We start from the raw sequence: 72089 nt of genomic DNA, 5'->3' as shown, positions 1-72089 counted from the left end.
ATATTCTACGTAGTCTTTTATATTTCATTACTTTCACTGTTTCTGACTGATCTAAAATTTTTTTTTAAAAAGAACAGTAAGTATAAGGGAAGGAAACAGACAGTTATGTTAAAAGAAACACAGCTATAGGGAATAAACTAGGGATACTGTTACCCGCAATCCTCTGCTGATGATGTCACTGAGCATGTCATGAATGATGTAATATGTGACATCATCAGCAGTGGATTACGGGTAATAGTATCTCTAGTTTACTCCCCTATAGCTGTCTTTCTTTTAAAATAACTGTCTGTTTCCTTCCCTTATACTTACTGTTCTTTTTTTTTAAAAAAAAATTTTGGTTCGCTTCCGGTTCGCGTACCGGGGAGCGAACTGGGAAGCGAACTAAGAGAAATAGAGGTTGGCACAGTTGCAAATATTGTACCAATTTTTTTATAACGGGGAGGTAGTTCTGAAAAGAACTTTTTTTTTAAATTGTTTTTGTTGTTTTATATTTTTTTTATTATTTTTCTGAACATTTTTTTACTTTTTTTGAATTTTTCTGAACAGTTTTATATTTTTTTTGTTTTTTTTTCGGAGGGGGCAACGAAAACGATTCATTGTAAAGGGCTCAACAGGAGCAAGAAAACAAAAAAAAAGAATTTATTGTTTGGGGAGTTTCGGACAAACATGAGCATGATTGTCAATAGCTCTGTTGATCAGAGTGATGCTACTTTCTCCGTAGCAAATGAATCCACTGCAATGTACGCAGACTTGTTTTACTTCACGAAATCTCGTTTGTATATTTGGCACCATCTCCCTGCCCTCTGGTCGCGTTACTTCCGGTACAACAGATCTTCTGGCCATAATAGGGAGATTATCTAGGTCGTCCTGTTCCTCTTCTTCCTCTTCTTGCTGAATTATAACTTTAGCAGGTGGTCCACTCTTCCTTGGATGTGGTGGAGGTGGTGGGGAAGCACCAGCTGAAGCTAGTAAAGAAGCCATTGCTCACTGGTAACAAAGGGTCTTTCTCTCACAATGATGAAAGTCAGAGTGAGGAAAGAAGGAGGGATTTTCACCATTTGGGACAAAAAATAGTTCTCAACCAATGAAAAGTGTTCATTTTAGATCATATGACCTAGTCTTTCATCATTAGGAAACCGAAAGTGAAATGAACCAATGAAAAGTGTTATTACCAAGTCACATGACCTGCTGTGTTTACGTTACGCGCTTTGCAGGGCCTCCCGGTTTGCTTCCAGAAACCTGTGCTTTGCGACTCGGTAAGCGTACGAGTTCGCTAACGTAGCACGTCATATGACGTATCACGCGACAACGCGAAACGTCATGCGGACGGGAGGCGTCACGATGTTGTTTTCTAACGCGGCAGTTGCGGTAAAGAAACGTTTACCGGCTCGCGGTCTATTTCGCGGCATCAAGGTCAGCTAACGGGAAGCTTCCCGATTCGCGAAGCGGGAACGAAGAAAAAAAAATATTAAAAAAAAAAGTTATTAATAAACATATAAAATATATTTTTGGATTTAAAGAAGAATACATTTTACAGCTACAGATATTAGCTGTTAAAAAACCAATGAAATTCACTGAAAAAACCATAGGTTATAGACCATATATAGTTAGGAATTAGCATTTACAAAACCTTGAAAATTCAATGAAAAAAACATAGGTTATAGACCATATATAGTTAGGAATTAGCATTTAAAAAACCTTATTTTACTCACACAAAACCATTGAAATTCCATATATAGTTAGTTGCACTAACTATATATCGCGCACCCGCAATCCACTGCTGATGATGTCACATATTACATCATTCATGACATGGTCAGTGACATCACTGATGACATCACTGATGACATCTCAAATGACATCACTGATGACATCTCACTTGACATCAATGATCACATCACTGATGATATCATTCATGTGATAATACAATGCATCTCCTCACACTCTAATATAACCTCTGTTACACCCAGTGTTAAATAGAGAGTATCATTTTTGAAACCATTGACACACCAATACTAGTTACTACATACGCACTCACTGATTCCTATGTCTACACACACATTCACTCATACAATCATTCATACATACAATCACTCATCTTTACAACACTATCATATGCACTCATACACCTATACAGACACTCACACTCTGCCACTCATCCATGGAGTTACTCACACACCTAGTCAGTCCTGAAAAGAATCAATCACACTTCCATTTTCTCATCTATACAGTTAAACACAGAACACCTTACATTTTTTAAACATATACTAACACATAGTTACTCTCTTATAGAATCACTGATACAAGTACACATTGATCTGCACAGAGTCACACACCTCCCAGCCAGCCATACACACACTCAGTCTCCCATACAAATACTTGTGCAACCAATCAATAACCCATATAGCTACTTATATAGCTACTGATCAACACATGCAGCAGCTTGCACAACAACAGACATACTGATGCACACTTTTAGACAGTTTAGTCACTAACCCGTGCATTCAGTAAGACGCATTTAATCACTCACTCATACAGTCAATCACGCACCTACTAAAACCTTCATTCAGACATTTATACATCCACTCATTCTTCAATATGTAAAACATATTTAAACTTTACAGAAACACATAATCACTGGATGTTGTCATCAGTGATGTCATCAGTGATGTCACTGACCATGTCATGAATGATGTAATATGTGACATCATCAGCAGTGGATTGCGGGTGCGCGATATATAGTTAGTGCAACTAACTATATATGGAATTTCAATGGTTTTGTGTGAGTAAAATAAGGTTTTTTAAATGCTAATTCCTAACTATATATGGTCTATGACCTATGGTTTTTTCAGTGAATATATATATATATACATATATAGATATATAAACATACACATATATATATATAAGTTTGGGGGTTTATATAAGCATGTATTTATATATGTATAGTAATTATTATTTACAATTAAATTACATTATATTAATGTGATGTGTCAAATATTTAAGATTTACTATTTTGAACTATATATATATATATCAAAAATTATATTTCATATGTTTTTAAACGATAGTAGCTTGAAACAGTATTTTATTTTCGAAAGTTTTGTACTTACTATTATAAATATAGGGAGACAATATGTTTGGCACAATATTTTGTTACAGCATATTATTGATGTCGATAGCGTGTCAGTGATCCTGTGCTCTATAAGCAATATTACACAACGGCGTGCCGATGCCCTGTTCAAAGTCAACCGTGTCCACAGTTTTTTTTCCCTAACCTTGTCATATTTTATTCCTAATAGATAATGAAAGAAAGTTTAAAAGATAATTATGCCTTTGTGTACAATGGAAGATTCCATTTTGAGTAAACATCCTTTGGAATGCTGAAGGATAGAAACAAAGGGATGATTTATGTTTTGCTGCACAAAGGGCAGTGCTGTGGGGTCCAGCAATCACAAATTGAAGTTATTTCTGAACTTAAACGGTCTCATGTGTATTAAAGAGTGGTTACTGTAGTTAAGCACTTCCCATGGAACGCAGGCAGGGCCTTGATTAAATCTATTGAAGACGCAAATAAACACGAGGTCCCTGCCCTGAATAGCAAAACAAGAAAAATATCATTTAATATGCTATTTTTGGCCACAAGTTAGAATGCATTTCACCACTTTTGGCAAAGCAAAGTGGGAATAGCCATATGTCTAATTGTTATAAATAGCCCACACAATAGCAATGCATTTTAAGGCACTAATGATCTTTAAATAGCAATAAGTAAAGTAATGAGAATCACCACAAAGGTGTACTGCCTAGCAAGACACAAGAAAGGAAAATGTTGTGGTTTAAGGACTTGCAATAGCTTTTGAGCATCAGCAGTTGACGTGCACTAACTGCAAGGTTTTTTCATAAAAGTATGTCAGACAGCTAGTATAATTATTCCTTTCTATGCTATCTAAGCCGTTTGCTACTTGTGAACGATTGCAAAGAGAATGGGCATATGTGCTTTAATTACATTTATAAACCTGCAGTGATAAAACGTTATGGGTGCATGTGTTAATTTGATTATTGATATGGAGTGCCTTGATGTGATAACCCTTATCTTGTAGTTTGTGGTAAACCACAAGTTCCTGTTGTCATTTTGTGTTTTTTTTAATATAGAGGTCACAGTGAGCATGAGCAGGATGAGGTTATTCTATAAAAAGAAAAAAAAGTAGAAAAAAAGATTATATGGAAAGATTCAGTCACAGCAGATCATTTCAGTTCATATGGCCCTGTTTTAAGATTTGAGGCAGCTGTGATTGTCTGAACAATATTGCTCACTGCACAATGTGGCACAGTCGTTATTTATTTTATGTTACTTTTTTATATAAAGAGCAATTCTTTCCAAAGATTGGTGGAGCATTCACACATACGTATGGCTTGTCCAACATACATTTTGTGGGCCACAATGTAATACCCTAGTGAATTTTATGAGACCTGCACTGAAGTCTTCATGTAAGCTTTTGAGTGTAAAATAACATTGTGATCAATTGGGTATCTAGTTGGCAGAGGTATGCACCCTGTCCAAGTAGAGACCAGAATCCTAATGAGGGAAAATCAGATAAAACCCTAAATTAACCTGTGCTCACCCTCTGGTAGCTTGGCACAGAGCAGTTGTGCTGAACTTAAGAGGCAATGTGTATGGTATTTAAGCAGCACTTCAAATAGCGACATAGTAAAAACACCAAAAAAGGCTCCACACCAGTTTAGAAAAATAGATTATGTTTTTGTAAATAAATCAAGACCACAAAGACAAAAATCCAATAAGTAGAAGTCGACATATGAATCTTTATATATTAAAGGGTTCAATAGCCCTCAGAAGCTAAAAAATGCCTATGGGAGTTACCTGGTCGCACTGCATCCTTTCGTTCTAGCTCTGACTCAATACAGGGGGAAATCAACCCTTTGTTTGGGGACAGGACACATCCTATTCAGGTGTAAGTGCTAGCTCCTCCCTCAAATCCTGCCTAGGATGAGCCATCAGGATGCAGTTGTGCACTCAGACACATCTAACCTTCCTTTGTGTGTGGCGGTCTACAGGGAATGCACAAAGTCATGCTGTCAACGGCCCCAGGTGTGTATTGGAGACAAAGCTCTGTGTGCCTGCAGCCTAAGAGGAGAGAAATGTCCACTTTTAAAAAAGTGGCATTTCTAAAATAGTAATGTTAAATACAACCTTACCAGCAAAGAGGATTTATCATTACCATTCTAATTATATCAAACATGACAGAGCTACTCTTTCTCAATCAGAAATTGTGGTATACAACCTTTACCACGCAACTTTTACCACGACCTACCTTTACCACGCAACTTTTACAACGCAGGACCCTTTACCACGCATACCATTACAACGCAGGTATTTACAACGCAGATACCTTTACAACGCATACCATCACAACGTAAGTATTGGTAAGTATATAATTTTATTTAAAATATTTTAGGTTTGGGTTTTGGGTAAATGGGTATTTTTAGGGTTCAGGGTCAGTTTTCAGTTTTTGGGTAAAGGGGTATTTTTAGGGTTCAGGGTTAGTTTTCAGTTTTGGGGTAAAGGGGTATTTTTAGGGTTCAGGGTCAGTTTTCAGTTTTGGGTAAAGGGGTATTTTTAGGGTTCAGGGTTAGTTTTCAGTTTTTGGGTAAAGGGGTATTTTTAGGGTTCAGGGTCAGTTTTCAGTTTTGGGTAAAGGGGTATTTTTAGGGTTCAGGGTCAGTTTTCAGTTTTTGGGTAAAGGGGTATTTTTAGGGTTCAGGGTCAGTTTTCAGTTTTTGGGTAAAGGGGTATTTTTAGGGTTCAGGGCTGGGTTTGGGTTTTGGGGTACAGGGGTATTTTTAGGTTTCAGGGTTGGGTTTGGGTTTTGGGGTACAGGGGTATTTTTAGGTTTCAGGGCTTGGTTTGGGTTTTGGGGTTCAGGGGTATTTTTAGGTTTCAGGGCTGGGTTTGGGTTTTGGGGTACAGGGGTATTTTTAACATATATATTTAAAAATTTATAAATAAATATTAATATAAATAATTAAAATATTAAATAATAATTTATTAATTAAAAAAATATTATTAATAATTACATTATTTTACCATATTATTTACTTACCTATACTTACGTTGTAATGGTATGCGTTGTAATAGTACCTGCGTTGTAGTGTATTGCGTTGTAAAGGTATTCGTGGTAAAGGGTCCTGCGTTGTAAAAAATGCGTGGTAATGGTCTGCGTGGTAAAAGAACGCATGGTAACGTCATATATCCAGAAATTGTATCCTAAAAGGATAATAAGGAATTCACAATGCTAACCTAAGAGAAGAGTAGGCATCACAGTAGTGAAAACCAAATGTAAGTGTTTTTCATTACCAGGACATATAAAACTTAAAAATACATGTCCTTCCTTTTACTCACACAGCACCCTGCCCTTTGGGATACCTAGGCCTACCTTAGGGGTGTCCTATGTGTAATTAAAGGGGAGCTTAAGGTTTGCCAAAGGATTTTAAATGCCAAGTCAACATGGCAGTAAAACAGCACTTTGCAATGGCAGGCCTAAGGCATGTTTAAAAATCTACTTGTGTGGGTGGCACAATCAGTGCTGCAGGCCTACTAGTAACATTAATTTGTAGGCCCAGGGCACAGGTAGTCCACTTTGCTAGGGACTTACCGATAAATTAAATATCCTAATTTTGTATAACCCATTGTTGTCAAAAAGAATAAGGCAAATTGGAGATCAGCAGGTAAAATGTTTTGGGTAAGACCACGGTAAGGCTGCCAAGGCTAACGATTCCCATGATTACAATAAGAAAGAATAGAAGGTTCATGTCCCACTCTGCAACTGTGGCACTCAACTAGTAATCACAAAAGTGTTTCCAAAGTCAAAATAGATTGAGCAGGCCTACTGTCTATTTAACAGTGGCCTCACCTCAAACATTTGTTCCTGTCTCGATTTGGCAGCTTACGAGCATCCTATTAAATCAAACATCAAAATGAACTTGATGCTATGAAGGATACCCTGCCTTAAGGGTCGGGGCTCGGAGGCGGCCGTCACTGCTGCTATATTCCAAAGGCCAATGACCCTTAAATCCAGTGGCAAAATGAGCCCATCAGCTGGTAAGTAGCATCAAAACTTGTTTATTTGCAGAGTTCTCGAATGTGCGTAACGTGTTTCGACCCCCTCTAGGTCCTAATATTATGCCTCTTTTAAATCCATAAGCCATGAACACTGAAGATGGACTATGCATAACTATAATCATGCTAGTGTATTTTTACTCACAAGGGATCAGGAAAGCTCTCAGCTGACCTCTTCATTTAATATACAAAAAACTTTCAGGCCCGGGGTCCATTTCCTCGACACATAAAATGTCGGCTGCAACTTTTCTGTGAGGATGAGCTCAGCCAATCAGCACTTTGCTTTGGTGGGTGAATCCACGGATCCCAAGTGGGAGGGTCCGCGAAGGGGGTGTCCCTATGTATTCAAAATTTTTTATGTTAATATCACTAACACTACTGAACAGATTTACACCAAATCAAAAAGAACAGGATCTGTGGAGTAAAATCTACCTTTCTGCCAAATTTGGTGTAATTCTGTGAAGCAGTTTGTACATTAGTCGCGTTCGAAACTCCTATAGGAATTAACATTGGGAAAATGTGTTGTGGGACCCCCCCCCTTTTTTCTCAGCCCACAATTGCCGGGACACCCCAAAACTTTCCAGACAGAAGCTTATGTGTCAATTTTTGGGGAACATTTGTGAGGATTCTTCAACTGGTGTCAAGGATATAGGCAACTAAAATCAGCTTTTTAATAGAAATCAAGTTCTAACAATGACTACCTACTGGAGACCACAAGTAGTCAGATTGAGAGTGAGTGTGAAAGTGAGTCTGTGTGAGAGTGTTTGTGAGAGAGTGTGGGTGTATGTATAATCCCTCAATCCTTCAAAGATCGGTGCGGACACCAATTTTACTGCTTGCAATGATTTTATTGCATGTAAGAAGATGCTGTTATGATGCATTTTAGCCAGTCCTGGCCTTGATCACATACGTGCTAAGTTTTGTAAGACAAGCTTATATACATCACATGATGTATAAACATGGACAGCACACTAAGCAAATCATCGCAAAAGTTCAAATTCAATTTGAGACATTGTTGTGCAAAACAGGCAATTTAAATAGAGATTCAAAAACATACTAACAGTACTTTAAAAATTAAATCAGCATAAATAACATTATTATCCTGACCAAAAAGACATTTATTTTCCTCTCCTCCTATTTACATTTTGAATTAGATCGTAAAATGATGGATTTAAATTCATCCAACTAATTTCTAATACATCTAATAAGATCAAATCAATTGTGCAATTTCTCTAGGAAAAAAATGCATAAAGCATCCACCAGGTTTCTTGATTTGTTCTTTATTGTGGCTAAGCAATTGATTACCCGTAGGTGGAAGTTGGAAAAATCCCCCCGACAAAAGCCTGGTTCCTTTCCATGTTGATTTGGGTGAATGCCAAAGCCGTCTCCCTGATAAGAGAGGATACGCTGGGCTTGCATAAATTCCCCATCTCCACTGAATGGAATGCTACGCTGTGTGTGCTACAGAGGTTGTTGGAGGTGGATGTTCCATTGGATGTTTCCCCTCCTGGTGATCAGCGAGCCTGTCCTGAGCAGGCCCCTGTCCTGAATGGTGCATCGATATGTGGACTAAGACCCCTATCTCCTCCACTGGATGATTATTTCTCTCAGCAGTCTGATTGTGCATCCATAGGGTAGTTGATAGGACTTTGTCTTCTGACACAGGGGACTTTGGTTCCCCTCCTTCCATTGCCGAGGCTCCTGCTTCCCTTTCCACTTCCTTCCCGGATAGTTTTTCCCATGCTAGGTGTTTTCATAAAAATATTTGACTTTACACTCAAATTCATGTGATATGGTGGAGTGAAGCCATACGAAATGTGATTGTGTAATTGTTGCATGCCGCATAGTCGCAGTTATGATGCACCATTACGCGATCGTACAGTTTTGCTGATGGAGGGCGCAGATACTATGGCTGACGCGATATGCTGAAAGCTAATATTGATGCTGTCTATGTTCATTGATGTGATCATGCCGCTATGTTATTGATTTCTTATCTGGACTTTATGACTACCTATTGGCTCTGTGCGATGCTATCAATGTTGTAAAATTGCTTTGTTTGATGTATATAAATTTTAAAATCGTTAATAAATAGATCAAACAAAAAAAAATAAACTTGTAGTGGAGTCCGATTCTCTTGTGCATCTATTAAAGAGCAGTTTCTCCCTACTTTTTTGATTTGCTTTGGCAAGTGTGGAATCAAGTGCATCTTTTTTTGTGTCCTCTTTGTAAGAATTTATTGACAGTCTCATCTTGATCCACAAATACATCTTCCTGGCAACTACAATTCCTTCTAAGATGAAGCATCTCCCCAAGGGGATTGCTATTTTTGAGTTGCATAGGGTGGAAACAATTCTTATGGAGCATGAGTTTAAATCTTTTTTGGCAAGTGTTTATCCAACAAAATGCGGGAAACTCTGAGTCTTGCTAATATGTGCCACGAATTGGAGGTTGATGGAATTAACATTGACTAGTTTAACAAAAAATTAAGCCAATTCAACAGTATACCTTCAAACCAAAAAAAGATCATCAATATATCGTTGCCAACATACTACATGACCACTCCACAATTCAGTGTGGTCAGTGATGAGCACCCACTCCTCTCACCAGCCCATGTGTAAAAATGCATAACTGGGGGTGAAATAGGTACCCATCGCTGTACCACACTTCTGATGAAAAACATCCCGATTAAAGTAAAAACAAATATTCTCCAGGCACCACTTGATCATGCATATCAACATATGGCTATGTTCCAACATTTTTAGTGGCCTCCTCTTCAAAAAGTGTTTAACTGCATTCACCCCATCCTGGTGGTAATACTTGTGTATAACAAACATACATCTAAGGTCCATCAACGCCAAAGTTATTCCCAATAGAATGTTGCGGACTTCCCATGGAAACTTGGTCCTAACTATAACTACCTACTGGCAACCGCCAGTAGGTAATATTTATATATATATATATATATATATATATATATATATCTCACATACTAGATGCCCCTAGCTATAAGGACGCCACTCCACACGAGATGGATTAACAAAATCCTTTTATTTAAGCAGCAGCAGCTCAAAGGCTGGAAATAATAGCAAAGTCCCGACGCGTTTCAAAGCAACATGCTTCTTTATCAAGGGGCAGGCAGCAAGAGACGAAGATAACTACATACGTCATTTCCCATTATGTATGCGCTCCCCAGTGAGGCATACTGGTCGATGTAGTTCATTTACTTCCCTCAGTAGGGTCCGTGGGGGCCTTGGGTCTGTCATCCAGCCAGCCCCGTGGTGGGGCATCACCGTTCAGGATCAGGAAGACATCTCTAGCGGGGACCCATTCCGGGTCTTTCAGCCCGGCAGAACATTGCACATTAAACCTGCACTACAACTCCCACAATTCATGGCGCAGGTCTATCCAAGCAGCCTATCAGGAGGCGCGCCATTAAAAGGGAGGTGCGGGAGTGCCCTTCATCCGCCAGAAGCCTCTGAAGAAGACTTTTTGAAACGCGTCAGGCAGGCGTGTGACTGCTAAAGGCATCCGCGAAATATGCCTTCCATACCTTTTAATAAAGGCTGAGGCTTGGAGCCTACGGTGATGTTCGAGTGATTCCTTTCTACGGTACCAAGCCAGAGCTTCAACATAATGACGGCAGCCGTGCCGTCAGGAATGCACCATCCCGGGAACCTGGGGGCCTTGGGTCTGTCATCCAGCCAGCCCCGTGGTGGGGCATCACCGTTCAGGATCAGGAAGACATCTCTAGCGGGGACCCATTCCGGGTCTTTCAGTCCGGCAGAACATTGCACATTAAACCTGCACTAAAACTCCCACAATTCATGGCGCAGGTCTATCCAAGCAGCCTATCAGGAGGCGCGCCATTAAAAGGGAGGTGCGGGAGTGCCCTTCATCCGCCAGAAGCCTCTGAAGAAGACTTTTTGAAACGCGTCAGGCAGGCGTGTGACTGCTAAAGGCATCCGCGAAAAATGCCTTCCATACCTTTTAATAAAGGCTGAGGCTTGGAGCCTACGGTGATGTTCGAGTGATTCCTTTCTACGGTACCAAGCCAGAGCTTCAACATAATGACGGCAGCCGTGCCGTCAGGAATGCACCATCCCGGGAACCTGGGGGCCTTGGGTCTGTCATCCTGCCAGCCCCGTGGTGGGGCATCACCGTTCAGGATCAGGAAGACATCTCTAGCGGGGACCCATTCCGGGTCTTTCAGTCCGGCAGAACATTGCACATTAAACCTGCACTACAACTCCCACAATTCATGGCGCAGGTCTATCCAAGCAGCCTATCAGGAGGCGCGCCATTAAAAGGGAGGTGCGGGAGTGCCCTTCATCCGCCAGAAGCCTCTGAAGAAGACTTTTTGAAACGCGTCAGGCAGGCCTGTGACTGCTAAAGGCATCCGCGAAAAATGCCTTCCATACCTTTTAATAAAGGCTGAGGCTTGGAGCCTACGGTGATGTTCGAGTGATTCCTTTCTACGGTACCAAGCCAGAGCTTCAATATATATATATATATATATATATATATATATATATATATATATATCACATCCTAGATGCCCCTAGCTATAAGGACGCCACTCCACACGAGATGGATTAACAAAATCCTTTTATTTAAGCAGCAGCAGCTCAAAGGCTGGAAATAATAGCAAAGTCCCGACGCGTTTCAAAGCAACATGCTTCTTTATCAAGGGGCAGGCAGCAAGAGACGAAGATAACTACATACGTCATTTCCCATTATGTATGCGCTCTCCAGTGAGGCATACTGGTCGATGTAGTTCATTTACTTCCCTCAGTAGGGTCCGTGTACATGCCGCAATTTAAATCCTGCATTAAAGTTCAATGTAGCCCTCCAGTGGGCTCCAGACCTTTATAATTGCTGCTGGCATTTCCAAATATCTCGTGCGCTGTTGATCGGCTGAAGGTTAACAGTCATTCAGACCCGTTTCCAGTACATCGGGCGGTGCATCCTCCGCGGCTGAGGCCGCCGCGTATACATCACATCCTAGATGCCCCTAGCTATAAGGACGCCACTCCACACGAGATGGATTAACAAAATCCTTTTATTTAAGCAGCAGCAGCTCAAAGGCTGGAAATAATAGCAAAGTCCCGACGCGTTTCAAAGCAACATGCTTCTTTATCAAGGGGCAGGCAGCAAGAGACGAAGATAACTACATACGTCATTTCCCATTATGTATGCGCTCTCCAGTGAGGCATACTGGTCGATGTAGTTTATTTACTTCCCTCAGTAGGGTCCGTGTACATGCCGCAATTTAAATCCTGCATTAAAGTTCAATGTAGCCCTCCAGTGGGCTCCAGACCTTTATAATTGCTGCTGGCATTTCCAAAGATCTCGTGCGCTGTTGATCGGCTGAAGGTTAACAGTCATTCAGACCCGTTTCCAGTACATCGGGCGGTGCATCCTCCGCGGCTGAGGCCGCCGCGTATACATCACATCCTAGATGCCCCTAGCTATAAGGACGCCACTCCACACGAGATGGATTAACAAAATCCTTTTATTTAAGCAGCAGCAGCTCAAAGGCTGGAAATAATAGCAAAGTCCCGACGCGTTTCAAAGCAACATGCTTCTTTATCAAGGGGCAGGCAGCAAGAGACGAAGATAACTACATACGTCATTTCCCATTATGTATGCGCTCTCCAGTGAGGCATACTGGTCGATGTAGTTCATTTACTTCCCTCAGTAGGGTCCGTGTACATGCCGCAATTTAAATCCTGCATTAAAGTTCAATGTAGCCCTCCAGTGGGCTCCAGACCTTTATAATTGCTGCTGGCATTTCCAAAGATCTCGTGCGCTGTTGATCGGCTGAAGGTTAACAGTCATTCAGACCCGTTTCCAGTACATCGGGCGGTGCATCCTCCGCGGCTGAGGCCGCCGCGTATACATCACATCCTAGATGCCCCTAGCTATAAGGACGCCACTCCACACGAGATGGATTAACAAAATCCTTTTATTTAAGCAGCAGCAGCTCAAAGGCTGGAAATAATAGCAAAGTCCCGACGCGTTTCAAAGCAACATGCTTCTTTATCAAGGGGCAGGCAGCAAGAGACGAAGATAACTACATACGTCATTTCCCATTATGTATGCGCTCCCCAGTGAGGCATACTGGTCGATGTAGTTCATTTACTTCCCTCAGTAGGGTCCGTGTACATGCCGCAATTTAAATCCTGCATTAAAGTTCAATGTAGCCCTCCAGTGGGCTCCAGACCTTTATAATTGCTGCTGGCATTTCCAAAGATCTCATGCGCTGTTGATCGGCTGAAGGTTAACAGTCAGTCAGACCCGTTTCCAGTACATCGGGCGGTGCATCCTCCGCGGCTGAGGCCGCCGCGTATACATCACATCCTAGATGCCCCTAGCTATAAGGACGCCACTCCACACGAGATGGATTAACAAAATCCTTTTATTTAAGCAGCAGCAGCTCAAAGGCTGGAAATAATAGCAAAGTCCCGACGCGTTTCAAAGCAACATGCTTCTTTATCAAGGGGCAGGCAGCAAGAGACGAAGATAACTACATACGTCATTTCCCATTATGTATGCGCTCCCCAGTGAGGCATACTGGTCGATGTAGTTCATTTACTTCCCTCAGTAGGGTCCGTGGGGGCCTTGGGTCTGTCATCCAGCCAGCCCCGTGGTGGGGCATCACCGTTCAGGATCAGGAAGACATCTCTAGCGGGGACCCATTCCGGGTCTTTCAGCCCGGCAGAACATTGCACATTAAACCTGCACTACAACTCCCACAATTCATGGCGCAGGTCTATCCAAGCAGCCTATCAGGAGGCGCGCCATTAAAAGGGAGGTGCGGGAGTGCCCTTCATCCGCCAGAAGCCTCTGAAGAAGACTTTTTGAAACGCGTCAGGCAGGCGTGTGACTGCTAAAGGCATCCGCGAAATATGCCTTCCATACCTTTTAATAAAGGCTGAGGCTTGGAGCCTACGGTGATGTTCGAGTGATTCCTTTCTACGGTACCAAGCCAGAGCTTCAACATAATGACGGCAGCCGTGCCGTCAGGAATGCACCATCCCGGGAACCTGGGGGCCTTGGGTCTGTCATCCAGCCAGCCCCGTGGTGGGGCATCACCGTTCAGGATCAGGAAGACATCTCTAGCGGGGACCCATTCCGGGTCTTTCAGTCCGGCAGAACATTGCACATTAAACCTGCACTACAACTCCCACAATTCATGGCGCAGGTCTATCCAAGCAGCCTATCAGGAGGCGCGCCATTAAAAGGGAGGTGCGGGAGTGCCCTTCATCCGCCAGAAGCCTCTGAAGAAGACTTTTTGAAACGCGTCAGGCAGGCGTGTGACTGCTAAAGGCATCCGCGAAAAATGCCTTCCATACCTTTTAATAAAGGCTGAGGCTTGGAGCCTACGGTGATGTTCGAGTGATTCCTTTCTACGGTACCAAGCCAGAGCTTCAACATAATGACGGCAGCCGTGCCGTCAGGAATGCACCATCCCGGGAACCTGGGGGCCTTGGGTCTGTCATCCTGCCAGCCCCGTGGTGGGGCATCACCGTTCAGGATCAGGAAGACATCTCTAGCGGGGACCCATTCCGGGTTTTTCAGTCCGGCAGAACATTGCACATTAAACCTGCACTACAACTCCCACAATTCATGGCGCAGGTCTATCCAAGCAGCCTATCAGGAGGCGCGCCATTAAAAGGGAGGTGCGGGAGTGCCCTTCATCCGCCAGAAGCCTCTGAAGAAGACTTTTTGAAACGCGTCAGGCAGGCGTGTGACTGCTAAAGGCATCCGCGAAAAATGCCTTCCATACCTTTTAATAAAGGCTGAGGCTTGGAGCCTACGGTGATGTTCGAGTGATTCCTTTCTACGGTACCAAGCCAGAGCTTCAATATATATATATATATATATATATATATATATATATATATATATATATTACCTACTGGCGGTCGCCAGTAGGTATATATAGTTAGGATTTTTTCTCTATGGGATTTTTGAAAATTCTATGTCTAATAACTTTGCCGTTTGTGGACGGAATTGGCTGAAATTTTCAGGAAAATGGCACATTTTGTTTCTGAGCAGCCTTTGAAAATTTGGGGGGGGTTCGTCAAGGGGGGGCCGAGAAAAAAGGGGGGTCCCAAAACGCGTTTTTCCCATGTTAATTTCCATAGGGCGGTTGGCCTCACTTTTAGCCCGAACGGCTGAATGGATTTGCACGAAACTTGGCAAAATTGTAGGGACTGGTAGCCCGATGTGCCTTTTGTAGGTCTCAATATATGTGCTCCAGTGGATTTTGAGAAATTAACGTTTAAAAAAAGATATATATCTGTAAGCGCGGACCGGGCAGCGGCCTAGGACGCATACTTTTCGCGCAACGGAGCTTTGTGAAGCGAAGCTGATTGGTTCTCCGGCGTCTGTCAACATTCCAAACAGTCCGTAGTGGCCGCAAACAGTCCGTAGTGGCCGCCATCTTGTCTCTCGGTAGGATCGAGAGACAAGAGGAGGCCAAAGCGAAGGGGCAAATGACCATAAGGGGGAATAGTAGATCCTCGCTGACCCCCTAGGTTTGATGTGGAGGTTTTAAAAGGGCCCCGCGGGGCAAAAAAAAAAAATTATAATAATAATCTTACGGCTGAATGGATTTGCACGAAACTTGGCAAAATTGTAGGGACTGGTAGCCCGATGTGCCTTTGCTAGGTCTCAATATATGTGCTTCAGTGGATTTTGAGAAATTAACGTTCAAAAAAAGATATATATCTGTAACAGCGCACCGCTTCGCGTACTTTTCGCGTTACGGAGCTTTGCGAAGCGAAGCTGATTGGCTCTCCGGTGTCTGTAAACATTCCAAACAGTCCGTAGCGGCCGCCATCTTGTCTCTCGGTAGGATCGAGAGACAAGAGGAGGCCAAAGCGAAGGGGCAAATGACCATAAGGGGGCATAGTAGATCCTCGCTGATCCCCTAGGTTTGATGTGGAGGTTTTAAAAGGGCCCCGCGGGGCAAAAAAAATAAATAATAATAATAATCGAACGGCTGAATGGATTTGCACGAAACTTGGTAAAATATTAGGGACTGGTAGCCCGATGTGCCTTTGCTAGGTCTCAATATATGTGCTTCAGTGCATTTTGAGAAATTAACGTTCAAAAACAAGATATATATCTGTAACAGCGCTCCGCTTCGCGGAGATAAAATTATATCTGTATTACCTAGCTGTTGCTAACACCAGTTAGCGACGGCTAGTAGGAGATAGCGACCATCTTGGGCCCCACTTTGCATGTGAGTGATATTTATCACTAATGACATGCAAAGTGGGCATGCCAAGATGTTAGCGACTGGAAACAGTCGCTAACATCGCTATCTCCTATTATCAACTTTTGGAAATATTCGAGATAAGCGCGAATATCTCCAAAAAGTAACAGCTGCCCTGAGCAGTTCTTAGCCATGTTATCCTATGGGAGGTGGATAACATGGCTAAGAGGATTAGCTCGGTAATGCATGAATATCGCTGAGTTTTCAGCGATATTAATGCATTGCGGTCGGTTTTTATCGTATTTGCGATAAACTTTGATAATAGCAAGGCAAGGTTTATCTGCGATAATTTCTGACGGTAAAAAAATCTTTGCAATGCATCGTTAGGGATAAATATCGCTTAACTTTGGTAATATGCCCCAACGTCTGTTAACGTTCGATTCGAAGGAAATCAGGAAGTGTTGAAAAACATTGTCTGCGCCATCTTGTCTTTTTTCAAATGCCACACTTTTGTCGTGCACGGCAGCCATTTTAGATGCCTTGACCAGACCCACTCTGTGCACGCTGTCGATCCTTAGCATGGCTCCCCACCCTCGCAAGCATCTCCCCCAGGCAGTGGTCACCCCCGCTCTCTGTCTTATGCATGGGTAATAAACCTCCCCCCATCTGCGCTGCTCTTTCCTGAGAATCACACCCTGTGCCCGCCCGACACCTCCCTTTCGCCCTATTCACTACTGCACCCTCTGACACTCCTTTTCCTCTGTGTCCGATTGTCCAGGCTGGTCCTAGGGTATCAGCTAGCCCTGCAGATGTAGTTTATGGCCACAGCTGTAAAGATTCACCCCTCTTCAAAGGAGTTATAGTAGATCAAGGCCCACACTCGATGAGATCCGTCACAGCAGAAGCGTTGCTATTATCTGAAAACCATCCTGTATTGTGATTGGGGAGGGGACCGAGCGTGAAGCGGAAGATTCCAGGGATGACTCTTTGTACATCAAAGTTTTTACAATTATGTGTCACATTAAAAATATATAGTACTCCGACAAAGTAGTAAGATTATAAAACTTTAATAATTTATAAATATATACAAGAAAACAAAAATAGTAATAACATATAAACATTTTTAGGGAAAAACAACGAAGTAGCGGTCGGCTGTGCGAATAGTCCCAACGCAGCACAACGTCCAGATTTCCGGCGTGGGGCGGGTCATCAGTAGCAAACTGTTGTGCGAATAGTTCCAAGGCAGCAGAACGCGCTGAAATCTAGATGACACGAAAGTGATGTCTAGTAAGTTGCCACCCAGCAAATAACGGCGTGGGGCGTCGCGGGGGGTGGGTCTTCAGTAGCAAACTGTTGTGCGAATAGTTCCAAGGCAGCAGAACGATGGCACCAAGGTGATGTCCAGTAAGTTGCCGCACTGGTTTTGGTATCCTACAATGCTGCTCCGAATAACGGCGTGGGGCGCCCCGGGGGAGGCGGCGTGAACGGGCCTCTCCAGGTGGAGTGTCATCTGTTGTAGTGGGGCGCCCCTTTACCGTTTCAGTTGCCATTCCGTCCGTTTTTGGTCCACTGTGTCAAAAGCCGCAATTCAGCTGAGTTGCGCCCACTCTTGCGGTGCAGCGATAGGCGGCTGTCACAGGACTCTCAAAATGGCGGCAGGCTCTTTCCTTTTTGGGCCTGGTCCACTGAAATGGCCCTGGGACACCTTGGAAATCGGACGCTTGTCTGCTAGGTCTTGGACCCCATTCTCGAAAGCGTCCCCTCCGCCTTGAGAATTCATCAAAAGTTTTGGGGGCCCCGACTCCTGCAGGCTTCTGGTGGGGAGCGGCTGCCATGATTGCTCGCGGAATGACTACGACGGAGCTACGAGATGGTGGTGCTCTCATGCTGACGCCAGCTTCAGTCTGAAACATCCAGAAACAAGGTGGGGCTTTCATCGTTTGGAAAAAAAAAAAGTTTTCATCCAATGAAAAGTGTTGTTTTTAGGTCATATGATCAAGCCTTCCATCATTAGGAAACCAAAAGTAAAATGAACCAATGAAAAGTTTTATAAACAAGTCACATGACCTGTTATGCGGCATAGGGTATAAAATGCGGAGAAAATACGTTGGCACGTGAGGCGGCGTCAGTAGCGGACCGATGTGCGAATAGGCCGAAGGCAACACAGCGCGCCAAGATCCGGATGGCACCGAGGTGGTGTCCAGCAAGTTGCAGCACTGGTGTGGCCATCCTACAATGTTGAAAGTCGGCGTGGGGCGCCCCGTTGGCCTGTGAGTTTGCGTCAGTAGCGGACCGATGTGCGAATAGGCCGAAGGCAGCACAACGCGCCAAGATCCGGATGGCACCGAGGTGGTGTCTAGTAAGTTGCCGCACTGGTGTGGCCATCCTACAATGCTGAAAGTCGGCGTGGGGCGCCCTGTTGGCCTGTGAGATGGTGTCAGTAGCGGACTGATGTGCGAATGGGGCCAAAGGCAGCGCAACAATATTTTCTGACTGACACCACAAGGCGCTGAGATGCCAAGATCCGGATGGCACCGAGGTGATGTCTAAGTTGCGGACTGATGTGCGAATGGGGCCAAAGGTAGCGTAACAATATTTTCTGTATGGAAGATACCACTAGGCGTTGAGATGCCAAGATTCGGATGGCACCGAGGTGATGTCTAGCAAGTTGCTGCACTGGTGTGGTCATCCTACAATGCTGAAACTCGGCGTGGGTCGCCCCATTAGCCTGTGAGATGGCGTCAGTAGCGGACCGATGTGCGAATAGGCCGAAGGCAGCACAACGCGCCAAGATCCGGATGTCACAGTGGTGGTTTCATAGTTGAGAGGCATTTCATCTGCAGTGGGGCGCCGAGATCCGGATGGCACCGAGGTGATGTCTAGCAAGTTGCTGTACTGGTGTGGTCATCCTACAATGCTGAAAGTCGGCGTGGGGCGCCCCATTAGCCTGTGAGATGGCGTCAGTAGCGGACTGATGTGCGAATGGGGCCAAAGGCAGCACAACGCGCCAAGATCCGGATGGCACCGAGGTGGTGTCCAGCAACTTGCCGCACTGGTGTGGCCATCCTACAATGCTGCGCCGAAAGTCGGCGTGGGGCGCCCCGTTGGCCTGTGAGTTCGCGTCAGTCAGTGGGGGCTGTTTGAGGATCTGACTGCATTGGAAAGCAATGTGATGCTGTGCGTCGCCCCCAAGATGGAGGTTCCTCGGCTGCAGTGGGGCGCCCCTTGGTGTTTCACTCGCTATGCAGCTGAGTTGCGTGCGCACTTGTGGCGAATAGGCCGAAGGCAGCACAACGCGCCGAGATCTGGATGGCACCGAGGTGGTGTCCAGCAATTTGCCGCACTGGTGTGGCCATCCTACAATGCTGCGCCGAAAGTCGGCGTGGGGTGCCCCGTTGGCCTGTGAGGTGGCGTCAGTAGCGGACCGATGTGTGAATAGGCCGGAACCAGCACAAGGCGCCAAGATCCGGATGGCACCGAGGTGGTGTCATAGTTGAGAGTTCTGAGCAGCGCTTGTAACACTGTCTGAAGCTTATTTGCACCTGCTGCAGCTTCACTATTGCCCTGGTGTGGCCTAAGATCGCCCATGACATAGGCGGCCACCTCCCGGGGTCCGGCGGAACTTTTTTCCTTTGCCTTTGTGCATCTTGTCCCACAATCCGTTTGACCTGAAGACACGACCAGGTCCCTGAATGTGTGCAGGGGGACGCTATTGATTGAATCAAAATGGCGGCTTCACACAAAGCTGACTCAAGCGTTGCTGCTGATGCTATACAGAGAAAAACTGGTTTTCAGTTTGTACATTCTTCAGGATTTTTCCATCCAAGGCTGGTTGAGAGTTTGTATAACAATGGCTTCAGATTTTCAACATACTACTCTTCAACATTCTTCCTAAATGTAACAATGTGAGACTCACTAGGAGAACGGTGTAGTGAGGGCCACAAACGGCTGTTTGTCTTTCCTTTCAAAATGCTGCCAACAATATTTTCGGAATGGAAGACAACACAAGGCGCTGAGATTCGGTTGGCACCGAGGTGGTGTCCAGCAAGTTGCCGCACTGGTGTGGCCATCCTACAATGCTGCGCCGAAAGTCGGCGTGGGGTGCCCGAAGGGGGGGGGGGAGGCGGCGCAAACGAGCCTCTCCCGCTTCTCCATGTGGAGGCAGTTCATCTGCAGTGGGGCGCCGAGATCCGGATGGCACCGAGGTGGTGTCTAGCAAGTTGCCGCACTGGTGTGGCCATCCTACAATGCTGCGCCGAAAGACGGCGTGGGGTGCCCGAAGGAAGTGTCCTTATCCAGGGCATTATCGCTGTATCATGTCCTCCACTAAAATGGCCCTGGGACACATTAGAACTCGGACGCTCGATTTTTTTTTCCTTTCCTGTACATGCAAAAAAAGGTAAATGCCCGGTACGTTACACGCTTCATCTGCCACGATGAACTCTCCAGAGGAACCGAAAAAAAATATAGTTGTGGTAACTATACCATGCATCGTCATATGGAGAGGTGGCACCAATTAATTATAGTGCTGCATAAAAGAGAGATTTGGAGGAGAACCCCTGACCTGCTAGTACATTCATCAAAGAAGTGGCACTGAGAGCTTCAGAGGCAAGGGAAACGGTCCCAAATATTTAGAAGAACTTTGGAAAGATTAAAATGACATGTTTAGATTGTGGCAAATTAATTTCATGTGGACAGATGAGTGTTACTCTAATAAATACAGCATATGAACATCATCATAGTCGATGGTTGGTAGAGACATTTTGACTATATCCTGGACCTGCCCGTCCTCGCCCAAAATGGCGCCGGAATAAATGGGACTCGTAACTCCTTGTTGTGTACTGGTTGCAGAACCTTGAAATCACGAGATACGTATGCAGTTTTGAAGCACATGGCGGGCGGGGACGAGAATTGATTGAATATTTCGACATCCCTATTGATATTAAGTTCTGATGTGTTATTGATTACTGTACTGTTGAAAGTTCGAATTAACGTCACCCATGGTACTTGCCCGCAAATGTATATCTAGATAATTTTATTGTAACTGGCCCTGTCGTATTTTAATTATAAAATGTACGTCCACCGATTCCGTAACTGTTAGACACCTTAGTTCTTGCAACCTAATGGCCCGCCCGTTACGTTCCTCTACAGTGTAAATGTCTACTCATCACATACGATTACAGTTTGCTCCGTGGCCGGCCCACGTGGTTATAGGCTCGTATTTGTATAATGAAATTTTCACAATAAAGGTTTTTAAAAGAAAACATGGTAGTAGTATATACATTGGTAAAGTTTGTAATAATAGTCACTGTTTTAGAATCATTAAAAGGCAAGTGAAATAAAGCAGACCAATTACATGAAGGGTAAAAGGTATAATACGAAGGAACGCAGTAAAGATAAATGGTCAAGGGCTGTTGTGTTTTCTATTCCTGCAACATAAAGTGATCGATAAGAATCTCATATTCAGGCGTATCGGCGACTAAGACAGCAGGTCGACCCTCTTTTGCTCAACGGCTCCATCATGGGACGAAGAAACGCTCTTTTTCTCGAAAAAAGAATATATTTTACTTGCAGGACAGTTGTAAAATTTCCGGGAAAGTACATTAGTCTGGAACATTATAACATATATTTAAGAAAAAATAATGTTCGGAAGTAATGAAAAGCGTAATTTTTAGGTCATATGACCAAGTTTCATCATTACAATAAGAAAAGTAAAATGAACCAATGAAAAGTTTTATTAACAAGTCACATGACTTGTTATGCTTACGTTACGCGCTGCGCGCCCCGGATGACTTCCGGATGCGCTAACGCGGCGCGTCATATGACGCATTACGCGACAACGCAGGTCCAGAATATAGTCAAAATGTCTCCACCAACCAGCGGTCGGAACACAACCCCTTTCAGCAGGCTAAATAGTTCTGTTAAATGACAACAGAAGGGACAGGCAACAAGAACCATCAGTCAAAGAGGGGAGGGCTAGTTCTTCTCTACCGGGTTACATTGGGGCGCTACCGGAACTGATCGAATTGGTAGTCTACAGTGTTTCTGGATGTTTCAGACTGAAGCTGGGGTTAGCATGAGAGCAGCATCATTTCGTAGCTCCGTCGTGGCCATTCCGCAACCAATCATGGCAGCCGCTCTTTATCGTTATTTTGGGCGGGGTGGGTGGCGGAGCCGAGCTGTTTTGCAGCCATCATTGTGTGGAGTTCAGTTCATCTCACTAGTTTTGTATTTGTCATGAGGGGTTGTTCCTAATGTTTCTATTTTAGCGAGGTCAAAAAGAGATCCCATTAGTGGCCTACTGATTTTGCTCGATTCCTTTTCTTTTTTTTACACGATTTTTCGTTATCTGCAAAGACTAAACAGAGTATTGCGACTCTGTGTTTGTTTGTAAATAGAGAATGAACCAAAGAGAACTAATTCTAAAACAGTAAATACTTGGATAACAATCAATCAAATGGAGAGAGAAGCAGGCACGACGGATTACAACGGGGGCAAAGGCCTGCGTTAACTACCTTTCACTATCTGCAAAGAGAGAGTACTCCTAATAGAAATGAGGGGGGGGGGCACCATTCAAAGCAGATCAGTGTGCATAAACACGAAAATGTTTTCACTTACCACGTACTTGACATTCGACAGCTTATGATATTTGCTATTAAAAAACCATTGAAATTCACTGAAAAAACCATAGGTTATAGACCATATATAGTTAGGAATTAGCATTTACAAAACCTTGAAAATTCACTGAAAAAACCATAGGTTATAGACCATATATAGTTAGGAATTAGCATTTAAAAAACCTTATTTTACTCACACAAAACCATTGAAATTCCATATATAGTTAGTTGCACTAACTATATATTGCGCACCCGCAATCCACTGCTGATCATGTCACATATTACATCATTCATGACATGGTCAGTGACATCACTGATGACATCACTGATGACATCTCAAATGACATCACTGATGACATCACTGATGACATCTCATTTGACATCAATGACCACATCACTGATGATATTATTCATGTGACAATACAATGCATCTCTTCACATTTTAATATAACCTCTGTTTCACCCAGTGTTAAAAACAGAGTATAATTTTTGAAACCATTGACACACCAATACTAGTTACTACATACGTACTCACTGATTCCTACGTCTACACACACATTCACTCATTCACCCATACAATCATTCATACATACAATCACTCATGTTTACAACACAATCATATGCACTCATACACCTATACAGACACTCACACTCTGCCACTCATCCATGGAGTTACTCACACACCTAGTCAGTCCTGTAAAGAATCAATCACACTTCCATTTTCTACTCTATACAGTTAAACATAGAGCACCTTACGTTTTCAACCATATACTAACACATACTTACTCTCTTATACAATCATTGATACAAGTACACATTGATCTGTACAGAGTCACACACCTCCCATCCAGCCACACACACACTCAGTCTCCCATGCAAATACTTGGGCAATCAATCAATAACCCATATAGTTACTCATATAGCTACTGATCAACACATGCAGCAGTTTACAGAACAACAGACATAATGATGCACAAATTAAGACAGTTTAGTCACTAACCCATGCACTCAGTGAGACACATTTAATCACTCACTCATACATTCAGTCATGCACCTACTAAATCCTTCGTCCAGACACTTATACATCCACTCATTCTTCAATATGTAAGACATATTTTAACTTTACAGAAACATAGTCACTGGATGTTGTCATCAGTGATGTCATCAGTGATGTCATTTGAGATGTCATCAGTGATGTCATCAGTGATGTCACTGACCATGTCATGAATGATGTAATATGTGACATGATCAGCAGTGGATTGCGGGTGCGCAATATATAGTTAGTGCAACTAACTATATATGGAATTTCAATGGTTTTGTGTGAGTAAAATAAGGTTTTTTAAATGCTAATTCCTAACTATATATGGTCTATAACCTATGGTTTTTTCAGTGAATATATATATATATATATATATATATATATATATATATATATATATATATATATATACACATCCTAGATGCCCCTAGCTATAAGGACGCCACTCCACACGAGATGGATTAACAAAATCCTTTTATTTAAGCAGCAGCAGCTCAAAGGCTGGAAATAATAGCAAAGTCCCGACGCGTTTCAAAGCAACATGCTTCTTTATCAAGGGGCAGGCAGCAAGAGACGAAGATAACTACATACGTCATTTCCCATTATGTATGCGCTCTCCAGTGAGGCATACTGGTCGATGTAGTTCATTTACTTCCCTCAGTAGGGTCCGTGTACATGCCGCAATTTAAATCCTGCATTAAAGTTCAATGTAGCCCTCCAGTGGGCTCCAGACCTTTATAATTGCTGCTGGCATTTCCAAAGATCTCGTGCGCTGTTGATCGGCTGAAGGTTAACAGTCATTCAGACCCGTTTCCAGTACATCGGGCGGTGCATCCTCCGCGGCTGAGGCCGCCGCGTATACATCACATCCTAGATGCCCCTAGCTATAAGGACGCCCCTCCACACGAGATGGATTAACAAAATCCTTTTATTTAAGCAGCAGCAGCTCAAAGGCTGGAAATAATAGCAAAGTCCTGACGCGTTTCAAAGCAACATGCTTCTTTATCAAGGGGCAGGCAGCAAGAGACGAAGATAACTACATACGTCATTTCCCATTATGTATGCGCTCTCCAGTGAGGCATACTGGTCGATGTAGTTTATTTACTTCCCTCAGTAGGGTCCGTGTACATGCCGCAATTTAAATCCTGCATTAAAGTTCAATGTAGCCCTCCAGTGGGCTCCAGACCTTTATAATTGCTGCTGGCATTTCCAAAGATCTCGTGCGCTGTTGATCGGCTGAAGGTTAACAGTCATTCAGACCCGTTTCCAGTACATCGGGCGGTGCATCCTCCGCGGCTGAGGCCGCCGCGTATACATCACATCCTAGATGCCCCTAGCTCTAAGGACGCCACTCCACACGAGATGGATTAACAAAATCCTTTTATTTAAGCAGCAGCAGCTCAAAGGCTGGAAATAATAGCAAAGTCCCGACGCGTTTCAAAGCAACATGCTTCTTTATCAAGGGGCAGGCAGCAAGAGACGAAGATAACTACATACGTCATTTCCCATTATGTATGCGCTCTCCAGTGAGGCATACTGGTCGATGTAGTTCATTTACTTCCCTCAGTAGGGTCCGTGTACATGCCGCAATTTAAATCCTGCATTAAAGTTCAATGTAGCCCTCCAGTGGGCTCCAGACCTTTATAATTGCTGCTGGCATTTCCAAAGATCTCGTGCGCTGTTGATCGGCTGAAGGTTAACAGTCATTCAGACCCGTTTCCAGTACATCGGGCGGTGCATCCTCCGCGGCTGAGGCCGCCGCGTATACATCACATCCTAGATGCCCCTAGCTATAAGGACGCCACTGCACACGAGATGGATTAACAAAATCCTTTTATTTAAGCAGCAGCAGCTCAAAGGCTGGAAATATTAGCAAAGTCCCGACGCGTTTCAAAGCAACATGCTTCTTTATCAAGGGGCAGGCAGCAAGAGACGAAGATAACTACATACGTCATTTCCCATTATGTATGCGCTCTCCAGTGAGGCATACTGGTCGATGTAGTTCATTTACTTCCCTCAGTAGGGTCCGTGTACATGCCGCAATTTAAATCCTGCATTAAAGTTCAATGTAGCCCTCCAGTGGGCTCCAGACCTTTATAATTGCTGCTGGCATTTCCAAAGATCTCGTGTGCTGTTGATCGGCTGAAGGTTAACAGTCATTCAGACCCGTTTCCAGTACATCGGGCGGTGCATCCTCCACGGCTGAGGCCGCCGCGTATACATCACATCCTAGATGCCCCTAGCTATAAGGACGCCACTCCACACGAGATGGATTAACAAAATCCTTTTATTTAAGCAGCAGCAGCTCAAAGGCTGGAAATAATAGCAAAGTCCCGACGCGTTTCAAAGCAACATGCTTCTTTATCAAGGGGCAGGCAGCAAGAGACGAAGATAACTACATACGTCATTTCCCATTATGTATGCGCTCTCCAGTGAGGCATACTGGTCGATGTAGTTCATTTACTTCCCTCAGTAGGGTCTGTGTACATGCCGCAATTTAAATCCTGCATTAAAGTTCAATGTAGCCCTCCAGTGGGCTCCAGACCTTTATAATTGCTGCTGGCATTTCCAAAGATCTCGTGCGCTGTTGATCGGCTGAAGGTTAACAGTCATTCAGACCCGTTTCCAGTACATCGGGCGGTGCATCCTCCGCGGCTGAGGCCGCCGCGTATACATCACATCCTAGATGCCCCTAGCTATAAGGACGCCACTCCACACGAGATGGATTAACAAAATCCTTTTATTTAAGCAGCAGCAGCTCAAAGGCTGGAAATAATAGCAAAGTCCCGACGCGTTTCAAAGCAACATGCTTCTTTATCAAGGGGCAGGCAGCAAGAGACGAAGATAACTACATACGTCATTTCCCATTATGTATGCGCTCCCCAGTGAGGCATACTGGTCGATGTAGTTCATTTACTTCCCTCAGTAGGGTCCGTGTACATGCCGCAATTTAAATCCTGCATTAAAGTTCAATGTAGCCCTCCAGTGGGCTCCAGACCTTTATAATTGCTGCTGGCATTTCCAAAGATCTCATGCGCTGTTGATCGGCTGAAGGTTAACAGTCAGTCAGACCCGTTTCCAGTACATCGGGCGGGGCATCCTCCGCTGCTGAGGCCGCCGCGTATACATCACATCCTAGATGCCCCTAGCTATAAGGACGCCACTCCACACGAGATGGATTAACAAAATCCTTTTATTTAAGCAGCAGCAGCTCAAAGGCTGGAAATAATAGCAAAGTCCCGACGCGTTTCAAAGCAACATGCTTCTTTATCAAGGGGCAGGCAGCAAGAGACGAAGATAACTACATACGTCATTTCCCATTATGTATGCGCTCCCCAGTGAGGCATACTGGTCGATGTAGTTCATTTACTTCCCTCAGTAGGGTCCGTGTACATGCCGCAATTTAAATCCTGCATTAAAGTTCAATGTAGCCCTCCAGTGGGCTCCAGACCTTTATAATTGCTGCTGGCATTTCCAAAGATCTAGTGCGCTGTTGATCGGCTGAAGGTTAACAGTCATTCAGACCCGTTTCCAGTACATCGGGCGGTGCATCCTCCGCGGCTGAGGCCGCCGCGTATACATCACATCCTAGATGCCCCTAGCTATAAGGACGCCACTCCACACGAGATGGATTAACAAAATCCTTTTATTTAAGCAGCAGCAGCTCAAAGGCTGGAAATAATAGCAAAGTCCCGACGCGTTTCAAAGCAACATGCTTCTTTATCAAGGGGCAGGCAGCAAGAGACGAAGATAACTACATACGTCATTTCCCATTATGTATGCGCTCCCCAGTGAGGCATACTGGTCGATGTAGTTCATTTACTTCCCTCAGTAGGGTCCGTGTACATGCCGCAATTTAAATCCTGCATTAAAGTTCAATGTAGCCCTCCAGTGGGCTCCAGACCTTTATAATTGCTGCTGGCATTTCCAAAGATCTCATGCGCTGTTGATTGGCTGAAGGTTAACAGTCAGTCAGACCCGTTTCCAGTACATCGGGCGGTGCATCCTCCGCGGCTGAGGCCGCCGCGTATACATCACATCCTAGATGCCCCTAGCTATAAGGACGTCACTCCACACGAGATGGATTAACAAAATCCTTTTATTTAAGGAGCAGCTCAAAGGCTGGAAATAATAGCAAAGTCCCGACGCGTTTCAAAGCAACATGCTTCTTTATCAAGGGGCAGGCAGCAAGAGACGAAGATAACTACATACGTCATTTCCCATTATGTATGCGCTCCCCAGTGAGGCATACTGGTCGATGTAGTTCATTTACTTCCCTCAGTAGGGTCCGTGTACATGCCGCAATTTAAATCCTGCATTAAAGTTCAATGTAGCCCTCCAGTGGGCTCCAGACCTTTATAATTGCTGCTGGCATTTCCAAAGATCTCATGCGCTGTTGATCGGCTGAAGGTTAACAGTCAGTCAGACCCGTTTCCAGTACATCGGGCGGTGCATCCTCCGCAGCTGAGGCCGCCGCGTATACATTACATCCTAGATGCCCCTAGCTATAAGGACGCCACTCCACACGAGATGGATTAACAAAATCCTTTTATTTAAGCAGCAGCAGCTCAAAGGCTGGAAATAATAGCAAAGTCCTGACGCGTTTCAAAGCAACATGCTTCTTTATCAAGGGGCAGGCAGCAAGAGACGAAGATAACTACATACGTCATTTCCCATTATGTATGCGCTCTCCAGTGAGGCATACTGGTCGATGTAGTTCATTTACTTCCCTCAGTAGGGTCCGTGTACATGCCGCAATTTAAATCCTGCATTAAAGTTCAATGTAGCCCTCCAGTGGGCTCCAGACCTTTATAATTGCTGCTGGCATTTCCAAAGATCTCGTGCGCTGTTGATCGGCTGAAGGTTAACAGTCATTCAGACCCGTTTCCAGTACATCGGGCGGTGCATCCTCCGCGGCTGAGGCCGCCGCGTATACATCACATCCTAGATGCCCCTAGCTATAAGGACGCCACTCCATACGAGATGGATTAACAAAATCCTTTTATTTAAGCAGCAGCAGCTCAAAGGCTGGAAATCATAGCAAAGTCCCGACGCGTTTCAAAGCAACATGCTTCTTTATCAAGGGGCAGGCAGCAAGAGACGAAGATAACTACATACGTCATTTCCCATTATGTATGCGCTCCCCAGTGAGGCATACTGGTCGATGTAGTTCATTTACTTCCCTCAGTAGGGTCCGTGTACATGCCGCAATTTAAATCCTGCATTAAAGTTCAATGTAGCCCTCCAGTGGGCTCTAGACCTTTATAATTGCTGCTGGCATTTCCAAAGATCTCATGCCTGTTGATCGGCTGAAGGTTAACAGTCAGTCAGACCCGTTTCCAGTACATCGGGCGGTGCATCCTCCGCGGCTGAGGCCGCCGCGTATACATCACATCCTAGATGCCCCTAGCTATAAGGACGCCACTCCACACGAGATGGATTAACAAAATCCTTTTATTTAAGCAGCAGCAGCTCAAAGGCTGGAAATAATAGCAAAGTCCCGACGCGTTTCAAAGCAACATGCTTCTTTATCAAGGGGCAGGCAGCAAGAGACGAAGATAACTACATACGTCAATTCCCATTATGTATGCGCTCCCCAGTGAGGCATACTGGTCGATGTAGTTCATTTACTTCCCTCAGTAGGGTCCGTGTACATGCCGCAATTTAAATCCTGCATTAAAGTTCAATGTAGCCCTCCAGTGGGCTCCAGACCTTTATAATTGCTGCTGGCATTTCCAAAGATCTCATGCGCTGTTGATCGGCTGAAGGTTAACAGTCAGTCAGACCCGTTTCCAGTACATCGGGCGGTGCATCCTCCGCGGCTGAGGCCGCCGCGTATACATCACATCCTAGATGCCCCTAGCTATAAGGACGCCACTCCACACGAGATGGATTAACAAAATCCTTTTATTTAAGCAGCAGCAGCTCAAAGGCTGGAAATAATAGCAAAGTCCCGACGCGTTTCAAAGCAACATGCTTCTTTATCAAGGGGCAGGCAGCAAGAGACGAAGATAACTACATACGTCATTTCCCATTATGTATGCGCTCTCCAGTGAGGCATACTGGTCGATGTAGTTTATTTACTTCCCTCAGTAGGGTCCGTGTACATGCCGCAATTTAAATCCTGCATTAAAGTTCAATGTAGCCCTCCAGTGGGCTCCAGACCTTTATAATTGCTGCTGGCATTTCCAAAGATCTCGTGCGCTGTTGATCGGCTGAAGGTTAACAGTCATTCAGACCCGTTTCCAGTACATCGGGCGGTGCATCCTCCGCGGCTGAGGCCGCCGCGTATACATCACATCCTAGATGCCCCTAGCTATAAGGACGCCACTCCACACGAGATGGATTAACAAAATCCTTTTATTTAAGCAGCAGCAGCTCAAAGGCTGGAAATAATAGCAAAGTCCCGACGCGTTTCAAAGCAACATGCTTCTTCATCAAGGGGCAGGCAGCAAGAGACGAAGATAACTACATACGTCATTTCCCATTATGTATGCGCTCTCCAGTGAGGCATACTGGTCGATGTAGTTCATTTACTTCCCTCAGTAGGGTCCGTGTACATGCCGCAATTTAAATCCTGCATTAAAGTTCAATGTAGCCCTCCAGTGGGCTCCAGACCTTTATAATTGCTGCTGGCATTTCCAAAGATCTCGTGCGCTGTTGATCGGCTGAAGGTTAACAGTCATTCAGACCCGTTTCCAGTACATCGGGCGGTGCATCCTCCGCGGCTGAGGCCGCCGCGTATACATCACATCCTAGATGCCCCTAGCTATAAGGACGCCACTCCACACGAGATGGATTAACAAAATCCTTTTATTTAAGCAGCAGCAGCTCAAAGGCTGGAAATAATAGCAAAGTCCCGACGCGTTTCAAAGCAACATGCTTCTTTATCAAGGGGCAGGCAGCAAGAGACGAAGATAATTACATACGTCATTTCCCATTATGTATGCGCTCTCCAGTGAGGCATACTGGTCGATGTAGTTCATTTACTTCCCTCAGTAGGGTCCGTGTACATGCCGCAATTTAAATCCTGCATTAAAGTTCAATGTAGCCCTCCAGTGGGCTCCAGACCTTTATAATTGCTGCTGGCATTTCCAAAGATCTCGTGCGCTGTTGATCGGCTGAAGGTTAACAGTCATTCAGACCCGTTTCCAGTACATCGGGCGGTGCATCCTCCGCGGCTGAGGCCGCCGCGTATACATCACATCCTAGATGCCCCTAGCTATAAGGACGCCACTCCACACGAGATGGATTAACAAAATCCTTTTATTTAAGCAGCAGCAGCTCAAAGGCTGGAAATAATAGCAAAGTCCCGACGCGTTTCAAAGCAACATGCTTCTTTATCAAGGGGCAGGCAGCAAGAGACGAAGATAACTACATACGTCATTTCCCATTATGTATGCGCTCTCCAGTGAGGCATACTGGTCGATGTAGTTCATTTACTTCCCTCAGTAGGGTCCGTGTACATGCCGCAATTTAAATCCTGCATTAAAGTTCAATGTAGCCCTCCAGTGGGCTCCAGACCTTTATAATTGCTGCTGGCATTTCCAAAGATCTCGTGCGCTGTTGATCGGCTGAAGGTTAACAGTCATTCAGACCCGTTTCCAGTACATCGGGCGGTGCATCCTCCGCGGCTGAGGCCGCCGCGTATACATCACATCCTAGATGCCCCTAGCTATAAGGACGCCACTCCACACGAGATGGATTAACAAAATCCTTTTATTTAAGCAGCAGCAGCTCAAAGGCTGGAAATAATAGCAAAGTCCCGACGCGTTTCAAAGCAACATGCTTCTTTATCAAGGGGCAGGCAGCAAGAGACGAAGATAACTACATACGTCATTTCCCATTATGTATGCGCTCCCCAGTGAGGCATACTGGTCGATGTAGTTCATTTACTTCCCTCAGTAGGGTCCGTGTACATGCCGCAATTTAAATCCTGCATTAAAGTTCAATGTAGCCCTCCAGTGGGCTCCAGACCTTTATAATTGCTGCTGGCATTTCCAAAGATCTCATGCGCTGTTGATCGGCTGAAGGTTAACAGTCAGTCAGACCCGTTTCCAGTACATCGGGCGGTGCATCCTCCGCGGCTGAGGCCGCCGCGTATACATCACATCCTAGATGCCCCTAGCTATAAGGACGCCACTCCACACGAGATGGATTAACAAAATCCTTTTATTTAAGCAGCAGCAGCTCAAAGGCTGGAAATAATAGCAAAGTCCCGACGCGTTTCAAAGCAACATGCTTCTTTATCAAGGGGCAGGCAGCAAGAGACGAAGATAACTACATACGTCATTTCCCATTATGTATGCGCTCCCCAGTGAGGCATACTGGTCGATGTATTTCATTTACTTCCCTCAGTAGGGTCCGTGGGGGCCTTGGGTCTGTCATCCAGCCAGCCCCGTGGTGGGGCATCACCGTTCAGGATCAGGAAGACATCTCTAGCGGGGACCCATTCCGGGTCTTTCAGCCCGGCAGAACATTGCACATTAAACCTGCACTACAACTCCCACAATTCATGGCGCAGGTCTATCCAAGCAGCCTATCAGGAGGCGCGCCATTAAAAGGGAGGTGCGGGAGTGCCCTTCATCCGCCAGAAGCCTCTGAAGAAGACTTTTTGAAACGCGTCAGGCAGGCGTGTGACTGCTAAAGGCATCCGCGAAATATGCCTTCCATACCTTTTAATAAAGGCTGAGGCTTGGAGCCTACGGTGATGTTCGAGTGATTCCTTTCTACGGTACCAAGCCAGAGCTTCAACATAATGACGGCAGCCGTGCCGTCAGGAATGCACCATCCCGGGAACCTGGGGGCCTTGGGTCTGTCATCCAGCCAGCCCCGTGGTGGGGCATCACCGTTCAGGATCAGGAAGACATCTCTAGCGGGGACCCATTCCGGGTCTTTCAGTCCGGCAGAACATTGCACATTAAACCTGCACTACAACTCCCACAATTCATGGCGCAGGTCTATCCAAGCAGCCTATCAGGAGGCGCGCCATTAAAAGGGAGGTGCGGGAGTGCCCTTCATCCGCCAGAAGCCTCTGAAGAAGACTTTTTGAAACGCGTCAGGCAGGCGTGTGACTGCTAAAGGCATCCGCGAAAAATGCCTTCCATACCTTTTAATAAAGGCTGAGGCTTGGAGCCTACGGTGATGTTCGAGTGATTCCTTTCTACGGTACCAAGCCAGAGCTTCAACATAATGACGGCAGCCGTGCCGTCAGGAATGCACCATCCCGGGAACCTGGGGGCCTTGGGTCTGTCATCCTGCCAGCCCCGTGGTGGGGTATCACCGTTCAGGATCAGGAAGACATCTCTAGCGGGGACCCATTCCGGGTTTTTCAGTCCGGCAGAACATTGCACATTAAACCTGCACTACAACTCCCACAATTCATGGCGCAGGTCTATCCAAGCAGCCTATCAGGAGGCGCGCCATTAAAAGGGAGGTGCGGGAGTGCCCTTCATCCGCCAGAAGCCTCTGAAGAAGACTTTTTGAAACGCGTCAGGCAGGCGTGTGACTGCTAAAGGCATCCGCGAAAAATGCCTTCCATACCTTTTAATAAAGGCTGAGGCTTGGAGCCTACGGTGATGTTCGAGTGATTCCTTTCTACGGTACCAAGCCAGAGCTTCAATATATATATATATATATATATATATATATATATATATATATATATATATATATATATATATATTACCTACTGGCGGTCGCCAGTAGGTATATATAGTTAGGATTTTTTCTCTATGGGTTTTTTGAAAATTCTATGTCTAATAACTTTGGCGTTTGTGGACGGAATTGGCTGAAATTTTCAGCAAAATGGAACATTTTGTTTCTGAGCAGCCACTGGAAATTTGGGGGGAGTTGGTCCAGGGGGGGCCGAGAAAAAAGGGGGGTCCCAAAACGTGTTTTTAACATTGAGTTTTCCATAGGGCGGTTAGCCTCACTTTTAGCCCGAACGGCTGAATGGATTTGCACGAAACTTGGCAAAATTGTAGGGACTGGTAGCCCGATGTGCCTTTTGTAGGTCTCAATATATGTGCTGCAGTGGATTTTGAGAAAATAACGTTCAAAAAAAGATATATATCTGTAAGCGCGGACCAGGCAGCGCCCCGGTACGCGTACTTGACGCGTAACGGAACTTCGCGTAGCGAAGTTGATTGGCTCTCCGGTGTCTGTCAACATTCTAAACAGTCCGGAGCGGCCGCCATCTTGTCTCTCGGTAGGATCGAGTGACAAGAGGAGGACAAAACAAAGGGGGAAATGACCATAAGGGGGCATAGTAGATCCTCCCTGACCCCCTAGGTTTGATGTGGAGGCTTTAAAGGGGCCCCGCTAAGCAAAAAAAAAAAATTGTTTTTTTGTTTTTTTTCGTGGTTAGCGCCCGGTACGCGAACCGGGAAGCGTTCTGGGGAGCGTATCACAATGAAAAATGAATGATAGACTTTTCAAATGCTGTATGTTAATTGATTGTTGGTTTTGTTGATTATTATTTTTTTTTTTTTTTTTTAAGCTTTTTTTATTGTGTTTCATAATTTATTAAACTTTCTAACATTTCATTGTCAGAAATTTCATAATAATCATGGAATATAGATTGTAGTCTCTGAGGTTGTAAAATGTCCTCATTTGCAAGGAGGTTATCTACTGCTTGTACACATTGCAGTAGTTCTTGGTCCCAAGTTTCATCCATAAATTCAATCTCATTTGGATCAATGATTTCTGTGTTGGACTCTGGAAGGACAATTTCAAATGAAATGTTTTGTTCACTTTCCATTTTTCCTGAAATTTGCATAAAAAAATATATATTAGTAGAGGTAGGGCACTGTTGGGATTAATTTTAGATAGGCAGTTTTTAACAGAGAATTTATCTTTGGGCAGTGTATAGTATCAGAGTGGAAGTAGGAATATAAAAAAGTGTATCTAAATTTATAAGTACTACAGAGGGATAGTATATAACTAACAGAAAAAGTTTGCCATATTAACTTAAAGTGCACAATATACTTCAGTTTTAAAAATAACAACTTACCTTTAAAAAGAAGTTGAAGTTATTAATGAAAATCCTATTGAAATGTACACCAGGAAGTAGTAGTCAAAATGGCTGTGTTTCCTTCTCTTCCTTTATATATATTCGGGTACATAACCAATCAAATGTGAGGTAAAAAAAGTAGAAAATGAAAGTAACATTTTAATTGGTTGTCAATTCCAACATTTCAGATGTGTTTTGTGAAGTAATTTACCTCACGGTATTTAGAGAGGTCTACAGGCTAAATGGCTAAATGGAATTCCAATCAAATTTGTGAAAATGGTAGGGATTGGTATGTAGTATGAGCTAATCTATATTTGGTGAAATTGTCTCCAGTGGCTTTTCTGTGAACTACTTTCCCACCTTTTTTTCCCAGGGAGCGACCCGGTACGCGAACCGTTGAGCGCCCCGGTTCGCGTACCTTAAGCGTTCCGGGAGTCCACCATTTTGTGTTTCGGTCGAATTAAGATACAAGATGGAGGGCAAATAATGTTCAGAATGGGTAGAAGGGGGCACGGTAGACTTATCTTGACCCCCTAGGTTTTCTGAGGGTGGCTGAGGAGGTTTATATGTGCGAAAAAAAAACATTTTTTTAAAAAATTTCGCGAGGTTAGCTCCCGGTACGCGTACCGGGTAGCGCCCCAGGGAGTGTACTTTGTTGAAAATTAGTGAAAAAAGTTAGAGTAAAATAATAATTGTGAGTGATTAGATGTAGGGTAGCTCTGAGAAGAGCTTTTGGGTTTATGGTACATTTTGGTACTTATAAGTAGGTACCAATGCACATTTTTAAATTCAGAGTGAAAACTCTGTTGCCCTCATCTGAGAAGTGAACTCCATCTCCTCTGTAGATATCTTGCATGTAGTAACGCAAGTTATTGTTGTACAGGGAGCCCATTCCATGGTCTCTCATGTAAGCTGAAACAGATTTGTTTACATGCTTCCTCGACTTCTCAATTTGTGGACAAAATTGGTTTGACCACCTCCATTTCTGTCTTTGGCATATATTTGAATATACCAAGGCAGTCTGAGGAAAAAGTGCCATTAATTGCTCAAAGGTGTCCTTTAAAAGCATTTCCAGACCTACACCAGTCAAAGTGCCCAAGTCATTACCTCCACAGTGCACAATTAACAGGTCAGGTTTTGGCAAATGCATAAAGGTTTTCACCAATGGTATCAATTGGTGACATTTTAATCCTCTGTGGCCAAACCACTTAATTTCCACATCTTGTAAATTGAGGTTAGGTAAATTCCTGCTTTCAACGTACCTTTGAGCCCAGTGAATATAACTATGACCAACAATCCAGACAGAAAACATGGTGAGAGAAGGTTCTCCTGCAGTCAGATGAAGTGTGGCAATGAAATGGCAGTTGAAAAAATGTGAGTTTGAAATGAAAAAAACTGTGGAGTTTCTGTGTTCATGAAGTAGTAACAGTGATTGGTGGATTTTGATTGATGAAAACAGAAAGTTAGGGTGTACAGATGTGTTGTTTGAAAGATGTATTTTGAGTGGTCAATAAAAAATCATTAAATGAAAGAAAGCACTGGATATGCAGGTGCACTGAGAGTTCAGAGTTCAATTGCAACATTGTTGTGTGAATTTGCAAACACCAGAGTTTCTCCAAGAGGTGGTTGCTATGGAAAATAGGCAGAAAGGGCAGAGGGGGAAGGGTTTTCATTTGAAAAAAAGTGAGGGAAGAGTTTTGATTGGGTGACATGAGAAATATGTGTGAAGAATTACACCATTTCTGTGCTTTTGATAGCTGCAGACTCTGGAGTGCATACCTTTTGCTCTGCTGAAGACAAATTGGTGTGTTTCTTAGACTGTTTTCAAACTCAAAGTATTTGCTAAGGTGAGAAAATATTTCTTTACTTTAGATAGAGAATAGTGTGCTTTAAGGAGAAAATTATGATTTATGTGGCGCAAATTGCTTGTAAATATGCTCTCACATGTGCATGGAAAATTTTGATTTTGAATGTTTGTGTTACATAGCCATGTTAAAAGTGACGCAACCATGCTGGAAAGCCAATCAAAAAATGATTTCATGTGTTTTAATGACATTTTAAGTCATTTTCTGATGTGCAGTGTTTAGAAATTATGATTTGAAAATCGTTTTTGTGGAAAAGGAATTGTTTTTAAATTCATGACAAGGATATAATGGTGTATGGTTCTTTATAAGGCAATTGACTGTCCTTGATGTTATTTTTCTCATTTTAGTGTAAGACCTTTCTCTGTGGCGCAAATTGCTTGTAAATATGCTCTCACATGTGCATGGAAAATTTAGATTTTGAATGTTTGTGTTAAATAGCCATGTTAAAAGTGACCAAACCATGCTGGGAAGGCAATCAAAAAACGCTTTCATGTGTTTTAATGACATTTTAAGTCATTTTCCCATGTGCAGTGTTTAGAAATTATGATTTTAAAATCGTTTTTGGGGAAAAGGAATTGTTTATAAAATCATGACAAGGACATAATGGTGTATGGTTCTTTATAAGGCAATTGACTGTTCCTGATGTTATTTTTCTCATTTTAGTGTAAGACCTTTCTCTGTGGCGCAAATTGCTTGTAAATATGCTCTTACATGTGCATGAAAATTTTAATTATCAATGTTTGTGTTACATAGCCATGATAAAAGTGAACCAACCATGCAGGAAAGCCAATCAAAAAACGCTTTCATGTGTTTCAATGACATTTTAAGTCATTTTCTCATGTGCAGTTTTTTGAAATTATGATTTGAAAATCGTTTTTGGGAAAAAGGAATTGTTTTTAAATTCATGAGAAGGACATAATGGTGTATGGTTCTTTATAAGGCAATTGACTGTCCCTGATGTTATTTTTCCCATTTTAATGTCAGACCTTTCTTTGTGGCGCAAATTGCTTGTAAATATGCTCCCACCTGTACATGGAAAATTTTGATTTTGAATGTTTATGTTACATAGCCATGTTAAAAGTGACCCTACCATGCAGGAAAGCCAATCAAAAAACGCTTTTATGTGTCTTAAGGACAATTTAAGTAATTTTCCCATGTGTAGTGTTTTGAAGTTATGATTTGAAAATCGTTTTTGAGGTAAAGGAATGTTGTTAAAATTTATGTTCGCCATATGCCCCCAAATTTCTTTTTCAGGGTTGCAGCAGGGTGTTCTTGAGACACCCCTGCACCTTTGGAATAAATTCCTAATTTGTGATGAGCAAATTGTTAATCGCAAATTGCACCTTCATTTATATGAGCCTCCTAGCCCATGGAAATGAATGGGTAATTTGCAATTAGCAATTTTCTCAAACAAATTTGGAATGGTAAAGAATCGCTATTTATTCCTTAAAATTCGCTTTTTTGGAAATGCAAAATAGTTATATGATACATATGGCGGTTGATGTCTAACAAGATAAGAAGCTTATGGATACATTTATGATGACTGGTGCAATGAAGTAGAAATCACTTACTTCATTGGTAGGCCTTTACAATAAATTATCTCCTCTGTATTCTTCATCAAGCGTAACTTTAATCTGCAATCCTGAGTAGGCCTCACCTTAAACAAACCTCTGGATAGGCCACATCTTATTGTCATCCTGATTTAATCATTTATAATGCTAGGGACAGATTTATGATAGGTGTATACCTCTTTTGTGCCACTTAGAAAACATTGTCCATGGGGAAATGACTTAAAATGTCATTAAGACACATGAATGTTTTTTTTTAAAACGTTTGCAATTTTTTTGGGTCACTTTCAACATGGCTATGTGTCTGAAACAGTCAAAATCTAAATTTGCAATGCACAGGTGGGAGCATATTTACAAGGAATGTGCTTCATGGGGAAAGGTCTTATAATGTAATATGGGAAAAATGACATTAGAGATACTGAAATGCCTTATAGAGAAGCATACACCATTATGTCCTTGTCATAAATTTGCAAACCATTACTTTTCCCCAAAAACGATTTTCAAATTATATTTTGAAAACACTGCACATGTGGAAATTACTTAAAATGTCAATAATTCAAAATTTGTGATTCCTTAAATGCAATGTATCAAAAAAAAATATGTAAAAAATGATATTAAGGATTTGGAAACTACCACCAACTTCTAGTTTGTGGTAATTTGCGAATTCTTTTCAAAAAGCATTTAAAAAAAAAAAAAAAAAAAGGTCCCATATGACGCCCATACATGCCATTAGGGCATGTAGGTGTGCCATGTGCTCCCAAATTTCTTTTTCAGGGGTGCAGCAGGGTGTTCTTGAGATACCCCTGCACGCTTGAAAAAAATCCTATTTTGTGATGAGCTAATTGCTAATCACAACTTGCAACATTAATTCCTATGAGCCTCCTAGCCTATGGAAATGAATGGGTAATTTGCAATTAGCAATTTGCTCATTGCAAATTAGGAATAGTAAAGAATCGCTATTTATTCCTTAAAATTTGCTATTTATAATATGTAAAATATTTTGATGATACATATGGCAGTTCATCTGTAACAAGATAAGAAGCTTAGGGATAGATTTATGATGAGTGGCGCATCACCAGGGATGTGACAGTCATCCTGCGCCACTGTTCCGCCACCCATGTAGTGCTGCATTTACAATGCGGCGCAGCATGGGGCAAAAACGGCACAGATGCGTGACGCATCTGTGCCGTAAAGGTGGCGCATTGCTGGAGTTGTATCGTAAGTGCGATGCAGCTCCAGCAAGGCTCAGGGGTGCCCCATCTATACAATGCTGCGTCAAGACCTATGCCAGCTTCAAGCAGGCGCAGGGTTTTGAAGCAGCTTTCTCCTATCTGATTGTAAATGCGGCACACCATGGGTGGTAAAGCAGTGGTGCACATTAACTGGTGCATGCCTGGGGATGTGCCATTTAATATAAATCTGCACTTTAACATTTGAGTATGTGCAGGGGACACAGAGTCGTTGAGGCTTATCCAAGGTTAAGAACAGATGAGTCCTGTTCAGTGAAAAATTAGACATAGGCTTCACCTGCTCAGCATCGCTGGACATGGCTAAATAATAGCTGCAAAATGTTACTCTTGTTAAATAATTTTACTATTATAATCTGTGAGATTTGTCTCTTACTCTGCAACATCTCATTGTTGTTATCTTTCTTTAAAGATAAAGACAACCTCAACATGAGCGACAATCTGCAATCAGTTGATTTTGACCTCATCATTGAACTTGTAATTGAAACATCAGTGGATGTTGATCCATTGGATGATTTAAATCCTGAGGATGAAGAAGAGCGTGATGAGGATGCAGATTTGTCCGAATTATATGATATAGGATGGGAAGCTGACCTGCTTGAGCCTTTGGAATTATAAACATTTATTTTTAAAATTTATAATCAATAAAAAGTAAAAAGGTAAACCGTTTAATTTAAAAATAAAGACACCTTCAAAAACAGGTTATGTGTAGTGTCTTCAATAAAATATTAAAATATGCTCATAAAATTAGATCAGATTCACATATAAAATAGCATAGGTAACATAAATATAAATGTCATTTCTTTTCTGGTATTTCTGTATTGTAAAAATGGCAATGACTAAAAAATCTTCAAATTAAAATGTCAAGTAGTGTGTTATGTTTTTGATCACTATTACTGATTTACTGTTTGATAATAATGTTTAATAACATTTTTTATTATATTTTTCCTCAGATTCAACTGCAGATCATTTCAAGATTTCAATATGCCTACAAAAATAAGAGAGATAAAGGCTGCAAAACGTCAAAGACAGCAGGAGAAAAAAAAAACGCAGCAGTCCTCTAACAAAAAGATTTCTCAAGCCATGAAGAAAGCACCGGGTAAGAGCTCTAAATATTTCATAAGAAATATTTCTAATAAAAAAAATATTAGTACAGAAAATGTTTCAATCCATAACATGAGAAGTAAATCAAATGGAAAGAAAAGGACAAATGAAAATGTTACTGCTAGAGCAAGAGATAAATCTGTGCATGATAGTAGAAGGAAACAACAGTTTAGGGAGATTCGTAAACGAATGTTCCGTAACAGGATAATTGGCAATTTGTTAAAAAATATTAAGAAAGGTCAACAGAAATTAGTTTTTTATAGGAGAAAAAAAAAAGTTGAGAAAGTTATTGATCAGGCTTTTGAAATTAAACGTAAGTTATTTATTTTGATAATCAATAGAATTAGGAAGCTAAACAAGGCAATTTTTGATTTCAAAAGAAATAGTAGATGGAAGAGAATAGTTAATCGTAGTAATTTTTGTGAAGTTTTTTCTGGAGAATGGATACATAGTTCAAGCTGTGAGGCATTTTTTAATGAAGAGAGTTATTTCCAGGATAATGATTTGGTGCATGCAGTTGACATCAGTGGTCGTGCTTATGAAGTGAAAGATGGTTGTCCAGTTGAAAAAGAAAAACTTGTGACAACAGAGGCAGAAGAGTTGTTAGGTAATGAGGTTTTAGGAAGACGTGCTAAGGGTCCTGTGTACACCTGGAAGTGTAGTAGTATTTGCAGTGTGCGACAGGATTCCATCAATTTGCTTTGTGATTTTGTACGGACATTTAACAAGAAAAGTTTGAAGCAGAAAATAAGGTTGTTGCAAGAATTAGATCCTTGCAGAGTGAGAGAAGTGACAGGTTTGCATGGTCATTCACTGGCTTGTCTTTCCAGGAGAGTATGCCAGAGTGTTTTTCATCATTTCAGGATGCTAGCAGTGCATCATAACAAAGTGAGGAAGTTAGTTAGACTGTTGTATTATGCTAAGAGTCCAGCAATTATGCTGAAACAATTATGCGCTGCTCTTTTGCATGGTTCTGAAATAGATGTGAAGAATATATGTGAAGAAATTGAGTTTTGTTACTTTGGAAGTAAAGAGGAGAATGTTGAAATTGAGCAAGAAGTAGAGGGTCATTTGGAAGATAGTGTACATGTTTCCAGTACAGATAATTTCCAGAGGGAAATTGCGACGTTTGACATGAAATCAAGTGAGAGGCCTAATTTCACTTGTGTGTGTTGTAGACGCACTTATTATAAGAATCAGACTAAGTTAGTGGATTTATATGCAAAAAGTGAAAGGGAAAATAATAGTGAATGGAAGGATTTTGCAACATACTTGATGGTAGAAAATTGTTTTGATTTGGGATTGGATCAACGTGTGTGTACTTATTGTTGTAACAAATTAAAACAAAACCAGATGCCTGCTAGAGCAGTTCATAATAATCTGGAATTGGTTGAGATTCCTTCTGAATTGAAGGACTTAAATACTTATGAATCTATTTTGATTCAAAGTATCCATCCCTTTCAGGCTATTGTAAGAATGGAGCCAAAGACAGGGAAATTGCCTCCATCAGATTTACAGAGAGGATTAAAGGGAAGAGTTGTTTATTTGCCTCTAGATTTCAAGAAAAACATTAACACAATTGGAGTAGAAAAAGTGGAAGAGGAACCTCTGGTTATCTTAGTTAATGGGGTTCCGACAAAGAATAAGAAAATATGGCAAGATTTAGTAGATGTTAGGAAAGTTAAAAAGGCAACATTGTATTTGAAAAAAAATAATAAATACTATAAGAATGTATATGTTGCAGAAGAGGAAGTAAGTGAGGAAGAGGATAGCGATTTGTGTGCTGGTCAAATTGAGAAAGTAGAACCCTCTACTAGTGAGGAAATATATGAACATTATAGTGTTCATCCTTTGCATTCAAAGGAAGTCATGGGGAATGCTATTGAGTTGTTTCAAATGAAACAAGCCAAAGGGAGTCCCATTAGTGTTTGGGAGGAAAGTTTGGAAGCTCGGTGTTTCCCACAGCTTTTTCCAACAGGTCAGGGAGGAAGATATGATGAGCGACCTCATCAAATTCCTGCTTCTGAATACCGGACTTTGCGATTGTATGCAGGAGATGCTAGGTTTCGACAATGCATTCCTTATTTGTTTCATCTCCTGTTTGAAAGCGATCTGTCTGGACTGTCATATGCAGTGAACCACATCTTGAAAAGTGGTATACACATGCAAAACATCTCGGCAAGTGATTTTATGGATAAAGTGAATGTCCAAGATAGTATTTTGGATTCTCACCTGATTAATCTCATGGCGTGTCAGCGTGGTACTAATGAGTACTGGTACCGTCGTCATGGTGATTTAAAATGTATGCTGAGGAACTTAGGTACTCCTACATGGTTCCTCACTCTGAGTTGTGCCGAGTATGGCTGGGAAGACTTACTTCAATTTCTACGAGAGGCAAATGCTAACGTAGAAAACATCGAATTCAAGACACCCGGAGAACTGTGCTCTTTGGATCCAGTCAATGTATGTAGGTACTTCAATCATAGATTTGAAGCTATGATGTCTTTCATCATGAATAAGAAGAATCCACCTCTTGGAGAGGTGTTGGATTTCTTCTGGAGAAAGGAGTACCAAGCAAGAGGTGCTCCTCATATACATATGTTGCTGTGGATCAAGGATGCACCTAAATTTGGAACGGATCCAGAAGACTCAGTGATGAGTTTCATCCAACAGTATTCTACGTGTGCTGTTCCAAACGCAAAGGAGAAGAAAAGCCTAAGAGAAAAAGTTCTGCGTTTCCAAAGCCATCGATGTGGAAAGTACTGCCGTCGTAAATTCCGAAACAAAGACAAGTTCTACACCAAATGTCGTTTCGGCTTTCCACGACCGGTGATTTCTAAAGGAAGAGTAAACAGTTTGATGTCTTCGCTGCGACATAATGTGATGAAGAAATCACCTAAAAACACTTACAATTTGAAGAGGAACGAAGAGTCCAAGTACATCAACGACTACAACCCGGTGATTTTGTCCATGTGGAATGCTAACATGGATATACAGTTTGTGGCTGATAACTGTATGGCTGTGGCTCGGTATGTGACGTCTTACATCACCAAAAAAGAGAAGACAGAATTGAAGGATATGTGGGAGGACATTTCCCATGAAAAGAGCCTCAGCAAGAAGTTGTACAGTTTCAGTCTGAAGATGTTGTCGCATCGAGAAATCGGAGCGTACGAATGTTCTGACCGGTTGTCTTCAGCAAGTCTCTATGCCAAGTCCAGGAGTATCGTTTGGGCGAGTCTTGGTCTTGCTGCAACGCGTAATCGAGTTCTCAAACCTGTGCGGGAAATTGAGTATTTGGCGGAAAAGGAGCCAAACAGTACCGACATTTTGAAGACAAACATGTTGGATACATATTATCCAAATCGAAGCAGTCACCTAGAGAATGTTTGTCTGTATGAGGTTCTGCAAAATTACATGTTCAAGAGGAACATCAAAGAAGATACTGAGAAAGGAGTGTATGCTGTAATAGGAAGTGAGGGATGTCTGGTCAAGCAAAGAAAATGCCACTTGATAAACCATCGAAAATTGAGTGGCGAATCTCCTGAAAAAAAGGAGTTTTTCTATTTAGCACTTTTGCAACTTTTCAAGCCTTGGCGTGCAGAAGAGGAACTGCTTGGAGATTTCCTCTGTTACGAAGACTCTTTCAATGCCGCCAAGGAGACCATAGAATGTCCTGCTTTTCCCAAATATGTAGAAATGTTGAATGCGGAAATTGAGCAGGAAGCAACGATTGCAGCCGAGATTGCCAGAGACAGTTCTCAGGACAGTCAGAGTTCTGCTTCATTGAGTCAGGATCCACTAGGAGGACCTCTTATTGAAAATGAAGCTGCCACTGCTATGAATGAGGTGGAAAGAGCCATGGCACATGCTCAAGAGGATGCGGTTAACTTAGAAGAGTTGGAAAGGCAACTCAACGTTGAGCAGAGGAAAATATATGACGAAGTTACCATGCAAATTGATCATGGATTAAGTCATGATAAGAAAGAGTGCTCATGTACGTCGTTGAAGCCTGTCCGACTGTACGTGAGTGGAGAAGCGGGAACTGGAAAAAGTTTCCTCATTAAAGCAATTTCATGCTATTTGCAGGAAAGGACAGAGTCATCGCTGTCTTGTGTTGTCACTGCTCCAACTGGACTGGCAGCACATAATATTAAAGGGATTACTTTACATCGTTTACTGATGCTGCCAGTGGAGCATGACAACAAATTAGAATATCACAAGCTATCTGGAGATGCTTGTTTTGAAGTTTCAAGAATCTTGAGGAAAATGAAACTTCTTATCATTGACGAAGTAAGCATGGTTTCCAATGTCATGCTTGCCTTTGTGCATTTGAGGATGCAAGAAGTTCTCAAAACAGAGTATGATGTGTTATTTGGTGGCAAACACATCATTGTTTTCGGAGATCTTCTGCAGCTGACACCAGTGAAAGGGCAACCTGTGTTCAAAATGCTCACGCATGAAGATACCAGGAAGTGCCTAGGCAGCATTGGCAACGTCAATATATGGTTAAACTTCAATTATGCTGAACTGCATGAAAATATGCGTCAGGCAAAGGATGAAGTTTACAAGACTATTCTACAAGATGTTAGAATTGGAAAAGTGACCGAGCATGGGAAAGAAGCTTTACATGCACGATTACTGTCAAATTTATATCCAGAACAAGATGTTGTGCCTGAGAATATTTTTCAGAAAATTACTGATAAGAAATCTGGAATATGTTTGATGCCAACTCTTGCAGAATGTGCCAAATTTAACAACAAAATGTTGCATTTAGAAAAGCAAGAGATTGTGAAAGTGGAAGCTATTGATAGAGTAGAGCATATGGGATCAACAATTATTTTGTCTGAGAATCTGAAAACAAAATTGGATTCATTAGAGAAGAGTATATCTAAAACTGCAGGTTTTGAAAAGACTCTGAATGTGTGCTTGAACTGCCGTATAATTTTAAGAAGGAATTTACATGTTGAAAGAGGTCTGGTAAATGGATCAATGGGTAATGTTGTTGATTTTGTGAAATACAGAAATAGAGATGGAATTGAATTTTTAAAAATTAAATTTGATGGCATTGAGGAAGTACAGCTAATTGCTCGTTGTTCTGCTAGATTTTTGCTTGTAAAAGACTTATATGTTCGCCGTAAGCAGTTCCCTGTTTGCTTGGCATATGCGGTGACAATTCATAAATCGCAAGGTTTAAGTGTAGACACTGCATTGGTGAATATTGGCAGTTCTGTGTTCAAGGAGGGTATGGCATATGTGGCATTGTCACGAGTTAGAACTTTATCGGGATTGTACTTGATTGAGTGTGATGTCAGAAACATTTGTGCAGATCTAGATTGTGTTAAGGAATACAATAGGTTAAGAAGAGAGTATGCGCCACATTTGCCTCAGTTTCCTTTGTTTGAGAAACGTCTGGTAGGCCGGAAACGAAGAAATGAGAACAATACTGGGGAGGTTGTAGCAAAAAGACAAAAAGTGAATGAACCTAAAATTACAAGCAGAAACAAAGAGGATTCTGTTGAAGATGTTGTTGGTTTTCAGTTTGAAAACAGTTCTGGTGTCAACTGCTATGCTAATGTAGTAATTAATGTTTTGTTTTCTCAAAAAATGTAAAAGAAGAGATTGTGGTCAATTCTGATCAAAGATTTTGCAGTTTGTTAAATTCTGTGTTAGAGAAATGTACCACTGATAGAAGAAACATAGAAAGTGTGTCTGAAATTAGAAATCTGTTAGATAGATGTTCAGGCCAAACACAATTCTCTCAAAATATTCAGCAAGATTGTCAGGAGTTTTTAATGTATATGCTTGATGTATTACATGCTGAAGGTGTAGATGTAGATCAGCTGTTTGGGCTTTCTTATCAATGGCAGCATGACTGCGAGAACTGTATGGTATCAAGTACTACTAGTGTAGACTCAGAAAGATTTATATATTTAGCTTTGCCAGACAGTAAATCAGTCTCCTTTAATAAGCTAGTAAAAGCTGCTAATCACAACATGGAGTGTAGCCAATGTAAATCTGAAATGATGTCCACATTATTTATACGAACATATGGCCAGTACGTCATTTTAATGTTCCAACGATGTAGGCCTGATGGAACAAAATTGACAACTTTAATAAAAAATTTTGTAGCTTCGCAGTTGTCAATATCAGGAAGGACTTTTGTAACTACAGCAATTATATATCATGACGGCCCTTCAATATCATCAGGACATTACACAGCTTATTTAAAGTCTAGAAATGGCTGGTCATTCTGCAATGATTCTGTTTTAATTTTCAAAAAAAAATTGCCGTATGACCTTAAAAACTCTTACCTGGTGTTTTTAAAACCAAAATTTTAGGAAAATAATCTCGGGATATGATCTGTGGAATTTCAAGAAGTTCTAATGGCTCCTACACAATTTGGCCTTGAGGATAAGTGTAGTTCAGAGACATAACTTCTAATCATAGGATTGGACATCATGGAGATGTATGTGCACTTTAAATGAGTTCAGAAAAACTGTTTCTTTTCATAAGCTAATTGAAGCAGCCAATCAAAACATGGAGTAGAGGGAATGTAAGTCTGCAATGCTGTCTACTGTTTTACATTGCTTTGTGATTAAAAGTGATGTAGAGAATTAAATAATTGTAGTACTCATAGAGGTAGTGTAAGTCTGCTTCATATTAAGCAGTATCAGTGTCATAGGAAATGTAGAACATGACTGAGCAAGAAGGGGAAGATATTACTATTCCAGGATTGTGAAAATGATCTTCAACATTTTAATTCTGAAAGTTGCGGAAATGCCAAATGATGGGATTGGCTTACAAGAAATCCAAGAGTTATAAATATCTCTGACTAGATTTGGCCTTGTGGAAAATAGTGGTAGAGAGCAAGAAGTCATTTATTGCATGTAACGTGTTTTTAAAAACGATGGAGGTTTTCTTTCAGAAAGTGGCGGGCTGAAAGTAATAACAGCACAAAAGAGTGTAAGCTGTTCATAGGACATCCTTGGACGTCATGGAAAGTAAGTTAACTTTAAGGAGTTCTGAATTTTAATTTCTGATGTTGTATGGGTTTTTTAAACACAATCATTTTGATTGTGTTTTTTTTTCCCCGCTGTTACATGATGAATACCTTCAAGTCACTGTTTTTAGTGAATTTTGATACATTCTGAGAACAGCAAAAATAAACCATTTAACATGTATAATTAATTCTGTACTGTTTGCATTTATGATGTATATGTAGAACTGTGTAGGAGGCATGGAGAAGGTGAGTTTTCTGTAAGTGTTAAATTTATTGTATGCAGTGCTGCACTTCTACGTATTCTTTCATATGCTGGACTACATCTGCACAATGAGATACCTAAGCAAAGGAAACACAAGTGATGTGATTGTGAAATGAGCAAAATAAATTGCACATATTTCAATTACATCACCTGTGTTTCCTATCATTACGAATCACATTGTGCAGATCAAGTTTAGGTCTGTCCAGGGAAAAATAGGAGGTTTCTACTTTGTTGAAGAGTGCAGTGGACATGACTCACTTCATTAGTAGACTTTCACAGATATTATCTCCTCTGTACACTTCAACAAGTGTAAATCTCATCTTGAACTCTGAGTAGGCCTCACCTCAAACAAATCTCTGGATAGGAGACATGTTATTGGCATACTGAAGCGACACTTTTCTGAAACAAGAGCAATGCAAAAGATGCACCATGTTTTAAGATAGGCCTCACTTCATCTGCATCAAGATACTGTTAGTTTAAAATGTATATCTTTAGGATTGTGTAGAGGACCTGGAGAAGCAGAAGCTTCTGTCAGTGTCAAAGTTGTTGAAAAACTATTTGTCCTTCAATATTTTCCCTTGTCTTTTGTAATTTTTAAATACATATTTTAATTTTTTTCAAATGTTGGTTCTCTCTTTCACAGATTGAAAGTATAGAAATAAAATGTGATTAATTTAACGGCAATTACAAGGTAAATAGTTGTACTCTTTTCGTTACATTTCTATCACATTCACCTACTATTAGATCCACTGCTTCACTTCTTTAATCCTCAGTTTCCTGCCTTTGCTACTTTCCTCATTCCTTTCTCTATTACCTATTTACTCAACTCCTTCCACTCTTTTTCTCAGTCCCTCTGTTCTCATAGTTCCTCAGTCTTGTTCACTCACTCCATCTCTATTACTCTTAGTGTCTGTGAATTACTTTCCCAACTTTTTTTTTTTTGGACCGCTTCCCGGGAAGTTGCCCGGTTCGCAAACCAGCAGCGTTATGGCAGTCCACCATTTTGTGTTTCGGTCGAATCAAGATACAAGATGGAGGGCAAATAATGTTCAGAATGGGTAGAAGGGGGCACGGTAGATGTATCTTGACCCCCTTGGTTTTCTGAGGGTGGCTGAGGAGGACCATAGTTCTTCACTCTTGTTCACTCTCTCTGTTTCTATTAATGTCACTGTTTATGACTGATCAAAAAAATGTTTTTTAAAAAAGAACAGTAACTATAAGGGAAGGAAATAGACAGTTATGTTAAAAGAAAGACAGCTATAGGGAGTAAACTAAGGATACTGTTACCTACAATCCACTGCTGTTGATGTTACTGACCATGTCATGAATGATGTAATATGTGACATCATCAGCAGTGGATTGTAGGTAACAGTATCCTTAGTTTACTCCCTAGAGCTGTCTTTCTTTTAACATAACTGTCTGTTTGCTTACCTTATACTTACTGTTCTTTTTTTTTAAAAATATTTTTTTTGGTTAGCTTCCGGTACGCGTACCGGGTAGCGCTCCGGGAGCGAACTAAGAGAAATAGAGGTTGGCAGAGTTCCAAATATTCTACCAATTTTTTTATAATGGGGAGTTAGTTCTGAAAAGAACTTTTTTTTTTATGTTTTTGTTGTTTTATATTTTTTTTAGTATTTTTTGAACATTTTTTTACTTTTTTTGTATTTTCTGAACGTTTTTAAATTTTTTTTGGTTTTTTTGGGGGGGGGGGGAAACAAAAACGATCCATTATAAAGGGCTCAACAGGAGCAAAAAAAAAAAAAAGAATTTTTTTTTTGGTGCGTTTCGTACAAACATTAATATGATTTTGAATTGCTCGCAATATCAAAGTGATGCTACTTTCTCTGTAGCAGATGAAAGTGCCACATTCCACGCACACTTGCTTTACGTGCCCAAACAACATTTGGATGTTTGCGATCATCTCCCTCGCCTCTGGTCCCGACACCTCTGGAACCACCGATCTTCTTGCCATTGGGAGGGGATTTTGTTGTTCGTCACGTAGCTGGGCAGCACTATAATTATTTGGGTGCCACCTACTCATATGCCGATGCATAGTATGATTGCCATAACTGTATTTTTTATCAGTGCCCCTTGACAATCTATCACCGCATATGCGGCAAAACACGTAACGTGCATTCACTTTCTTTTGCCCCTCAGGAATTCTGTAGAATTGCCAGATGTAATTCTCCTTTCGATTGTACCTCCTGGGCTCCTCTGGCAAAAACTCATGCTCTTCCTCCTCTTCCTCCTCTTCCTGTTCTTCCTCTTCTTGCAAAATTACTTCTGCAGGTGGTCCTCTCTTTCTTGGATTTGGTGGAGGTGGTGGGCTAGCACCAGCTGAAGCTACTAATGAAGCCATCTCAAAGTCTCAATAAAGGGTCTTTCTCTCACCAAGATGAAAGTCAGAGTGATGAAAGAAGGAGGGGTTTTCATCATTTGGGAAAAACAAAAGTTCTAAACCAATGAAAAGTGTCCATTTTAGATCACATGACCTTGTATTACATCATTAGGAAACCAAAAGTGAAATGAACCAATGAAAAGTGTTATTACCGAGTCACATGACCTGCTATGTTTACGTTACGCGGTCGGCGCCGCGCCGCGGATCGCTTCCGGTTCGCGTACCGCTGCGCTTCCGGGTACGCGAACGTAGCACGTAATATGACGTATTACGCGAGAACGCGAAACGTCATGCTGACGCGAAGCGTCACGATGTTGTTTTGTAACGCGAGAGGTGCGCAAAAGGAACGTTTACCAGTTCGCGTACCGGGTCGCGCCTCCGGATTGAGCTAACGGGAAGCTAACCGGTACGCGTACTCGGAGCGAAACAAAAAAAAATAAAAAAAAAATTGTATAAAAAACATGTAAAAAATATTTTTCTTTTTAAAGAATAATACATTGTAAAGGTTTTGATATTAGCTATTAAAAAACCAATGAAATTCACTGAAAAAACCATAGGTTATAGACCATATATAGTTAGGAATTAGCATTTACAAAACCTTAAAAATTCACTGACAAAAACCATAGGTTATACACCATATATAGTTAGGAATTAGCATTTAAAAAACCTTATTTTACTCACACAAAACCAATGAAATTCCATATATAGTTAGTTGTACTAACTATATATCACGCACCCGCAATCCACTGCTGATGATGTCACATATTACATCATTCATGACATGGTCAGTGACATCACTGATGACATCACTGATGACATCTCAAATGACATCACTGATGACATCACTGATGACAAAATCCAGTGACTGTATTTTTCTGTAAAGTTAAAATATGTCTTACATATTTATGAATGAGTCGATGTATAAGTGTCTGGACGAAGGATTTAGTAGGTGCATGACTGAATGTATGAGTGAGTGATTAAATGTGTCTCACTGAGTGCATGGGTTAGTGACTAAACTGTCTTAATTTGTGCATCATTATGTCTGTTGTTCTGTAAACTGCTGCATGTGTTGATCAGTAGCTATATGAGTAACTATATAGGTTATTGATTGGTTGCACAAGCATTTGTATGGGAGACTGAGTGTGTGTGGGGGTGGCTGGAAAGTGTATGACTCTGTGCATAGATGTATGGATTCAAAAGTGCATGTTGGAAACAGCTGTATGGGCGGTTGACTGTGTGCATGACTGTATTGGTGAGTGAATAGATATCTCAGTGCTACATGTCAAATTAAGTACATATGTAAAATACAGTACATGTGAGAGTTGACATATATAAATAACTGTGCATAAGAGCCAGTGAATGTGTGAGTGGCTGTATGGATCATTGTGAACTTGTATCCAGGATTGTATAAGTGAGTAAATATGTTTTAGTATATGTTTGAATAAGTAAGGTGTGTTTAACTGTATAGTTAAGGAAACGGAGGTGTGATTGATTGTTTGCATGACTGTCTAGGTGTGTGTGTAACTTCATGGATGAGTGACAATCTGTGAGTCTGTGTTTACACTGAGTGTATCTAAGGTTATATTAGAGTCTGAAGAGGTTCATCGTATTATCACATGAATGATTTTATCAGTGATGTCATCAGTAATGTCATTTGAGATGTCATCAGTGATGTCATCAGTGATGTCATTTGAGATGTCATCAGTGATGTCATCAGTGATGTCACTGACCATGTCATGAATGATGTAATATGTGACATCATCAGCAGTGGATTGCGGGTGCGTGATATATAGTTAGTACAACTAACTATATATGGAATTTCATTGGTTTTGTGTGAGTAAAATAAGGTTTTTTAAATGCTAATTCCTAACTATATATGGTGTATAACCTATGGTTTTTGTCAGTGAATTTTTAAGGTTTTGTAAATGCTAATTCCTAACTATATATGGTCTATAACCTATGGTTTTTTCAGTGAATATATATATATATATATATCACATCCTAGATGCCCCTAGCTATAAGGACGCCACTCCACACGAGATGGATTAACAAAATCCTTTTATTTAAGCAGCAGCAGCTCAAAGGCTGGAAATAATAGCAAAGTCCCGACGCGTTTCAAAGCAACATGCTTCTTTATCAAGGGGCAGGCAGCAAGAGACGAAGATAACTACATACGTCATTTCCCATTATGTATGCGCTCTCCAGTGAGGCATACTGGTCGATGTAGTTCATTTACTTCCCTCAGTAGGGTCCGTGTACATGCCGCAATTTAAATCCTGCATTAAAGTTCAATGTAGCCCTCCAGTGGGCTCCAGACCTTTATAATTGCTGCTGGCATTTCCAAAGATCTCGTGCGCTGTTGATCGGCTGAAGGTTAACAGTCATTCAGACCCGTTTCCAGTACATCGGGCGGTGCATCCTCCGCGGCTGAGGCCGCCGCGTATACATCACATCCTAGATGCCCCTAGCTATAAGGACGCCACTCCACACAAGATGGATTAACAAAATCCTTTTATTTAAGCAGCAGCAGCTCAAAGGCTGGAAATAATAGCAAAGTCCTGACGCGTTTCAAAGCAACATGCTTCTTTATCAAGGGGCAGGCAGCAAGAGACGAAGATAACTACATACGTCATTTCCCATTATGTATGCGCTCTCCAGTGAGGCATACTGGTCGATGTAGTTTATTTACTTCCCTCAGTAGGGTCCGTGTACATGCCGCAATTTAAATCCTGCATTAAAGTTCAATGTAGCCCTCCAGTGGGCTCCAGACCTTTATAATTGCTGCTGGCATTTCCAAAGATCTCGTGCGCTGTTGATCGGCTGAAGGTTAACAGTCATTCAGACCCGTTTCCAGTACATCGGGCGGTGCATCCTCCGCGGCTGAGGCCGCCGCGTATACATCACATCCTAGATGCCCCTAGCTCTAAGGACGCCACTCCACACGAGATGGATTAACAAAATCCTTTTATTTAAGCAGCAGCAGCTCAAAGGCTGGAAATAATAGCAAAGTCCCGACGCGTTTCAAAGCAACATGCTTCTTTATCAAGGGGCAGGCAGCAAGAGACGAAGATAACTACATACGTCATTTCCCATTATGTATGCGCTCTCCAGTGAGGCATACTGGTCGATGTAGTTCATTTACTTCCCTCAGTAGGGTCCGTGTACATGCCGCAATTTAAATCCTGCATTAAAGTTCAATGTAGCCCTCCAGTGGGCTCCAGACCTTTATAATTGCTGCTGGCATTTCCAAAGATCTCGTGCGCTGTTGATCGGCTGAAGGTTAACAGTCATTCAGACCCGTTTCCAGTACATCGGGCGGTGCATCCTCCGCGGCTGAGGCCGCCGCGTATACATCACATCCTAGATGCCCCTAGCTATAAGGACGCCACTGCACACGAGATGGATTAACAAAATCCTTTTATTTAAGCAGCAGCAGCTCAAAGGCTGGAAATATTAGCAAAGTCCCGACGCGTTTCAAAGCAACATGCTTCTTTATCAAGGGGCAGGCAGCAAGAGACGAAGATAACTACATACGTCATTTCCCATTATGTATGCGCTCTCCAGTGAGGCATACTGGTCGATGTAGTTCATTTACTTCCCTCAGTAGGGTCCGTGTACATGCCGCAATTTAAATCCTGCATTAAAGTTCAATGTAGCCCTCCAGTGGGCTCCAGACCTTTATAATTGCTGCTGGCATTTCCAAAGATCTCGTGCGCTGTTGATCGGCTGAAGGTTAACAGTCATTCAGACCCGTTTCCAGTACATCGGGCGGTGCATCCTCCACGGCTGAGGCCGCCGCGTATACATCACATCCTAGATGCCCCTAGCTATAAGGACGCCACTCCACACGAGATGGATTAACAAAATCCTTTTATTTAAGCAGCAGCAGCTCAAAGGCTGGAAATAATAGCAAAGTCCCGACGCGTTTCAAAGCAACATGCTTCTTTATCAAGGGGCAGGCAGCAAGAGACGAAGATAACTACATACGTCATTTCCCATTATGTATGCGCTCTCCAGTGAGGCATACTGGTCGATGTAGTTCATTTACTTCCCTCAGTAGGGTCTGTGTACATGCCGCAATTTAAATCCTGCATTAAAGTTCAATGTAGCCCTCCAGTGGGCTCCAGACCTTTATAATTGCTGCTGGCATTTCCAAAGATCTCGTGCGCTGTTGATCGGCTGAAGGTTAACAGTCATTCAGACCCGTTTCCAGTACATCGGGCGGTGCATCCTCCGCGGCTGAGGCCGCCGCGTATACATCACATCCTAGATGCCCCTAGCTATAAGGACGCCACTCCACACGAGATGGATTAACAAAATCCTTTTATTTAAGCAGCAGCAGCTCAAAGGCTGGAAATAATAGCAAAGTCCCGACGCGTTTCAAAGCAACATGCTTCTTTATCAAGGGGCAGGCAGCAAGAGACGAAGATAACTACATACGTCATTTCCCATTATGTATGCGCTCCCCAGTGAGGCATACTGGTCGATGTAGTTCATTTACTTCCCTCAGTAGGGTCCGTGTACATGCCGCAATTTAAATCCTGCATTAAAGTTCAATGTAGCCCTCCAGTGGGCTCCAGACCTTTATAATTGCTGCTGGCATTTCCAAAGATCTCATGCGCTGTTGATCGGCTGAAGGTTAACAGTCAGTCAGACCCGTTTCCAGTACATCGGGCGGGGCATCCTCCGCGGCTGAGGCCGCCGCGTATACATCACATCCTAGATGCCCCTAGCTATAAGGACGCCACTCCACACGAGATGGATTAACAAAATCCTTTTATTTAAGCAGCAGCAGCTCAAAGGCTGGAAATAATAGCAAAGTCCCGACGCGTTTCAAAGCAACATGCTTCTTTATCAAGGGGCAGGCAGCAAGAGACGAAGATAACTACATACGTCATTTCCCATTATGTATGCGCTCCCCAGTGAGGCATACTGGTCGATGTAGTTCATTTACTTCCCTCAGTAGGGTCCGTGTACATGCCGCAATTTAAATCCTGCATTAAAGTTCAATGTAGCCCTCCAGTGGGCTCCAGACCTTTATAATTGCTGCTGGCATTTCCAAAGATCTAGTGCGCTGTTGATCGGCTGAAGGTTAACAGTCATTCAGACCCGTTTCCAGTACATCGGGCGGTGCATCCTCCGCGGCTGAGGCCGCCGCGTATACATCACATCCTAGATGCCCCTAGCTATAAGGACGCCACTCCACACGAGATGGATTAACAAAATCCTTTTATTTAAGCAGCAGCAGCTCAAAGGCTGGAAATAATAGCAAAGTCCCGACGCGTTTCAAAGCAACATGCTTCTTTATCAAGGGGCAGGCAGCAAGAGACGAAGATAACTACATACGTCATTTCCCATTATGTATGCGCTCCCCAGTGAGGCATACTGGTCGATGTAGTTCATTTACTTCCCTCAGTAGGGTCCGTGTACATGCCGCAATTTAAATCCTGCATTAAAGTTCAATGTAGCCCTCCAGTGGGCTCCAGACCTTTATAATTGCTGCTGGCATTTCCAAAGATCTCATGCGCTGTTGATTGGCTGAAGGTTAACAGTCAGTCAGACCCGTTTCCAGTACATCGGGCGGTGCATCCTCCGCGGCTGAGGCCGCCGCGTATACATCACATCCTAGATGCCCCTAGCTATAAGGACGTCACTCCACACGAGATGGATTAACAAAATCCTTTTATTTAAGGAGCAGCTCAAAGGCTGGAAATAATAGCAAAGTCCCGACGCGTTTCAAAGCAACATGCTTCTTTATCAAGGGGCAGGCAGCAAGAGACGAAGATAACTACATACGTCATTTCCCATTATGTATGCGCTCCCCAGTGAGGCATACTGGTCGATGTAGTTCATTTACTTCCCTCAGTAGGGTCCGTGTACATGCCGCAATTTAAATCCTGCATTAAAGTTCAATGTAGCCCTCCAGTGGGCTCCAGACCTTTATAATTGCTGCTGGCATTTCCAAAGATCTCATGCGCTGTTGATCGGCTGAAGGTTAACAGTCAGTCAGACCCGTTTCCAGTACATCGGGCGGTGCATCCTCCGCAGCTGAGGCCGCCGCGTATACATTACATCCTAGATGCCCCTAGCTATAAGGACGCCACTCCACACGAGATGGATTAACAAAATCCTTTTATTTAAGCAGCAGCAGCTCAAAGGCTGGAAATAATAGCAAAGTCCCGACGCGTTTCAAAGCAACATGCTTCTTTATCAAGGGGCAGGCAGCAAGAGACGAAGATAACTACATACGTCATTTCCCATTATGTATGCGCTCTCCAGTGAGGCATACTGGTCGATGTAGTTCATTTACTTCCCTCAGTAGGGTCCGTGTACATGCCGCAATTTAAATCCTGCATTAAAGTTCAATGTAGCCCTCCAGTGGGCTCCAGACCTTTATAATTGCTGCTGGCATTTCCAAAGATCTCGTGCGCTGTTGATCGGCTGAAGGTTAACAGTCATTCAGACCCGTTTCCAGTACATCGGGCGGTGCATCCTCCGCGGCTGAGGCCGCCGCGTATACATCACATCCTAGATGCCCCTAGCTATAAGGACGCCACTCCATACGAGATGGATTAACAAAATCCTTTTATTTAAGCAGCAGCAGCTCAAAGGCTGGAAATCATAGCAAAGTCCCGACGCGTTTCAAAGCAACATGCTTCTTTATCAAGGGGCAGGCAGCAAGAGACGAAGATAACTACATACGTCATTTCCCATTATGTATGCGCTCCCCAGTGAGGCATACTGGTCGATGTAGTTCATTTACTTCCCTCAGTAGGGTCCGTGTACATGCCGCAATTTAAATCCTGCATTAAAGTTCAATGTAGCCCTCCAGTGGGCTCTAGACCTTTATAATTGCTGCTGGCATTTCAAAAGATCTCATGCCTGTTGATCGGCTGAAGGTTAACAGTCAGTCAGACCCGTTTCCAGTACATCGGGCGGTGCATCCTCCGCGGCTGAGGCCGCCGCGTATACATCACATCCTAGATGCCCCTAGCTATAAGGACGCCACTCCACACGAGATGGATTAACAAAATCCTTTTATTTAAGCAGCAGCAGCTCAAAGGCTGGAAATAATAGCAAAGTCCCGACGCGTTTCAAAGCAACATGCTTCTTTATCAAGGGGCAGGCAGCAAGAGACGAAGATAACTACATACGTCAATTCCCATTATGTATGCGCTCCCCAGTGAGGCATACTGGTCGATGTAGTTCATTTACTTCCCTCAGTAGGGTCCGTGTACATGCCGCAATTTAAATCCTGCATTAAAGTTCAATGTAGCCCTCCAGTGGGCTCCAGACCTTTATAATTGCTGCTGGCATTTCCAAAGATCTCATGCGCTGTTGATCGGCTGAAGGTTAACAGTCAGTCAGACCCGTTTCCAGTACATCGGGCGGTGCATCCTCCGTGGCTGAGGCCGCCGCGTATACATCACATCCTAGATGCCCCTAGCTATAAGGACGCCACTCCACACGAGATGGATTAACAAAATCCTTTTATTTAAGCAGCAGCAGCTCAAAGGCTGGAAATAATAGCAAAGTCCCGACGCGTTTCAAAGCAACATGCTTCTTTATCAAGGGGCAGGCAGCAAGAGACGAAGATAACTACATACGTCATTTCCCATTATGTATGCGCTCTCCAGTGAGGCATACTGGTCGATGTAGTTCATTTACTTCCCTCAGTAGGGTCCGTGTACATGCCGCAATTTAAATCCTGCATTAAAGTTCAATGTAGCCCTCCAGTGGGCTCCAGACCTTTATAATTGCTGCTGGCATTTCAAAAGATATCGTGCGCTGTTGATCGGCTGAAGGTTAACAGTCATTCAGACCCGTTTCCAGTACATCGGGCGGTGCATCCTCCGCGGCTGAGGCCGCCGCGTATACATCACATCCTAGATGCCCCTAGCTATAAGGACGCCACTCCACACGAGATGGATTAACAAAATCCTTTTATTTAAGCAGCAGCAGCTCAAAGGCTGGAAATAATAGCAAAGTCCCGACGCGTTTCAAAGCAACATGCTTCTTTATCAAGGGGCAGGCAGCAAGAGACGAAGATAACTACATACGTCATTTCCCATTATGTATGCGCTCTCCAGTGAGGCATACTGGTCGATGTAGTTCATTTACTTCCCTCAGTAGGGTCCGTGTACATGCCGCAATTTAAATCCTGCATTAAAGTTCAATGTAGCCCTCCAGTGGGCTCCAGACCTTTATAATTGCTGCTGGCATTTCCAAAGATCTCGTGCGCTGTTGATCGGCTGAAGGTTAACAGTCATTCAGACCCGTTTCCAGTACATCGGGCGGTGCATCCTCCGCGGCTGAGGCCGCCGCGTATACATCACATCCTAGATGCCCCTAGCTATAAGGACGCCACTCCACACGAGATGGATTAACAAAATCCTTTTATTTAAGCAGCAGCAGCTCAAAGGCTGGAAATAATAGCAAAGTCCTGACGCGTTTCAAAGCAACATGCTTCTTTATCAAGGGGCAGGCAGCAAGAGACGAAGATAACTACATACGTCATTTCCCATTATGCATGCGCTCTCCAGTGAGGCATACTGGTCGATGTAGTTTATTTACTTCCCTCAGTAGGGTCCGTGTACATGCCGCAATTTAAATCCTGCATTAAAGTTCAATGTAGCCCTCCAGTGGGCTCCAGACCTTTATAATTGCTGCTGGCATTTCCAAAGATCTCGTGCGCTGTTGATCGGCTGAAGGTTAACAGTCATTCAGACCCGTTTCCAGTACATCGGGCGGTGCATCCTCCGCGGCTGAGGCTGCCGCGTATACATCACATCCTAGATGCCCCTAGCTATAAGGACGCCACTCCACACGAGATGGATTAACAAAATCCTTTTATTTAAGCAGCAGCAGCTCAAAGGCTGGAAATAATAGCAAAGTCCCGACGCGTTTCAAAGCAACATGCTTCTTTATCAAGGGGCAGGCAGCAAGAGACGAAGATAACTACATACGTCATTTCCCATTATGTATGCGCTCTCCAGTGAGGCATACTGGTCGATGTAGTTCATTTACTTCCCTCAGTAGGGTCCGTGTACATGCCGCAATTTAAATCCTGCATTAAAGTTCAATGTAGCCCTCCAGTGGGCTCCAGACCTTTATAATTGCTGCTGGCATTTCCAAAGATCTCGTGCGCTGTTGATCGGCTGAAGGTTAACAGTCATTCAGACCCGTTTCCAGTACATCGGGCGGTGCATCCTCCGCGGCTGAGGCCGCCGCGTATACATCACATCCTAGATGCCCCTAGTTATAAGGACGCCACTGCACACGAGATGGATTAACAAAATCCTTTTATTTAAGCAGCAGCAGCTCAAAGGCTGGAAATAATAGCAAAGTCCCGACGCGTTTCAAAGCAACATGCTTCTTTATCAAGGGGCAGGCAGCAAGAGACGAAGATAACTACATACGTCATTTCCCATTATGTATGCGCTCTCCAGTGAGGCATACTGGTCGATGTAGTTCATTTACTTCCCTCAGTAGGGTCCGTGTACATGCCGCAATTTAAATCCTGCATTAAAGTTCAATGTAGCCCTCCAGTGGGCTCCAGACCTTTATAATTGCTGCTGGCATTTCCAAAGATCTCGTGCGCTGTTGATCGGCTGAAGGTTAACAGTCATTCAGACCCGTTTCCAGTACATCGGGCGGTGCATCCTCCACGGCTGAGGCCGCCGCGTATACATCACATCCTAGATGCCCCTAGCTATAAGGACGCCACTCCACACGAGATGGATTAACAAAATCCTTTTATTTAAGCAGCAGCAGCTCAAAGGCTGGAAATAATAGCAAAGTCCCGACCCGTTTCAAAGCAACATGCTTCTTTATCAAGGGGCAGGCAGCAAGAGACGAAGATAACTACATACGTCATTTCCCATTATGTATGCGCTCTCCAGTGAGGCATACTGGTCGATGTAGTTCATTTACTTCCCTCAGTAGGGTCTGTGTACATGCCGCAATTTAAATCCTGCATTAAAGTTCAATGTAGCCCTCCAGTGGGCTCCAGACCTTTATAATTGCTGCTGGCATTTCCAAAGATCTCGTGCGCTGTTGATCGGCTGAAGGTTAACAGTCATTCAGACCCGTTTCCAGTACATCGGGTGGTGCATCCTCCGCGGCTGAGGCCGCCGCGTATACATCACATCCTAGATGCCCCTAGCTATAAGGACGCCACTCCACACGAGATGGATTAACAAAATCCTTTTATTTAAGCAGCAGCAGCTCAAAGGCTGGAAATAATAGCAAAGTCCCGACGCGTTTCAAAGCAACATGCTTCTTTATCAAGGGGCAGGCAGCAAGAGACGAAGATAACTACATACGTCATTTCCCATTATGTATGCGCTCCCCAGTGAGGCATACTGGTCGATGTAGTTCATTTACTTCCCTCAGTAGGGTCCGTGTACATGCCGCAATTTAAATCCTGCATTAAAGTTCAATGTAGCCCTCCAGTGGGCTCCAGACCTTCATAATTGCTGCTGGCATTTCCAAAGATCTCATGCGCTGTTGATCGGCTGAAGGTTAACAGTCAGTCAGACCCGTTTCCAGTACATCGGGCGGGGCATCCTCCGCGGCTGAGGCCGCCGCGTATACATCACATCCTAGATGCCCCTAGCTATAAGGACGCCACTCCACACGAGATGGATTAACAAAATCCTTTTATTTAAGCAGCAGCAGCTCAAAGGCTGGAAATAATAGCAAAGTCCCGACGCGTTTCAAAGCAACATGCTTCTTTATCAAGGGGCAGGCAGCAAGAGACGAAGATAACTACATACGTCATTTCCCATTATGTATGCGCTCCCCAGTGAGGCATACTGGTCGATGTAGTTCATTTACTTCCCTCAGTAGGGTCCGTGTACATGCCGCAATTTAAATCCTGCATTAAAGTTCAATGTAGCCCTCCAGTGGGCTCCAGACCTTTATAATTGCTGCTGGCATTTCCAAAGATCTAGTGCGCTGTTGATCGGCTGAAGGTTAACAGTCATTCAGACCCGTTTCCAGTACATCGGGCGGTGCATCCTCCGCGGCTGAGGCCGCCGCGTATACATCACATCCTAGATGCCCCTAGCTATAAGGACGCCACTCCACATGAGATGGATTAACAAAATCCTTTTATTTAAGCAGCAGCAGCTCAAAGGCTGGAAATAATAGCAAAGTCCCGACGCGTTTCAAAGCAACATGCTTCTTTATCAAGGGGCAGGCAGCAAGAGACGAAGATAACTACATACGTGATTTCCCATTATGTATGCGCTCCCCAGTGAGGCATACTGGTCGATGTAGTTCATTTACTTCCCTCAGTAGGGTCCGTGTACATGCCGCAATTTAAATCCTGCATTAAAGTTCAATGTAGCCCTCCAGTGGGCTCCAGACCTTTATAATTGCTGCTGGCATTTCCAAAGATCTCATGCGCTGTTGATCGGCTGAAGGTTAACAGTCAGTCAGACCCGTTTCCAGTACATCGGGCGGTGCATCCTCCGCGGCTGAGGCCGCCGCGTATACATCACATCCTAGATGCCCCTAGCTATAAGGACGCCACTCCACACGAGATGGATTAACAAAATCCTTTTATTTAAGCAGCAGCAGCTCAAAGGCTGGAAATATTAGCAAAGTCCCGACGCGTTTCAAAGCAACATGCTTCTTTATCAAGGGGCAGGCAGCAAGAGACGAAGATAACTACATACGTCAATTCCCATTATGTATGCGCTCCCCAGTGAGGCATACTGGTCGATGTAGTTCATTTACTTCCCTCAGTAGGGTCCGTGTACATGCCGCAATTTAAATCCTGCATTAAAGTTCAATGTAGCCCTCCAGTGGGCTCCAGACCTTTATAATTGCTGCTGGCATTTCCAAAGATCTCATGCGCTGTTGATCGGCTGAAGGTTAACAGTCAGTCAGACCCGTTTCCAGTACATCGGGCGGTGCATCCTCCGCGGCTGAGGCCGCCGCGTATACATCACATCCTAGATGCCCCTAGCTATAAGGACGCCACTCCACACGAGATGGATTAACAAAATCCTTTTATTTAAGCAGCAGCAGCTCAAAGGCTGGAAATAATAGCAAAGTCCCGACGCGTTTCAAAGCAACATGCTTCTTTATCAAGGGGCAGGCAGCAAGAGACGAAGATAACTACATACGTCATTTCCCATTATGTATGCGCTCTCCAGTGAGGCATACTGGTCGATGTAGTTCATTTACTTCCCTCAGTAGGGTCCGTGTACATGCCGCAATTTAAATCCTGCATTAAAGTTCAATGTAGCCCTCCAGTGGGCTCCAGACCTTTATAATTGCTGCTGGCATTTCCAAAGATATCGTGCGCTGTTGATCGGCTGAAGGTTAACAGTCATTCAGACCCGTTTCCAGTACATCGGGCGGTGCATCCTCCGCGGCTGAGGCCGCCGCGTATACATCACATCCTAGATGCCCCTAGCTATAAGGACGCCACTCCACACGAGATGGATTAACAAAATCCTTTTATTTAAGCAGCAGCAGCTCAAAGGCTGGAAATAATAGCAAAGTCCCGACGCGTTTCAAAGCAACATGCTTCTTTATCAAGGGGCAGGCAGCAAGAGACGAAGATAACTACATACGTCATTTCCCATTATGTATGCGCTCTCCAGTGAGGCATACTGGTCGATGTAGTTCATTTACTTCCCTCAGTAGGGTCCGTGTACATGCCGCAATTTAAATCCTGCATTAAAGTTCAATGTAGCCCTCCAGTGGGCTCCAGACCTTTATAATTGCTGCTGGCATTTCCAAAGATCTCGTGCGCTGTTGATCGGCTGAAGGTTAACAGTCATTCCGACCCGTTTCCAGTACATCGGGCGGTGCATCCTCCGCGGCTGAGGCCGCCGCGTATACATCACATCCTAGATGCCCCTAGCTATAAGGACGCCACTCCACACGAGATGGATTAACAAAATCCTTTTATTTAAGCAGCAGCAGCTCAAAGGCTGGAAATAATAGCAAAGTCCCGACGCGTTTCAAAGCAACATGCTTCTTTATCAAGGGGCAGGCAGCAAGAGACGAAGATAACTACATACGTCATTTCCCATTATGTATGCGCTCTCCAGTGAGGCATACTGGTCGATGTAGTTCATTTACTTCCCTCAGTAGGGTCCGTGTACATGCCGCAATTTAAATCCTGCATTAAAGTTCAATGTAGCCCTCCAGTGGGCTCCAGACCTTTATAATTGCTGCTGGCATTTCCAAAGATCTCGTGCGCTGTTGATCGGCTGAAGGTTAACAGTCATTCCGACCCGTTTCCAGTACATCGGGCGGTGCATCCTCCGCGGCTGAGGCCGCCGCGTATTAATCACATCCTAGATGCCCCTAGCTATAAGGACGCCACTCCACACGAGATGGATTAACAAAATCCTTTTATTTAAGCAGCAGCAGCTCAAAGGCTGGAAATAATAGCAAAGTCCCGACGCGTTTCAAAGCAACATGCTTCTTTATCAAGGGGCAGGCAGCAAGAGACGAAGATACCTACATACGTCATTTCCCATTATGTATGAGCTCTCCAGTGAGGCATACTGGTCGATGTAGTTCATTTACTTCCCTCAGTAGGGTCCGTGTACATGCCGCAATTTAAATCCTGCATTAAAGTTCAATGTAGCCCTCCAGTGGGCTCCAGACCTTTATAATTGCTGCTGGCATTTCCAAAGATCTCATGCGCTGTTGATCGGCTGAAGGTTAACAGTCATTCAGACCCGTTTCCAGTACATCGGGCGGTGCATCCTCCGCGGCTGAGGCCGCCGCGTATACATCACATCCTAGATGCCCCTAGCTATAAGGACGCCACTCCACACGAGATGGATTAACAAAATCCTTTTATTTAAGCAGCAGCAGCTCAAAGGCTGGAAATAATAGCAAAGTCCCGACGCGTTTCAAAGCAACATGCTTCTTTATCAAGGGGCAGGCAGCAAGAGACGAAGATAACTACATACGTCATTTCCCATTATGTATGCGCTCTCCAGTGAGGCATACTGGTCGATGTAGTTCATTTACTTCCCTCAGTAGGGTCCGTGTACATGCCGCAATTTAAATCCTGCATTAAAGTTCAATGTAGCCCTCCAGTGGGCTCCAGACCTTTATAATTGCTGCTGGCATTTCCAAAGATCTCGTGCGCTGTTGATCGGCTGAAGGTTAACAGTCATTCAGACCCGTTTCCAGTACATCGGGCGGTGCATCCTCCGCGGCTGAGGCCGCCGCGTATACATCACATCCTAGATGCCCCTAGCTATAAGGACGCCACTCCACACGAGATGGATTAACAAAATCCTTTTATTTAAGCAGCAGCAGCTCAAAGGCTGGAAATAATAGCAAAGTCCCGACGCGTTTCAAAGCAACATGCTTCTTTATCAAGGGGCAGGCAGCAAGAGACGAAGATAACTACATACGTCATTTCCCATTATGTATGCGCTCACCAGTGAGGCATACTGGTCGATGTAGTTCATTTACTTCCCTCAGTAGGGTCCGTGTACATGCCGCAATTTAAATCCTGCATTAAAGTTCAATGTAGCCCTCCAGTGGGCTCCAGACCTTTATAATTGCTGCTGGCATTTCCAAAGATCTCATGCGCTGTTGATCGGCTGAAGGTTAACAGTCAGTCAGACCCGTTTCCAGTACATCGGGCGGTGCATCCTCCGTGGCTGAGGCCGCCGCGTATACATCACATCCTAGATGCCCCTAGCTATAAGGACGCCACTCCACACGAGATGGATTAACAAAATCCTTTTATTTAAGCAGCAGCAGCTCAAAGGCTGGAAATAATAGCAAAGTCCCGACGCGTTTCAAAGCAACATGCTTCTTTATCAAGGGGCAGGCAGCAAGAGACGAAGATAACTACATACGTCATTTCCCATTATGTATGCGCTCCCCAGTGAGGCATACTGGTCGATGTAGTTCATTTACTTCCCTCAGTAGGGTCAGTGTACATGCCGCAATTTAAATCCTGCATTAAAGTTCAATGTAGCCCTCCAGTGGGCTCCAGACCTTTATAATTGCTGCTGGCATTTCCAAAGATCTCGTGCGCTGTTGATCGGCTGAAGGTTAACAGTCATTCAGACCCGTTTCCAGTACATCGGGCGGTGCATCCTCCGCGGCTGAGGCCGCCGCGTATACATCACATCCTAGATGCCCCTAGCTATAAGGACGCCACTCCACACGAGATGGATTAACAAAATCCTTTTATTTAAGCAGCAGCAGCTCAAAGGCTGGAAATAATAGCAAAGTCCCGACGCGTTTCAAAGCAACATGCTTCTTTATCAAGGGGCAGGCAGCAAGAGACGAAGATAACTACATACGTCATTTCCCATTATGTATGCGCTCCCCAGTGAGGCATACTGGTCGATGTAGTTCATTTACTTCCCTCAGTAGGGTCCGTGTACATGCCGCAATTTAAATCCTGCATTAAAGTTCAATGTAGCCCTCCAGTGGGCTCCAGACCTTTATAATTGCTGCTGGCATTTCCAAAGATCTCATGCGCTGTTGATCGGCTGAAGGTTAACAGTCAGTCAGACCCGTTTCCAGTACATCGGGCGGTGCATCCTCCGCGGCTGAGGCCGCCGCGTATACATCACATCCTAGATGCCCCTAGCTATAAGGACGCCACTCCACACGAGATGGATTAACAAAATCCTTTTATTTAAGCAGCAGCAGCTCAAAGGCTGGAAATAATAGCAAAGTCCCGACGCGTTTCAAAGCAACATGCTTCTTTATCAAGGGGCAGGCAGCAAGAGACGAAGATAACTACATACGTCATTTCCCATTATGTATGCGCTCCCCAGTGAGGCATACTGGTCGATGTAGTTCATTTACTTCCCTCAGTAGGGTCCGTGTACATGCCGCAATTTAAATCCTGCATTAAAGTTCAATGTAGCCCTCCAGTGGGCTCTAGACCTTTATAATTGCTGCTGGCATTTCCAAAGATCTCATGCCTGTTGATCGGCTGAAGGTTAACAGTCAGTCAGACCCGTTTCCAGTACATCGGGCGGTGCATCCTCCGCGGCTGAGGCCGCCGCGTATACATCACATCCTAGATGCCCCTAGCTATAAGGACGCCACTCCACACGAGATGGATTAACAAAATCCTTTTATTTAAGCAGCAGCAGCTCAAAGGCTGGAAATAATAGCAAAGTCCCGACGCGTTTCAAAGCAACATGCTTCTTTATCAAGGGGCAGGCAGCAAGAGACGAAGATAACTACATACGTCAATTCCCATTATGTATGCGCTCCCCAGTGAGGCATACTGGTCGATGTAGTTCATTTACTTCCCTCAGTAGGGTCCGTGTACATGCCGCAATTTAAATCCTGCATTAAAGTTCAATGTAGCCCTCCAGTGGGCTCCAGACCTTTATAATTGCTGCTGGCATTTCCAAAGATCTCATGCGCTGTTGATCGGCTGAAGGTTAACAGTCAGTCAGACCCGTTTCCAGTACATCGGGCGGTGCATCCTCCGCGGCTGAGGCCGCCGCGTATACATCACATCCTAGATGCCCCTAGCTATAAGGACGCCACTCCACACGAGATGGATTAACAAAATCCTTTTATTTAAGCAGCAGCAGCTCAAAGGCTGGAAATAATAGCAAAGTCCCGACGCGTTTCAAAGCAACATGCTTCTTTATCAAGGGGCAGGCAGCAAGAGACGAAGATAACTACATACGTCATTTCCCATTATGTATGCGCTCTCCAGTGAGGCATACTGGTCGATGTAGTTCATTTACTTCCCTCAGTAGGGTCCGTGTACATGCCGCAATTTAAATCCTGCATTAAAGTTCAATGTAGCCCTCCAGTGGGCTCCAGACCTTTATAATTGCTGCTGGCATTTCCAAAGATATCGTGCGCTGTTGATCGGCTGAAGGTTAACAGTCATTCAGACCCGTTTCCAGTACATCGGGCGGTGCATCCTCCGCGGCTGAGGCCGCCGTGTATACATCACATCCTAGATGCCCCTAGCTATAAGGACGCCACTCCACACGAGATGGATTAACAAAATCCTTTTATTTAAGCAGCAGCAGCTCAAAGGCTGGAAATAATAGCAAAGTCCCGACGCGTTTCAAAGCAACATGCTTCTTTATCAAGGGGCAGGCAGCAAGAGACGAAGATAACTACATACGTCATTTCCCATTATGTATGCGCTCTCCAGTGAGGCATACTGGTCGATGTAGTTCATTTACTTCCCTCAGTAGGGTCCGTGTACATGCCGCAATTTAAATCCTGCATTAAAGTTCAATGTAGCCCTCCAGTGGGCTCCAGACCTTTATAATTGCTGCTGGCATTTCCAAAGATATCGTGCGCTGTTAATCGGCTGAAGGTTAACAGTCATTCAGACCCGTTTCCAGTACATCGGGCGGTGCATCCTCCGCGGCTGAGGCCGCCGCGTATACATCACATCCTAGATGCCCCTAGCTATAAGGACGCCACTCCACACGAGATGGATTAACAAAATCCTTTTATTTAAGCAGCAGCAGCTCAAAGGCTGGAAATAATAGCAAAGTCCCGACGCGTTTCAAAGCAACATGCTTCTTTATCAAGGGGCAGGCAGCAAGAGACGAAGATAACTACATACGTCATTTCCCATTATGTATGCGCTCTCCAGTGAGGCATACTGGTCGATGTAGTTCATTTACTTCCCTCAGTAGGGTCCGTGTACATGCCGCAATTTAAATCCTGCATTAAAGTTCAATGTAGCCCTCCAGTGGGCTCCAGACCTTTATAATTGCTGCTGGCATTTCCAAAGATCTCGTGCGCTGTTGATCGGCTGAAGGTTAACAGTCATTCCGACCCGTTTCCAGTACATCGGGCGGTGCATCCTCCGCGGCTGAGGCCGCCGCGTATACATCACATCCTAGATGCCCCTAGCTATAAGGACGCCACTCCACACGAGATGGATTAACAAAATCCTTTTATTTAAGCAGCAGCAGCTCAAAGGCTGGAAATAATAGCAAAGTCCCGACGCGTTTCAAAGCAACATGCTTCTTTATCAAGGGGCAGGCAGCAAGAGACGAAGATACCTACATACGTCATTTCCCATTATGTATGAGCTCTCCAGTGAGGCATACTGGTCGATGTAGTTCATTTACTTCCCTCAGTAGGGTCCGTGTACATGCCGCAATTTAAATCCTGCATTAAAGTTCAATGTAGCCCTCCAGTGGGCTCCAGACCTTTATAATTGCTGCTGGCGTTTCCAAAGATCTCGTGCGCTGTTGATCGGCTGAAGGTTAACAGTCATTCAGACCCGTTTCCAGTACATCGGGCGGTGCATCCTCCGCGGCTGAGGCCGCCGCGTATACATCACATCCTAGATGCCCCTAGCTATAAGGACGCCACTCCACACGAGATGGATTAACAAAATCCTTTTATTTAAGCAGCAGCAGCTCAAAGGCTGGAAATAATAGCAAAGTCCCGACGCGTTTCAAAGCAACATGCTTCTTTATCAAGGGGCAGGCAGCAAGAGACGAAGATAACTACATACGTCATTTCCCATTATGTATGCGCTCTCCAGTGAGGCATACTGGTCGATGTAGTTCATTTACTTCCCTCAGTAGGGTCCGTGTACATGCCGCAATTTAAATCCTGCATTAAAGTTCAATGTAGCCCTCCAGTGGGCTCCAGACCTTTATAATTGCTGCTGGCATTTCCAAAGATCTCGTGCGCTGTTGATCGGCTGAAGGTTAACAGTCATTCAGACCCGTTTCCAGTACATCGGGCGGTGCATCCTCCGCGGCTGAGGCCGCCGCGTATACATCACATCCTAGATGCCCCTAGCTATAAGGACGCCACTCCACACGAGATGGATTAACAAAATCCTTTTATTTAAGCAGCAGCAGCTCAAAGGCTGGAAATAATAGCAAAGTCCCGACGCGTTTCAAAGCAACATGCTTCTTTATCAAGGGGCAGGCAGCAAGAGACGAAGATAACTACATACGTCATTTCCCATTATGTATGCGCTCACCAGTGAGGCATACTGGTCGATGTAGTTCATTTACTTCCCTCAGTAGGGTCCGTGTACATGCCGCAATTTAAATCCTGCATTAAAGTTCAATGTAGCCCTCCAGTGGGCTCCAGACCTTTATAATTGCTGCTGGCATTTCCAAAGATCTCATGCGCTGTTGATCGGCTGAAGGTTAACAGTCAGTCAGACCCGTTTCCAGTACATCGGGCGGTGCATCCTCCGCGGCTGAGGCCGCCGCGTATACATCACATCCTAGATGCCCCTAGCTATAAGGACGCCACTCCACACGAGATGGATTAACAAAATCCTTTTATTTAAGCAGCAGCAGCTCAAAGGCTGGAAATAATAGCAAAGTCCCGACGCGTTTCAAAGCAACATGCTTCTTTATCAAGGGGCAGGCAGCAAGAGACGAAGATAACTACATACGTCATTTCCCATTATGTATGCGCTCTCCAGTGAGGCATACTGGTCGATGTAGTTCATTTACTTCCCTCAGTAGGGTCCGTGTACATGCCGCAATTTAAATCCTGCATTAAAGTTCAATGTAGCCCTCCAGTGGGCTCCAGACCTTTATAATTGCTGCTGGCATTTCCAAAGATCTCGTGCGCTGTTGATCGGCTGAAGGTTAACAGTCATTCAGACCCGTTTCCAGTACATCGGGCGGTGCATCCTCCGCGGCTGAGGCCGCCGCGTATACATCACATCCTAGATGCCCCTAGCTATAAGGACGCCACTCCACACGAGATGGATTAACAAAATCCTTTTATTTAAGCAGCAGCAGCTCAAAGGCTGGAAATATTAGCAAAGTCCCGACGCGTTTCAAAGCAACATGCTTCTTTATCAAGGGGCAGGCAGCAAGAGACGAAGATAACTACATACGTCATTTCCCATTATGTATGCGCTCACCAGTGAGGCATACTGGTCGATGTAGTTCATTTACTTCCCTCAGTAGGGTCCGTGTACATGCCGCAATTTAAATCCTGCATTAAAGTTCAATGTAGCCCTCCAGTGGGCTCCAGACCTTTATAATTGCTGCTGGCATTTCCAAAGATCTCATGCGCTGTTGATCGGCTGAAGGTTAACAGTCAGTCAGACCCGTTTCCAGTACATCGGGCGGTGCATCCTCCGCGGCTGAGGCCGCCGCGTATACATCACATCCTAGATGCCCCTAGCTATAAGGACGCCACTCCACACGAGATGGATTAACAAAATCCTTTTATTTAAGCAGCAGCAGCTCAAAGGCTGGAAATAATAGCAAAGTCCCGACGCGTTTCAAAGCAACATGCTTCTTTATCAAGGGGCAGGCAGCAAGAGACGAAGATAACTACATACGTCATTTCCCATTATGTATGCGCTCTCCAGTGAGGCATACTGGTCGATGTAGTTCATTTACTTCCCTCAGTAGGGTCCGTGTACATGCCGCAATTTAAATCCTGCATTAAAGTTCAATGTAGCCCTCCAGTGGGCTCCAGACCTTTATAATTGCTGCTGGCATTTCCAAAGATATCGTGCGCTGTTGATCGGCTGAAGGTTAACAGTCATTCAGACCCGTTTCCAGTACATCGGGCGGTGCATCCTCCGCGGCTGAGGCCGCCGTGTATACATCACATCCTAGATGCCCCTAGCTATAAGGACGCCACTCCACACGAGATGGATTAACAAAATCCTTTTATTTAAGCAGCAGCAGCTCAAAGGCTGGAAATAATAGCAAAGTCCCGACGCGTTTCAAAGCAACATGCTTCTTTATCAAGGGGCAGGCAGCAAGAGACGAAGATAACTACATACGTCATTTCCCATTATGTATGCGCTCTCCAGTGAGGCATACTGGTCGATGTAGTTCATTTACTTCCCTCAGTAGGGTCCGTGTACATGCCGCAATTTAAATCCTGCATTAAAGTTCAATGTAGCCCTCCAGTGGGCTCCAGACCTTTATAATTGCTGCTGGCATTTCCAAAGATATCGTGCGCTGTTGATCGGCTGAAGGTTAACAGTCATTCAGACCCGTTTCCAGTACATCGGGCGGTGCATCCTCCGCGGCTGAGGCCGCCGCGTATACATCACATCCTAGATGCCCCTAGCTATAAGGACGCCACTCCACACGAGATGGATTAACAAAATCCTTTTATTTAAGCAGCAGCAGCTCAAAGGCTGGAAATAATAGCAAAGTCCCGACGCGTTTAAAAGCAACATGCTTCTTTATCAAGGGGCAGGCAGCAAGAGACGAAGATAACTACATACGTCATTTCCCATTATGTATGCGCTCTCCAGTGAGGCATACTGGTCGATGTAGTTCATTTACTTCCCTCAGTAGGGTCCGTGTACATGCCGCAATTTAAATCCTGCATTAAAGTTCAATGTAGCCCTCCAGTGGGCTCCAGACCTTTATAATTGCTGCTGGCATTTCCAAAGATCTCGTGCGCTGTTGATCGGCTGAAGGTTAACAGTCATTCCGACCCGTTTCCAGTACATCGGGCGGTGCATCCTCCGCGGCTGAGGCCGCCGCGTATACATCACATCCTAGATGCCCCTAGCTATAAGGACGCCACTCCACACGAGATGGATTAACAAAATCCTTTTATTTAAGCAGCAGCAGCTCAAAGGCTGGAAATAATAGCAAAGTCCCGACGCGTTTCAAAGCAACATGCTTCTTTATCAA

This window comes from Lissotriton helveticus, chromosome 11 (genome assembly GCF_964261635.1).
Source record: "Lissotriton helveticus chromosome 11, aLisHel1.1, whole genome shotgun sequence".
Classification (NCBI taxonomy): Eukaryota; Metazoa; Chordata; class Amphibia; order Caudata; family Salamandridae; genus Lissotriton; species Lissotriton helveticus.
This window is presented reverse-complemented; position numbering follows the sequence as displayed.